The 72,089-nt window shown below is 39.1% G+C and overlaps 1 pseudogene; it reads right to left on the bottom strand.

Moving 5' to 3' along the window:
- Positions 1–51,872: 51,872 nt before the first annotated feature.
- LOC120581717 (uncharacterized) lies at positions 51,873–51,991 on the bottom strand (annotated as a pseudogene).
- Positions 51,992–72,089: the final 20,098 nt, after the last annotated feature.

Here is a 72,089-nt window from a genome sequence, read left to right as displayed (position 1 = left end):
TTTATTCAGCAAGAAATAGCTGCTGCATCAAAGCCTCTGAGTAGAATGGTACCTGTACTCCATGATGTATACCCATACATAAAGAGCAAGGTGGGCCTCTCAGGGGAGAGTTGACCAAAAGTCAGTCTTATGAGCAAAGGTTAGGAAGCCATGTCCTACCTTAATTACTAATCCATCTTTTCATGGTCTTATTACCCAAATGATAGAATGTGGGTAGGAACCCCAATTGTAAAATCCTGTGGGAGCCAAGCCAGTCCAGGCCTTTAGGCCACCTGTTTCCATCCCATTGGAAAGAATCATAGAATTTCTGTTTGAGAGAAGACTTCCAAAACTATCTCGTTCAGCCCTTCAGAGAGTCTCTGAACCTGTAGTGAGGAGCTAGCTCCCTCCCTTAGGTGGCCATTCGACTTCAGGACAACACTGACTGTGCCTAGCTCTTTAAACTATTTCTTAGAACCATCAAATCATAAATCTGACACTTTTTCCTCATGACAATCCTACATGTGTACCAGAATAGTTTTCATGCTTAGTATAGGGCAAAGGTTCCAAGTTCCCTCAAATAGCCTCTGATGACTTTACCTACAGTCAGGGTAACAATAAAGTGCATTTGTTCTAAGTGTTTTAGTGTATTTACTGTAGTGTTTAGTTGTAATAATAATCCAGTTAAGAGGAGGTTTTTATTATCCTCATTTTACAGATGCAGACACTAAGGTCCAGAAAACTAAGTAACTTGCCCAAAGTCACACGGAAGCAGCAGAGGTAGGATTTGAACTCAGGTAGGGTAGCTCCAGAGCTTTGTTCTTCCCCCTCTGATGTGGAGGGAAAAGCACAGGTGTTGCTATCACACTCTTGTATTTGAATCCAAGTTCTAACACTTGCCTCGGCCAAGTGACTTCTCCTGGCTAACCCTGCACTTCTTCATCCATAAGGTGATGATCATGGACCCTACCTCAGAATTACTGTGAGAGTAAATTAAAAAAAAAAAAAAAAAAGCAGCAGCACAGTGCCTTATCCTCATTAAAGACTGAATAAATAAATGCGTGAATAAATAAATGAAGGCTCTCTGGGCCTGCCTTCCCTGGCAAAGCTTTCTTTCTCTTGGCCCCAATTCTCTTGCAAAATACCTATTTTATGTTGCCCTCAGGAGGTCAGCCAGGAACAGGGAGTCACAGCACAAACAAAAGACAATAGACTAGAATGGAGATCAAGGTATAATGTATTACCACCACAAAGCGTGGCTCCACTCCCACCACGCCAGACTCTAGAGTATTCCGCAGCCTAGAAATAAAGCAAACAAGCTACAAGACAGTGGCCGTTCGAATTGTGTAATGTCTGTTCAAACGCCGCCATAGGCTTCTCATTGTACCCAGTAAAGTCTAAAATTTTTCCATGGCCTAAAAGGCCTAGGCAATCATCTGTCACTTTTCATGAACCCACAGCAGCCACCCTGGCCTCCTTGCTGTTCTTCAGATACACCAAGCACGTTGCCTCCCCAGGGCCTTTATACTTGTCCCCTCTGCGTGAAATGTTCTTCCCCTAACCATGGAGTTCTCTCTCTCACTTCATTTAAGTCTGCACAAATATCACCTTTCACCTAGACCATCCCGCCCACCTTATCTGAAAGGGCACACCTCCCCAGCACTTGACCTTCATTTTACTTTGTAGATTTCCTCACTGCTTCATGTATTATATATTTGCATTTGTTTATCACCTGTTTACCCTTGTGAGAACCTAAACTTCACAACAGCAGGTGCTTTGACCCTTTGCTCACCACTGTGCCTGGCACGTAGTAAGTGGTGATATACCTTTGTTGAATAGATGGTGACTAATCATAATCATGGTTAGTAGTAACAGCAGGTAAGTGGAGTGACCTGCAAGTTTTTTGCCTCTATTCTTCCAGGACTGTGGTCCCCCAATGTTGGTAAATATAAGGATTATCTGCAGTGCTTGGTTTGAAATGCACATTTGGGGGCTCACACATTTCTCCCTAAAATTTTTAAACGGTACCTATTGAGTGGAGCCCAAGAACCCCCATTTTCAATAAGCACTCCAGTGCCTGTTGAGGAGGGAATCCCAAGTATAGTACTTTAGGATAACAGAAAGTAAAAAAAGTATAAGCAACACCACTGAGTTTTACATGGTTTCCTTCCTTCCTCCGTGTCTAGTCAAGACGTGGGAATTCTAGACTTAGCATCAGGGAGCAATGCCAGTGGAGAAAACAGGGTTAGGTGCACTGTTCATAAACACCCCGATTCGAAGTCTCAGGCTGCAGACCTACGAAAGGAAGGGTCTAGAGGTGAACTCAGAAGCAAAAGGTTAGCACCAGCTTCCTCCCTTGCCTGTGCACAGGGCAGTTTTCCGAATGGCTGCAGCGGCCTGTGTGTGGGGGAGGGCACCCTGTTGGCCCTGGCCAGTGGCATCAAAGCAGAGAGCCAGAGCTAGAAACAGCTTCCAAGCCCTGTTCAGAGCCCCGCCCTGCATCTTGCAGAGAGATTAAGTGAACTGCCCCAAAGCGCACAGGGAATTGGTGAAAGGGCTGCTACTGAAACCCAGCCTCTGGCTGCACTGTGGTGGTTTGGCCTCTGTATCCCTTTGAAAGTGATTTGACTATTCCTAACAATCCTGTGAATAGATTGGAATGAAATGCTGACCTGAGTAGAGGGTCTTTCTAGAAGAGGGGGAAAGTCCTTAAGGATGCAGTGTAAAGAGTCTACTTCCTTTTGCAGAGCAGGCATGTGTCTTAATAAACCCTCAGGAGAGAACCAGCTTCCAGGCATGGCTGAGCGAAGTATGTGTAATGGCACTATTATTTTACAGTTTTTAGAAGGAAGCTCATTTTTCTTTGAAATTGGCCCTATTTACACACAGAATCAGCTCAAAAGACTATTATCTGGTATTAAGCCTTCAAGAATGTTCTCTTAAGTGCTATCTTCCACACATTGGGTACCTAACACAGTAATTCAGGACCAGGGTATGCAGTTTCCCCACACGGAGTCTCTTAAATGCCACTCAGCAGAGAGCCGACCTTGACTGTGTAGAGCTATGGGCTGGGATTTGGAGCAGTCAGATATTGCCTGAATTGGTTTTCCTACAGTTTCCCCTACTCCAATATCAAACCTGCCATTGTGCCAACCTGCATTTCTCTCTTCCCCACCTAACTGACCCAGGCTAAGCTTGCTGTACATGCTGGAAACAGCCTACTCCAAATTCACTTCATGTGAACTCATTTCCAGTCTTGTCTGGAAATTGTATTTTTGGCTCTGATTCAGATAAATCAAACTGAGATGATAAATGGAAATGATTCTATAGATGAAGCAGTGGCCAAAGCTTCGGTTACAATTCTCTATTGATCCTCAGCTATGCTCTGGGCATCATACGAAGTTATTGATTTGATACAGCACTATCAGGTCGGAGCACAGACCTCGGCGAATTTGATTAAAGTCTGAGGCTCCTAACGATACCCAACTTTCATTTGAAGAACCGTTTTCCAGCAAAACCCGATTTTAATACATGGAAGAGGAAAGGCATCTTCCACTCTATAAGTTTTAGCTTCAAAAAAATTAAGCTCTCAAAGCTTGCAACTCCACAGGGTAAACAAATGAAATAAGGTACGTTCCAGGCACTTCAATCAGTGCCTAGAACTTGGCAGGAATTCAATAAACATTCGCTTCATTCTCTTCTTCCACCAGCCTTTGTCTACAGATGCAACTGAGCGCCGGCTCATTTGTCGGTCCGTTTATTAAATATTTCTCAAGCACCTACTATGTGTTTAGTGTGATTCTAGACACTGAGTATCCAGAGATATAAAAACAGATGGATCCTTGCTCTCAGGAACCTTATGTTCCAGTGGAGGAAGATAGGTGATAAACCATTACAAGCACTGGATCCAAAAAGGCGGGAATCAAAGTAAAATAAGCCCTAATCAAGGAGATTCAGATAAAATTTAAATGATGATCTTGCATATACCTAATTATAGAAATTACCCTCCAGACTGGCCTTCTGGCAAATAAGCTTCATACCTGGTCTCCTTGGCTGCCCTTAGAGAATTTACAGCTCATTTGGGGGGTTTATTGGCAAAGGTTTCCCAGGCCTCCAGGGCAAATCTCTGCTTTCCCATCTGCCTGCTACAGAATGCTCTAATTCTGCACAGAATGGTGGGCAGATGCCACCAGGAGCATGATCCTCTGCAGAACTAAAGCCCTCTGGGAGCTGAGTCTGCAGGCCCCAGGGATAGCATGAGTTCATTCAAATGTTTTTAGAGCCTCTGAGAGATACCAGGCTGAGAGCAGGTTCTGGAGAAATTTCAGGAAACAAAACAGCCACTGCCCCTGACCTCCTGGTACTCCGTGGTGCTTGCTTTCTAGTAGGGGAAACAGACAACCACAGGTAGACATCGATAACCAGGACCTTTCAAATAGCGATCAGGGCTGGGAAGGACAAAAAAAATAGGATATACAACATATAGTGAATGATATGGAAGTGGCGGGCTACCATGAATAAGGTGGACAAGAGGCACATTTGAGCTGAGGTTTGACTAATGAGAAAGAGCCCGCCCTGCAAAGATCCCAGAGAAGGGCATTCCAAGCAGAGGGACCTGCAACTGCCAAGACCTGTGGGCTGGAATAAGTTTGGTGTACTCAAGGCACAGAAAGGTCTTGATGGAATATCGTATCCTTTTGTGATTGATTTTGTAGCTTTATTTAAAATTTGTTTCCCAAATTCTTAAACTCTATAATTCATTATACTTTTCAAAGATGATGCATATTAGTAGTTAGAAAACTTGGATTTCAGAAACAGCGTACTTAACCCTACAAGGGAATAGTTTAATGATTTAGCCCTTGAGTCAGATTGCCTACATTCAATACTGGATTTTCTATCCACTCGCTAAGTGACTTCCGTCGACTTACTTAATCTGTCTGTGCCTCATTTGCCATAAAATGAGGATAAGAATGTGCCTGTTGCGTGGGGATCTTTTGGTGGTAAATTTAGATAATAAATCTAAAAAGTGCTTACCAGCACAAGGTAAGTGTTCAAAGTATGTTGGCTATTATAATCCCTCCATTATTTCCTCTAGAAGTTCTTTCTTGATCATTCATGCCAGCCTTATATCCCACCAGCCATTCATTATATAGATTTCTGAACAATCGGTAGAAAATAATCTCCCCAAATTTTTATGATTTGAGTGCTATCAAAGTATTTAAAAGTTTTCAGTGTAATTTACTAGAGGCAGGCCTCATAAAATCCTAATTTAATGGATTCTAGGCCCTGGACAGTGTTTTCCCCAGGGGAGGTGGTTGGGTGTATACTACATAAATAGGATTCCTCCATCATTCATTTTCTTCTTTCCCTGCTTTTTCATAGCATTTATCACCACCCAGTCATAGCATACATTTCCCTATTATGTTTTTAATCTACAAGAATGTAAGCTCTATGAAAGCAAAGACTGATTAGCCTTGTTCAATGCATGATACTTAATTCCCTCTAACAGAATTCAAACCATAGAGCTCAATAAATACTTATTGTCTGGTTATATATCTATACACACCTAGAAAAATACCAGGAAGTAGGTAGCTAATGGGTCAAATAGCCTAGCTTCTAAAAATATCCCACTTTTAATGCAATCTGAGTTGCCAGCTTCTCCATGACCCAGGGGAGCAATGATTCACTGAGAGGATTTGATTTAATCAATACAAAATATTACATTCATTTATTATTCATCCATTTAACAAATATTTATCAGGCCTTGACTTCATGCCAGGTACCGTATTAGATGCTGTATACGCTGATGAATAAAACCACCATGGTCCCTGCCTTCAGGTGATTAGAGTCTTGTCATTGATCCTTCTAGTTTTTATAAAAAACATCTCATCATTAGCTTCAGCAACATCATTTTTTCATATGAATCTGGAGACTAAAACCTACAGAATAAAATAAAACCTTCTGGCAATGCGCCTGTGAGTGGGCAGTCAGGAAATGCTATTCCCGGCCTGACTCATCCCTCCTCACACCACTCCTGGGGACTTGTGGTTTGCAGTATGGTTCTACAGATGGCACACACGTACATTTCTCCGTGACACACAGCAGTTCCTCTCTCACCATACGTGCACATGCACACACATGAGCGCAGGCACACGCACACATACGCCACTTAATATAAAACTCTCATTCAACACCAGAAACCCAGCCCGAGGACCTGAAAATAAAGTCCCAAGTGGCACAGGAGCATAATGTATATAAAAATAAAAACTTGCCAACCTCGATACCTCGTTCCAGCTTGCAATATCACATCCCCAATTTGCCAGCTGCTTATTTGTAAGACAAACTAGATTGTGGTGAGGAAAACTTTTATTTTAAAAAGGAGGCATGGGCACCTACTGTGCAAGGGTACTTCAGAGTGTTAAGTGGCAGAGAAGCTGAGTCCATGTATATATATATGTATATACACATACATATATATATATGTATATATACATATATGTATATATATGTATATATACATATATGTACATATATGTATATATACATATATATGTGTATATATATGTGTGTGTGTATATATATATATATATATATACACACACACATACATACATACACATACATACACACACACACATATTCTACCAAATTCAAGGATAAATTCCCCTCCTACTTATGTTTTGTCTACGATTTACTTATATGAAGCTCAATTTCCCTTGAATTATGTCAGGAGTCACTCCATCTTGAGTTTGGTCTGATTTCAACACGGTTGGTGTTACCTAACTGAGCCCGTGGTATCAATTCATTCAAACCATTGATCCCAGATCCCCTTTTTGTTGTGACTTAACTGTATCATGCTTGTATATTTTTTCCCAAAGAAAACGTAGGTTCCTTGAAGAGTTGCATGTCAGCATATTTGGACTCTTGTGTTAGACGGCCTGGGTTCACCTGACTCTACTGCATGCTAACTTGAACAAAGATACTTGACCTCTCTGACATGTGGTTTGTTCATCTATAAAACTGGGCTCATAATACCTTCCTCGTAGGATTAGTGTAGAATTAAATGAGCTAATTCACAGAAAGTGGTTAGCAAAATTTCCTAATAGTATTTGCTAGTGTTCTTTTTAATATTTACCTTCCATTTTATCCACTGCTGACTGATCTTAGATAGAAAGGAAGCCATCATTAAATTGTTACTGATTCAAAAGACAACCTGCCTAACAATATGATTGTATGATGGTATTTAATGGATTTTAAGGTTAAGGTGGGTCCTCCAAATACATCCAAAGAGCCACTTTTTATATCCCAAGACATTAATGAAGAAAACAAAAATTCTAAGAAAATTTGTTGAACAGAACAACGATCATCAAAATGCTTTGCAAAGTGCTTTAGCATGATTATATCTTCATGATGCCAAATAACCAGACAGAAACTTAAAATTTTAACCAATTATCTAGATATCTAAACTCTCCTTTTTCTTCAGTTTTCACCAAGACATTTGAGGTTGCATAGATACAGTCTCTTGGTCTGTGTGGTCTTTTATCTTTCTAAGATTTTTCTTAACTATTTTTCTGTCCTCCTAAGTCTCTCCTATTTTCAAACTGTATACTTCCTGGCTATATGTAAATGCGTTTTTACTTTACATGTAATTTTGTTTTTTGGATAACGGAATGAATTGGTCACAGTAAGCCCCAAGATTAATTGGTCAAGCAAAGTCAGCCTTTCTGAACGCAAAGACTTGAGAGTCCACTAATTAGAGAGTTGCTCTAACAGAAGAAGAGAAGGTTCACAGACAACGATCTGACTTTGGTTTGTCCTTCCTTCTGTGGATGATGTTAAATTAGCTGAGTTCCGAGTTTGTTTCCAAAGTTTTAACCTGTCATTATCATATGAATTGTGCAATCTCTCCTTTCCCCGCCTCCACCTCCTCCTTCATCCCCTCTCCTAACATCACCTGTAACCAAAAGGATTGTTAGGGAAGAAACGTAACAGTGATCTAAAATTCCTCCTTATCTTACCTGGATCCTTGGTTCGAAAACTCACATTTATAAAGTACTACGTGGATTATGATAGGATCTAATGCAGAGGGTCAATGTAATAAATAAATGAGACAATCCAGCACAATATCCGGCACCAGTAAAAGATCAAAATATGTTAAATCATTTTTATCACAAGAAGTTAGTAACAGTTCTGTAAGAAGAGAGAGAGTGTAGGCAAGGGAAAACATTATGGATTTTAAACTTTACTTACTATATTTCCTTTTAAGTAAAGAAAGAATAAGCAAGAACTCATCCCAAAGAAATGACATTTAGAACAGCAATGGTGTGAGAGATTGAGAGTATCTCTTTGATTCATTCATTCACTTGTATATTCCACAAATAAGTAATGAGCATCTGTTATGTGTCATATATCATTTTTGATGCTGGGGAAATAGTAATGAACAAGACAGACAATCAAAAGGAAAAAAATCAAATAAGATAATTTCTGTTAGCTATAAGAACTGTGAAGAAAATAAGACAGGGCAATGTGATAATGAAAGATGATGTGGCCATGGATAGGGTGGTCAAGGAAGCTTGATGGATGAGAGGTCATCAGTCAGACAGAGGGAAGAACAAGTAAAAGGAACCTTAAGCAGCAGTGAACTTGCCGTTACCATGAAAGAAAGCAGGGCAATGTGAACTCAGTGAACAAGGGGGAGAGTAGCAGGATCCACAGTCATAAAAGAAGGCAGAGGCCAGACGTATATAGCCTCAAAGTTTATGTTGAGGAGCTTGGTTTTACTTAAGCATAGTAGGAAGTTTTAGACAGCTTCAACAGGTCAGGGACATAAAATGCTTTGTTTTTTCAAATATCACTTTGGCTACTGTGTGAAAAATGCAGGGAGGCTATCAAAGTTGACTGGAAAGAGAGGAAGGAGGCTTGGATTAGGAGGCAGCAGAGGTAACGCAGAGAAAAGAATGGACTTGGAATAAATCATTTTGAAGATAGAGTTGATTGGATTGCTAAGGGATTGGATAAGTCAGTGTAGTATCTATAAGAGGGATATGAGTGGCATCTCTGTAATGAATGGTTGACTTGCTACGCAGGCTTACATGTAATAAAGCATGAAGATGAAACATTACCTCTCAAACCTATATCCTTCCCAATTCCAGTCTGGCCAGATGTCATCTCAACAAAATAAGGCACAGTCTAGCTATGGATATATTCTCACATTCATCCCACAAATGGTCACTCGGTTTCTGTTACTGTATTCTGGGCCAAGTTATGGATACTGGTCAAACAGTAGCCAGCAAGATGGACATACCTCTGTTCTAATGGAATGCAGATTCTAATGGAAAGAAAGAAACTGTAAATATTAAGTAAATATAATAAAATATCAGATGCCTAAAACCAGTATTGATAAAATAAGGTCAGAATGATGTGTTAGTACTTATTGGGTTGTTATATTAGACTAGTTGTTTGGGTGTTGGTGGGGGGCAATATTTATAGGTTGTACATATGAAGAACCAACAAAAGAGACTGGAACAGCTAGACCTAAAAGTAAAAACAGGAGATTATGGTGTTACTGAATAAATAAGCTGAACCCTCTCCCCCATCTTCCTCCTTCTAGCCCTTCATCCTCAGGAAATTCCAGATAATAACTTCATTTTTAATGTCTATAATGGAAACTTGGGTAGGGTCCAGTACTGTGACCCTGCCCCTCTCTGATGCAGGCTGGTACCCTCTTGATCAGAATTCATCCAGCCCAAGTCATCTAGATGAGTAATTGCTTTGCCGTCAGAGGAAGGACAAGGCCTTGCATTGTGGGAACTCTTACATCAATTGCAATCTTCTCTCTTTTAAGCCAGAAGGCATCTGAATCAGTTATGCCTTCCAAGGCTGGCAGAGAGGTATCTGATATGCCAACAATATCTAATTACTCCAACCAGGAAACACAATGGGTTCTTTTCTAGGGGAACACAAAGAACAAGAGAAAGCTTCTAGGGACAGTACAGCTCTGTAGAATCCAGCTAATCTCATACATCTTGAAACAAGAGGCGGAGATGTTATAAGAATAATAAATTAAAAAATAAGTTTGTGGAGGTGGGAGGGGATGCGGAAGGGCAAAAAGAAGGTAAATTCTGAGGCCATGTTGTAGCAAAAGATGAAAATATTAGGCCAGGAAAATAAAACATTCAGTAACTCACATTAAAAACTCAATCAATGGATTTAAGATGTGGTATACTAGAGCAGTAGAGAAGATAACTGCTAGGAAGTCAGATCCATAAAAAAAAACATTCAGACTAAACAATTAAATTAAAAAGTATAAAAATTAATAAAATCGCCTACAAGATACTTGGAACATAGTATGTAGGCCTAACCTTTATAAGTGACATTCAAGAAGCAGAAAAGAAAGAAAGAGAATGGGAAAAATCAATCTTTGAGAAGACACTGGCTGACATTTTTTCTAAAAGTGATGAAAGTCATTGGGCTATAGATTCAAGAAGTGCTATTAACTCTAATTAAGATCAATAAAAAGAAAATCCTAGGTACATCATAGCATTGGTACTAAAAACTAAAGACAAAATATTAAAAACAGATACAAAAACATACTGTGATTAAAGGAAAAGCAATTGTACAGCCAAGTTTTCAGCAGAAATTATGGAATCCAGAAGACAGTGGAGTGACAGCTTTAAAATGCTGAAAGAAAATAACTGCCACTCTACACTCCTATATCTCCTAAAAATATTCTTCAAATATAAAGGCAAAATAAAGACATTTTCAAATAAATAAAACCTTAGATGATTAACTATAAGCAGACACTCAAAATGCAGGAATGAGTGAATACAGTCAAAAGTATTAAATATTGACGGAAAATATTTAAATTTATAATATCACCTATAGTTTAAATACAGGAAAAAAACATAAAAGGCAAAAGTGAGAGATGAAGGGAATTAAAGTGTTTAAGGTCTTAGCTTTTGGAGAATTAGTAAAACTGCTAATGTATGTTATACTCAATTAATATATGTGTACTGTACACTGTAATCTGTAATCTCTAGTGTAAGCATGAAAAGATAACATAATTTATAAGTAAAAAACTAATAGAGGAGAAAATTTTAAAGTTAAAACAATGCATGATTAATCCAAAAGAAGACGAAATGGAAGAGAATGAGAACTACAGAACAAATGAGACAAGGAGAATACAAATAATCCTATGGTCAATTAGTTATGTTAATTGTAGGTGAACTAAAAACTCCTAAAAGCAAAGGTTTGTCAGACCGGAGTTTTAAAATTTGTATTATAAATATGTATAGTAATATCTGTCAGCAACTACATGTAGAAGGAAATATTTTAACCTGATAAAGGGATCAATAAAAACCTTATATCAAATAGCATATTTAATGGTGAAATGGTGAAAATTTTCTTAGAGTACTGAAATAATACAAAAGTGCCCTCTATCATAATTCCCATTCAACATTGTACTAGAGTTGTTAGCCAGTACAATAAGGCAAGAGAGAGAAATAAAAAAATGTATAGATTGAAAAGAAGACATAAAATGTCATTATTCAAAAATAACATGATTGTGTAGATAGAAATATGAATTTACAGACAAACTATTAGAATAAATAGTTATTTTGCAAAGTTTTTAGATACCCAGTTAACATGTAAAAATTAAGTTGTATCTCAACATAATAGGAACAAACGTTTAGGGTAACATTTTTTAGATTGTGCCATTTATAATCGTGATTAAAAAATCAAATATGTAGGAATAAATCTAAGAAAAGATGTTCAAAAACATCAATACAAAAATAACTTTTAAAACTTTATAAATAAAAGGAAAAGAAGACTTAAATAATTGGAAGGATATATCATGTTCGCAAATTGGAAGACTCTGCATTGCCAATTGTTAATGGCAAAGAATTGCCAAATCTCAAAGTTGTCAATTCTTCCCCAAGTTGATCATCAAAATTCTAGAATTTATTTTGTGCAATTGAAAAGTTGTTTTTAAATTTATATGTAAATGCAAAGGGCAAGAAATAGCAGCACATTTTGAAGAAGATTGGAGAGATTTATCACTTGTCAAGATTTTAAATAAAGCTACAGTAATTAAGACATTGGATATTGAACACAAAGATAAACAGATGAACAGATAGAGTTCAGAAATAAATCCATATTTATATGGATTTCCATTCTATGAAAAGGTGACACTGCAGAGCAGTAGAGAAAAGGTGATTTTTTAAAAAATAAGTGATATTGGTAAAATTTAATATCTCGGGAAAAAAGAACATTTTGACCATTGCTGTGTATGCATAAATCAATTCCACACGAAATGTTGTTCTAAATGTATAAAATAAAAATACAATTTTTGGCAGATAGCATAAGAGATAATATTCATGACTTTGGGTAGGTAAAACCTTTTTAAATAGGACATAAAAAATTGTAAACATAAAAGAAAATATGGGCAAATTGGACTACATTAAAATGAAAATTTTCTGTTCATCAAAAGAAAAACTAAGAGACCTGAAAGACAAACCACATGGTTGGAATATAGTTTAGCAAAAAATATGACTAACAATAAACTGAAACCCAGATTATAAATAACTACAAATAAATAAGAAAAACTCTGACAGCACAGTAGAAAAATGGGCAAGAGACTTGAACAGGTACTTCAAAAAAAAGCACATGAATTATGTAAATGGCTAATAAATACATGAAACTGTATTCACTTCTGTTAGTCATTAGAGAAATGCACATTAAAATCACAGGAGAATACCACTACACGCTGACCAGAATGGCTAAAATTAAAAGGACTAAAAATACCCAGGATTGTTGTGAATGAAGTGGTAAATCTCTCATCCAGTCGATGAATAAACAAATTTTGGTACATTCACAAAATGGAGTACCATGCAGTAATAAAATGAAGAAACTACGGATATATGCAACAACATGGATGAATCACAAGAACATTTTCCTGACTGAGAGAAATCAGACAAAAAAATAACACATATAATACAAATTTGCTTATATGAAGTTCTACAAGGATACACTAACCTATAGTGATAGAAATTAAATATATATTTATATAATATTGTGAATATACGAAATACCACTGAATTATTTACTTTAAAATGGTTGGTTTTATGTTGCGTGAATTTTACCTCAAAAAAAATTATGCGTATGATTGGGGTAGGAAATAGAAAAAGATGCACTACAAATGGGCACAAAATATTCTTTTGGGATGATGCAAATGTTCTATATCTTGGTTGGGGTGGTGATTAATGGGACTATACATTCGCTAAAACTGAATTAAACTCTTAAGTGGGTGAATTTTATTGCAGGTAATGTTAATCCTCCAACTTCCTTCTTCTTTTTCAAAGTAGTTTTCATTCTTCTAGATCCTTTGCTTATTTACATGAATGTTAGAATCAACTTCTCAATTTCTAGAGTAAAAGCTGCTAGAATTTTGATTTGGTTTGCAGTGAGTTGGTAGATCAATTTGGAAAGAACTGACATCTAAACCTATTGAATCTTTTTATCCATGGATATCCATTTATTTGGGTTTCTTAAATGTATCTTGCAAATATTTTTTGCTGCAATTGTAAATGGCATTTTTTAAACTTTCATCTTCTAAATAGTTTTTGCTACTATATAGAAATAAAATTAAATTTTGTATTTCGATCTTGATGTGAGAACTTGCTAAATTCGCTTATTAATTCTAGTAGCTTTTTGCTAAGTTCCTTAGAGTGTTCTACATTCAGAATCATGTCTTCTGGAAAAAGGACAGTTTTATTTTTTCCTTTGAAATTTTTGTTTCTTATTTATTTTCTTCCCTTACTGATTTCCAATACAATGTTAAATACAAATGATGAGAGTAGATATCCTTACCTTGTTCCTAATCTTAGAGGGAAAAAAATTCAGTATTTCACTATTAAGTGCAATGCTAACTGTAGGTTTTGGTTGATACCCTTTATTTCAATGAGGAAGTTTTTTCCAATTCTGAATATTTTTATCATGAACAGATGTTGAATTGATCAAACAGATCTAGTAAAATGATCATATAATTTTTATTTTATGTCTTTAATATAATGGATTAGATTGATTTTTAAATGTATTCTATTTACATTTTGTCCACTTGTATTTTGTCATGATTTATTCCACTTTTTATGTATTGCTCGGTTCTATTTGCTAATATTTCATTGTGGATTGTCACACCTATGATCAGCGAGATGCTGGTTTTCAGTTTTATTTTCCTATGTCTGTGTGTACTTTCAGTGGGCAATGCTGGCCTCGTATAACACGTGGGAATATTTTCTTCCTCCTCCAATTTCAGAGACAGTTTGTATAAAATTAGTATTTGATACTTCCTTAAATATTTGATAGATTTTACTATTGCAGCCATTTGGTCTCGGACTATAGAAAAGTTCTTATTTATTATAAATTAATTTCCTTAGATATAAAGATTTTCAGATTTTCTATACCTTCTTGTATCTGTTTTGTTAATTTGTCTTTCAGAAATTATCTATTTCATCTAAATTGGTGAAGTCATCGGCATAAAATTGTTGATGATAGTCACTTATTTTCCTTTAAAAGTCTGTAAGATCTATAATGAGGCCCTTTATATTTGGTTTCTCATATTGTTAATTTAGGTTTTTTTCTCTCCCTTTTTCCTTCAACATTTCAACCAAAGGTCTATCAATTTTATTGTTCTTTCAGAGGGCCTACTTTGTTCTGTTTTTGGTTCTTGCTCTTAACTTCATTTCCTTTCTTCTTCTCACTTTGGTTTACTATAGCCTTCGTTTTCCAGATTCTTCAGGTATAAGCTTAGATCACTGATTTTAAGCTTTTATTATTTTCTAACATAAGCATTTAAAGCTATACATTTTCAAGTGCTTCTTTATTAGAAAGCAATGAATTTTGACGTTTTTTCATTGTTACTCGGTTAAAAATATTGTCCTAAAAATTTCTCTTGCGATTTCTTTGAGTTATCTAGAAGTGCCGTTTAATTTCCAATGATGGAGAATATTCCGGATCTATATTTGTTATCAATTTCTAATTTAATATGTTGTGGCCAGAGAACATTCTCTGTATGATTTCAGTCCTTTTAAATTCATTGAGACTTACCTCGTAACCTAGTATATGGTCAGTCTTGTTGAGTGTTCCATGTACACTTAAAAAGAATGTGTATTTTTTCAGGTATTGGGTGTTGTAATTTTTCACTGCCAATTAAGTGAAAATTAGGTGATAATATTGTTTTTACATCTTCTGCATTATTACTGGTTTGCATTTTAGTTATTCTATCAGTTTTTGAGAGAAATGTTGACATTTCCTATTATAAGTATGGATTTGTCTATTTTTCCTTTTGGTTCTGTTAGTTTGTGCTTCATATAATATGAATCTCTGTTATAGGGCCAATACATATTTAATATTTTTTATTTCTTTCTGATGTACTGACCCTTTGATTAGTGTGAAATGATCCTTTCTGGCCATGTAATATAGCTTATCTTTCAGTCTCCCTTTTTAGATATTAAGATAGCTCTCTTATGCTTGTTTACAGGATATGACTTTTTCTATCTTTTTGCTCTTGATCTATGTTTTTATATTTAAGGTGCACTTTTTTAGACAATGTTTAGTGAGCCTTACATTTTTATTTAATCTATGAATCATGCTTTTTAACTGGTGTTCTTATTCCATTTTTAAATTTACTGTCTTGCTATTTTTTTCTATTTATCCATCTGTTCTTTGTTTCTTGTTTTCTCTTTCTGCCTTCCTTTGTATTAACTATTTTTAATGTTATCTTTTCTATTGACTTATTAACTATACCTCTTCATTTTATTTTATTGTGGTTGCTCTAGGATTTGTAACATTTATCTAACTTATCACAATCTCAGTGATAAGTTAATTATACCACATTGCACCACCGTGTATAATGTATAGAGCAGTATTCTTTTTTCTTCCTGACTTTTGTGCTACTATTTCTATATAGGCTATATGTGTACATATATAACATATGTACATACAATGTAACACAATTTTTGATGGGTCTTTTTCGTTTACTAAGTCAAATGTTTGGTCCAGTAAGTCAAATTTTTTTTAAAAATTTTAAAAATGAGAAAACAAGTCTTTTATAGTTGCTCATATGTTTACTATTGCCAGACCTCTTCATTCCTTTATATAGATCTGAATTTATATATAAAATCATTTTTATAGCAATGAGTTCATCTTTTTTTTCTTCCCTGGAAAGTTCTTTAATGTGCTTTCATTTCTGAAGGATAGAAGGGTATTTTTATTGGTGATAGAACTCTAGGTCAACCATTTTTTAAAGAATTATTTCAAGACTTTTAAGATGCTATTTCTGTTATTGTTTTTTGTAATTTTATGATTATGTACCTCATTAAAAAGTTTTTGTGTTTATCCTAAGTGAGCATATTAAGTTTCTTAGTTCTATGAAATTTATATTTTTAAATCAAATTTGGAAAATTTTAGCTATGATTTTTATAAATACTTTTTCTGACTACCCCTTAGTCTTCTAACACTCCAATTACAGTGTTTAATGGCTTGATATTTTCACAGATCGCTATAGGTCTGTTTATTTTTTAGCAATTTTGCTGTGTTTCAGTTCAGATAGTTTTATCTTCCTGTCTTCTATTATAGTGTTTTTTTGTTTTTGTTGTGTTTAATTTGCTTTGAAGCTCATTCAGCGAACTTTCATTTCAGACATTATCTGTTTTAGCTCTAAAAGTTTCGTTAGGTACTTTTTCATATATTTATTTTTTCTCTTCATTATGTTATTTTTTTCTTTACGTTTGGAACATATTTTTAATGGATATTGTACCTCTTTGACTAATAATTTATCATCTCTATAATTTTTAGAGCGATTTCTATTGACTGACTTTTCTCTTGGTTATGGGTCATGTCTTCCGGCTTCTTTGCACACCTAGTAATTTTTATGTCGTGCTGAATGAACATTGTTAATGTCATATTGTTGAGTATCTAGATTTTATTGTCTTCCTTTAAAGAATATCAAGTTTTATTCCGGTAGGCAATTAATTTGCTAATAATCTTGTTCTTTTAAGTCTTGTTTTCAAGCTTTGCTCAGGTGAGTCTAGATGAGTTATTACTCTATGTCTAATTTAGCCCTGCTACTGAGGCATACCTTTCTGGGGTCTCTCCTTAGAGTTAAAAATCTTCCATTTTGGGAGTAGTTCTCATAGTTGTCCAGTTTATATGTTCCTCTGTTTCAGGCTCACTGGTCATCATTCTTTTCCAGGATCGTAGAGTCTCACCCTGTGCATATATATCTGAGTATTCAGTCAAGGATTCAAGAAGGCTTCTGTTGTACACTTCTTGAACTCTTTCTGTGCTCACTAGCACTCTGACTCCAAATTACAGCTGGCTTAGATTCTCTGAAATCTTCTCTGTCTCCTCAGCACAGTAAGACTGTCATGATTTGCATGGCCGCCCCTTTCCTACCCTGGGGCCTATCGAATTCCTCCAGACTGAAAGAGCAATTATGAGGCTTTGCTTGTTTATTTCCCTTCTCTCAGGGATTACAATTCTGTGTTACTTATTGCTTAGTAATTGAAAATAGTTTCTCCCCTACATTCTGTTCAGTTTTCTAGTTGTTTACAGTAGAAGAGCTAGTCTGGTACCAGTTGCCCCATCATGGCCAGAAACAAAAGTCAGAAATTATTTTTTTTTAGCTCCGTGCCTGTTAACATGCACTATCAATTCTGTATAGCAGAAGGAAGCTTACAAGTTTTGCAATGATTATATAATAATAATATGTCACATGAAGTATCACAATACCCTGGAAACTTTTAGTTATGTAGCCTTTCTCCTAAAATGCTCTCCTAAACTCTGAGTTTTCGTGGAAATTTGCTTGGTTTGGAAAATTTCTTCCTCTTTCAGTTAGGTACACAAATGTCTGAACTTCAAGGATATGACTAATATTAACTAGGCATATCCATTAAGACTATTCCATCAGTACTGTACACACTGGAAATTAGGAATTACAATAAATGTATTAATACCAGATTCTGAGAATCCGAGTGCTCAGATCTTTGTAGTGTTGACTACATTTTCTCCTGAGTCCTTATCAAAACCTCATGAGCAAAAAGATACAGTTAACTTAATTTACAAGTACTGTTGGCTTATTTGCCATCTTCCATCTCTCTCTCCACCCCTCCAGATTTCCTTCTCTTGCCAAAGTTGACTGTTACTACTTTGTTTCACCCTCTTTAATGCAGCCCCGAATCCTTCATTTTGTCATGATACCATCACTGTTTTTTCATTCGCTTATTTATTCAATAAATATTTATGAATCACTTGTGATTCTTGTAGTGTGTTAATAGATTCTAGGAATGATGTAGATATGTTTTTTACCCCAATGGGAATCAAAAGTCCAATGGGAGAAGAATCATTTAGCAAATACCTACATAAATAAATATATAATTGCAAAATATGGTGTGTGCTTTGAACAAAAGGCCCAAAGAACTTCCAGAGTATATCTCTGGGTATATCAGTTGGAGTTCTTCAGGAAGCAAATGCCAAGATAGAATTAAAAGTGTTAAGAGATTTATTAGGGGAAATGCTTATGGACGAAAGAAAGAGAGAGATAACAGGAGTGGAGAAAATTATAGACAGTGATGCGAATCTGACATCTTTTTAAAAAGAGAGTAAAGGAAGGAAGGTTGGGTAGAAAGAACATCAGACTGCTATGCAGCTCTCAGAAAGCCTTGCCTAGATTAATTGGGAGTCCCAGAGCAAACATTGCCTTCTAGAGGAATCCTCAATTGGTCAGGAATGAACAGACATAGTGCCCTTATTGTGTTCAGTCATTGGCTGGGGGCAAGCCAGGTGGATCATGGCTTCCGTGTTGTTGCTGTGTTGGATCCTGAAGGTGCGGCAGCTGGAGGATCCAGCTAACTACACTCCTCACAACACGTTTTCCCTAAAGGAAGAATTGAACAGAGCATTCCCATAATTGTCATACAGGACAACTGCATCTAGCTTAGGAAATTGAGGAAGGCTTCTCTGGGACACATTTAAACAATGTTTAAGTGACTACTTAACTTCAGGTTGCATAATGAGAATTTTTCTTATACTATTTATAAAAGAAGAGGCTCTTTGCTGGATTTTGGTGGTAGACCCTGGATTTAAAGAACTCCGTGATTTTGGCATATCTTCTTTCAAACTAATGAATAGATTAAAAAGCAAAGTAAAAGTATTTAGCCAGCATTAGATCTGACCTCACCATATTTTTGCAGTTCCATCATTTCAGTCATTGTTAAAGCTCAAAATCTTCCTTCTCTCCCACCCCATGTTAGTGATAGATGCATTTATGCATCTCATTACAAAAAATATTTATTGAGTACCTAATATTTTATAATCATTATCTTCTGAAATTTCTCTTGTTTTGGTTGCTAGAACAGTACCAAGTCATAAATTACTTTGAATATCTTCTATTTAACTAGCTTTCCTTGATCTCAGCAGATCACATTTGTATCTTCAAACAGCTACTGTTGTAAGTAGCTTTGATTGTTGAACAGCAGTTATTTAAATATTTATGGTCAATCTGTTCCAAAACAATATTGAAAGCAGCAGTGCACAGTTTAAGAAATACATAAAAATCAATGGGGCAAATTTATATATCAGAAGATCTACATTTCTAACTATGTGCCAGATTTTCCATTTATAATTCTTGCAAATGAAACACTTTGGATAGTCATAAATACTGACCTCTCTGAACCTTTCTCTGTGAGTTATGGTCTTGCAGTAATAAACAGGGAGCAGTATTTGATTTGTAGGCTGAACTATATGAAGCAAGAATTCAATGCTAATGCCTTTGATCATTGTAATTCATTTAAACTGGCAAAGAGGGAGATGGCAAGAAGTCTTTTATAGGATCATCTCCTTCTGTTCTAAGTGTGTCTAGTGTCTGTCTTGACACGTTTTCTCCATAGTAGCTGTAGCTAGCATTGTGTCTGGCACCAGAAGAAAATTACGAAATATTTGTTCGTAAATCTGATAGTCTGAAACCAACATGAAATGCTGCCTACTTCAGCCCATAACCTTGGTTCTCCTTCAAGGGGTCTGATGCGAAATGAAGCCTAATACAACACCAGCTCTCATACTCCAGATCTGAAATAATTTAGATAACTAATCTATTTCATTTTCATCATTATTTCAACATTTACTGTAGAAGCTACACTTAATGTGGTTTCTGGGATCTAGATATATGGAATTTCCTATTTAGAAGAGACCTAGAGATAATATAATCCAGAAATGACAAATATAATTTATTGTATAAGCTTGATAGGAAAAAAAATGCTTTTTCCAAGGTCTCTTAAAGGGAGGTGAGGGCATGAGCAGCAGGTATTGCCCTTCAAATGGAATCCAACTATCCATCTCGATAGACGGCATCAACCTCAGCCCAGGCACTTCCAAGGCAGGAAAATGCTGCCTTTCATAGTGGCTCAGGTCACTGGATGATGAAAATCCTTCCATGTAATTAGCAGAAATCTACACTTGTACTCTGTGATTCGCATTCTGCCTTTTGGAGTCACACAAAATAAATCTACTCTTTCTTATTCTATATGATAGTACTTTATATATTTGAACACAGTTTTCCTGAGTTCTCTTTTTTTTGTTGTTGTTAACCTCCATTCTTTAAGCATCTTTGACATCTTTATCTGTGATGCTTAAAGTTTTCTGACAGAAGTCCTGAGACCATAACTGTGGGACATATGCATGAGCGCGTGTGCTAGAATGTAACTCATCTAGGCCTGGAAGGCTCCCTTATATGTAAAGCTATGCTGTCTTATCTTTACTATATTTTATTTAACTTGAGCTTTAATTCCTTCTTAAAAACATCGGCTCTGCCTTTCCAATTTGAAGGTCATCCTCGAAGGGATGGATAAGCAACGGAAATGCTAGATGCTCCTCCTTTCTCACTGTATTCCGTTGACATCACATCATCTTTTTCAAAAAGTAGGTTTAACCCCTTTTTTTTTTTTTACTCCAAATCTAGGTTAGAACGCCTTTGTCAAATCTAACACTAAAAGTCTATATCTTATTTTACACTACTACTGTATTTAACAGTTGGCCAGTCTCTCCTTCCTGAAATTCTCTACTCTCATATCTGCAAGAAATTTATTTTCATTTGATTCCCTTCTTCTCTTTTTCTGTATATCGCTAACATGCTTCCTCTGTGGGTTCCTCCTCCTCTGCTTTCTATGCTGTGTTCACCAGGATTCTGATCTCTGCATAAACTATCCTCGAGCGAGTTTATGATTTAACCAACCTATATTCTGATGACACTGAAATATTATATCAAGTTCAGATTTCTTCTCTAAGTTTACGACTCTGAGTACTGATGTTCCAGAGTGACTGACACTGAACTCATCTTCCTCCCACTTGCCCAGCCTCCACTCTGCTCCTTCTCATCAATGTCCTATCTCAATGATTGGTATCACCTTCTGCACCGTCATCTAAAGAGAAACTTAAGTTCCTCCTTCCTTCCTTTTGGCTCAAGTGCCAAACACCAAATCCTACTGATTTGGTTGCCTACTGTTCTTGATCCCGTCCTCTCTTCTATTGCCTTACTTCTCTGGTTAAGTATTCCATTTTTTATAGCTTGGAGTTCACCTCCTGACCTGGGTTTTTGTTTTTGTTTTCTTTCTTCGATTCTTGCATTCCTCAAGTCTAGCTTCTACCTACAGCCAGAGACATCTACCTAAAACATAAATCTGATCATGTCCCTTCCCTATTTAAAATCCTCTAGGTCTCCCCTTTCCCTGCAAAATCAAGCTCCAGAGCATGGCTCTTAGAGTATTCCATGACTTGGCTCACAACTCTCTTTCCAACTTTACATTTTCCTATTCCAGCCCTGGAATAGAAGCTGTAGCCATGCCAAAATGCATATAGAATCCAGCATATGCCATGCTATTTCAGGTCTTCTTACCTTTGGTTATGCCGTGTTTTCTGGCCGGATGAAATGTCTCTTTTACTTTTCTTCTTTTGACTGATTTTCACTCATCTCTAATAGTTTAACTCAAATATCATCTCCTCTAGGAAATATTCCCTCAACAACACAACAGGATTGCATATGCTCCCACTGTATTCGCACAGCACCCTGGAGCTTCTATCTAATCACTTACTCCATATATTAACTCTGCGGGATATCTATATAAGTGACTATTTCCTCAATGGCAGGAACCACATTCTACTAAACTTTATTTTTGCTCTTTAATTTCCTTGAACTTACCTTTCCTTGGACTTATTTTGAAAGATTTAGGTTGATATTTTTCTAACTGATGATTTTTTTTTTATGGATACTGAAAAATATAAGAAAACCTAATGCTGGTAAGCTTCAAATTCTATGCTAACAATCGCTAAGGACTAAAACACAGTCAGATAGGAATGTTTTACTTGCTCCAAGGTGATTGCAAAAAAAAAAAAAATGCTGTCATCTTTTTAGCAAGTGTCTTTCCTTCAACCTAGAGGACAAAGTCATGGTCTTGATTCTCAAATTTACTCAACAAATATTTACTGAGTACCTAGGTGTATGTAGAGGTAAATGAAACATTCTGTTTTCAAAAAGCTCACAGTTTAGCAGGAAAAATAGCTGTATTTCAAGGAAGAAGTGGGGATGTTGGTGATAACAGTAATAATAGTTAACATTTACTGAGAAAATCAAACTTACTTCCATTATCTTATTTAACCTTGTAATCATACATCCTGTAATAAGCTACTAACATCTTCATTTTATGTTGAGGGAACCAAGACGCAGAGAGTTAAAGAACATGCTCCAGGCTACACTAATAGACTTGAAACTGTTAAGCCTATGCCATGCTCTGTGATACAGTGATGCGTTATGAGAAAGAGTGAAGCAACAGTAAGACTCAGAGTGAGGGGTTAGAGAAGGCTTCATGAAGGAGATGGCATTGGATCCAGGCACTGAAATATGCATAAAACTTGGACTTTGAGAGAGGCAAGGAAAGGACATGCCAGGCAGAGAAAATAGCTTAAATATAGGTTCAGATGTGAGAAAGTCTGTAGCATACACAGTGCAAAGCAGGGGAGATCAGTTGGATGAAGAAAAATAAGAATAGAAAGAATGTACATTGAAATGGTTGTAGGAGGTCAAGCCATTCCTACTGAGCAATGTGACTTCCTTCTGGAGCCATAGAAAGCCAATGCAAATTTTTGAACAGGGCAATGACATAAGAGGATTAATGCCACCAAAGCCTATGAAATTGGTTGGAGGAAAGGGGACCTGGAAATGGCTTTTTCATTTATTTGACAAACATTTATTAAGAGACTTCTCTGTAACAGACAATATCAGTAAACAAAACAGACAAAAATTCCTGCTCTCATGGAGTTCTTTTAGTTGGAGGAGATGGATAATTAACAAATACATACATTTTTAAAGCTAAATATATAGTTACATAACTAGTTATATAACTATATATAGCTTGTTAATTATTATATATAGTTGTATATATAAATATGTAAACAAACAATTCGTGTGTGTGTATGTGTGTGTGTGTGTATGTGTGTGTATTAGAAAGTGATAAATGTTCAGGACAAAAACTAAGCAGGGGAAGAAGGTAGAAATTGCCTGAGTAAGGTTAGAAGTGCATTTACAAGTTTAGATAGGGCGGTAGGTAAAGGCCTTCCTGAAATTGTGGCATATGAACAAAGACATGAAGTAGGTGAAAAATTGAGCCATGTGGAAATTTTGAGTGAAAGCATTCCAGATACAAACAAGAACAAAAAGGTCTTGAGCTTGTCTGTCATATTTAAAGTACAAGGAGGAAGCCAAGTGGCTAGAACAGACTGAGGAAGGGACAGTCATAGGCAAAGTGTCCCAAGAGATTATGGAGGAGGAGCATTGCAAGGACTTTGCCTTTTTCTCCAAGTGAAATGAGAAGCCATTGGAGGTTGTTTAGCAGAGGAAGGGGCATTGCCTGACTTATGTTTCTAATGGAGAACTCTGGCTTCTTTGGGAGGGCCATATCTGAATGGGGATGAAGACAATAGCAGGGAATTTAGTTAGAAAGTTGGTGGCTTCGTCCAGAGTGCCAGCTATGGAGTTAGTTGGTATGCTGACCAGACGTGCTGATCAGTGGAATGTGGCATGAGTGTGAAAGAGAGGATTCTAGGATGAGTCCAAACAGTCCGTGTACTCAATAATGACTGTTGTCCATTTTTATGAATTGCTGGGTTTATGTCGATGTATGTATGCTTTTTATACACCACATTTATAGCACTTTTTTAATAGACTGCAAAGTTGGAGTTTCCATCTGACGGATGAGTGAATGCTCCTGCAAAGTGTGTGCTGGTGGATGAATGCACATGGCACTGTTTTTCAACTTTACAAAGTGCGTTCTTGTCTCATTTTATACTCGCAGCATTTCTGTATTAAATTATCTCCAGGTCCAATATCTTGAACCAAAAATGTACCTAAACAAGCTTCAGAAAGTTAGGGGATGATTGCTTTCACAATAATTTTATACTTAGAGTACTTGTTAAATTGGTGGCTCTATCTACATATGCCAGATATGTGGATATGACCTAAAAAATTATCTATACAATATTAAAATTAGTTGAAAACATGCAGATCATTATCATTGGGTTTTCAAATATTCTAAAATATTTGGTATGGCTTGCATGTCCTAAAATACTTCTTGAGTTTTTTCCACTATTCACATAGATATATGAACAGAATGTAGCTACCTCTACCACCGACTTTAATTTCTCCTTTTCCCCATCATCCTTCTTTTTTACCCTTTATAAAATGCATACAAATGTGTCAAGTTCTAGGTTAAGCATTAGAAATTCAGAACAGAGAAGATATATTATCTGCTTTCAAGGAAATATTAATTATCTAAGGATCTGTCCCTTACCTCTTTTATAAAAGAATTTGAAGTGTCTTGTAGAAGTATATCAACAAAAAGGGAAAAAAATAAAATGGAAGTAAGACCGAAAAATAACTAAGGTTAAGAAAATAATGTGAAGCCAGGAGTAGAATCACTATTTTAAAAAATGCACATCAAAACATTCTGTGCAATGTTTACTCTGAGCTTTCTCCCAGCCGGGGCAAAAGAGACAAACAGGACAGAATTCACTGCTAGCGACAAGATTAAAGCTCGCCAGTGGCTTAGAAGAAGTCCATCTTTTCCTGGTCCTCAATCATGGGAACCGTTTCTCCAGCAAGTAATAAAGGCACACTGTAGGTTTCTTTAAGAGCTTTCAGACCACAATATAGCAATAGATTACATAAGGATCATTCCTATAATATTTCTTAGTTTGGATAGATTTCACATTAAAGCATAGATCAGTAAAGAGGCCCCAACAGTGTGATCTAAAAATATATCCCTTTGGGATCTGACTCATGAATATTATTTATCATCCTTTAATAAGAATTGAATGGCCAAAAAGTCAAGTTGGATTCTCTGAATAGAACCTACAGTTCCATTAGTTTAGTTGCTCATGAAAGTTTGAGAATCGACCAAAGTTGCTTTGACAACCAACCAAACAGAAACTAGAGCTGAGCAATGGAAGACACGCAAGTTACCGAGGACGGTGTGCCTGAACGGTAGACCCCCAGACTTGTAAGGTGTGCTCCAGCAGAGGCTGACATGACAGTGACCACCACGGGGACGTGGAGTGTGGGGAATTGCCCAAGGGTCCTCAGAGGAGGTGATGCTTGAACTAGGTCTTAATGGAGGAATAGGATTTTGATATGGAGAAACAGAAAGCTTTGGGCCATTCCAGATAGACAAACAACAGCTTAATCGATGCAGAAAAGAAGTGCATTTATATATTATGAGGACATACAGTGGAAAGTTCTATTTGGTGAGGACAAATGGTGAACAATGGCAGCTGTGAGGCTACCTGAATGGATACTGAGTGGCTTGAGTTTCCTCCCCTGAAAACGCCTCCCTTTATTTCACCTGGCTTTCTAAAGAAACTGGAGCCCTGCCAAAAATCTGTCAATTGGGAATACTAATTTATTACAAATTTTGTCAAGTATTCACTACATTTACCGAAAGCGCAATTTCCCTGTCAGGAGCCAGTAACTGTCAGTCTCTTTGTAAAAACATTTGTGTCCCATCACATAAATGGGAGGATTCTTGCACTGGCTGGGAGGTACTGGCCATTTATTTTTTGATATTCAATAAGTAATAAGTATCATTCCAAAAGTTTTGTCTTTTGTAAAGACTTTCATTTAAGATGCTGCATTTCATTCTCCTAACCGCGTGGACTATCTTTTTTGGAATAAAGGAAATACAAACTCACAAGGAACAGATTGGAAAATTATGAGAAAAAAGAAGTTGTATGATTTGAGAAATAATAGGAAGACTTGAAAAAAGAAGTTTTCCCTCAGGTCTCAAGTCAGGACAAGTCTCATCAGAAGGGGACCTTCAGAGGTTGTTAAGCATCTGCTGGTGATACTGACTGCTCACAGTATTCAGCTCATGCCATGTACTTTATGCATGTTATCTCAGGTACTATAAACCCATGTGATCAGTATTATTATCTCGACTTTGTGGATAAAGAAAAATGGAGGCCCAGAGAGGTTTAGCAACTTCCTCAAGGTTCCACAGCTCGTCAATGGCAAAGCACAAGTGCATGGATTGAACACTAGCAGCTTGACTCCAGAGCTAGGTTGTTTTTTGTTTTGTTTTGTTTTGTTTTGTTTTGTTTTTTACCACTAATGCCTCTCTGTTTATTCAGTTGTTAGAGCTTGAAGGGCACTCAAAAGTCTTATAGTTCAGTGGTTCCATGCATGTGGTTCTTGGCCAGCTGGGATTAAAATCAAGTGAATAAGGCACTAGCCTTAGGTGCAAAATGTAAATGGGCACCAAAAAACTCAGGATCCAAATAAATAATATTTCAATGCAATATTTTTTAAAAATCAAAATTAATTCAAAAACATGTTAAATAAAATATCAAACTTTAAATGAAAACAGGATCCCTGTCTTAAATAAAGAATGAATCTTTTTTGGATTCCCTCTCTCTGTTGATGGCACCTTCTTCCCAGCCTGGATGCTCAGAGCAGCATCAGCATCACATGGAAGGTCTTTAGTAATTCAGATTTGCAGACCCCAACCCAGAGGTACTCAATCATATACTCTGAGGGTGGGGCTCACAGTCTGTGTTTGAACCAGGCTGCCCAGTGATGCTGATTTGAGTTCAAGTTTGAGAACCACTGGTCTAGTCCAGTGCCTTCATTTCACAGATGAGAAACTTGCTTGTTAGTGGCAGAGCTTGTTACTCCTCTGTGAATTTAGGCTCCTTTCTATTATACTGCACTGCCCTTGACCATGTGTGGTTGGCTGCTTCCTAATCTAGTCTATGCCTTATGTGCTAGGATTTCCTGGGAATTGGTTTTTTTCTGGGAAGCAAAAACTAGCTTAAAATCATGGCATTCTGTTTATGGTCATGTAAAAAAACAGAAGGAACCGTATAATGTCCCCTGGGGGTTGGTTAGAGCAGAGGTTTTCAAACTTGATGGCCTATTAGAATCAGCTTAGGAGCTCGGCAAAAGTACCAATATCCAGACTTCACCCCAACCAAGTAAATCAGAATCTCTGGGGATAGAGCTCAAGTACTGATATATATTTTTTTAACATTTCAGTGACTGTAGTGTTCATCCAAGATTGAGAACCACTGGGTTGGCAAATGTGGGAGGAGCTACACCTGCTCTAATGCAATGTTCACTGTCACTATTCCCAAATCATAAACTAGACATCATTCTTACCTCCTCCCTTGTCCTCTGCAACCCTCCACTTCTGAGTCCTGGCTCCATTAACTAACATACGCCGTAGCTCCTAAATTTATTCACCTCTCCATCCTGGCTGCCATCATTCGGGAACAATCCACCTTGTCTCTGGCCTCCAAACTGTACTTCCTCCCTTCTTCCCTTGGGCATTTCTTTAATCTATGACCCACACCGGAAGCAGAAAAATCATTCTGAAGCAACATGACTATATAAGTCACGCTGCTCCCCACCCCACCACACACACACACTTTAAAAACTTTTGATAGCCTCCTATTGCTCTTAGGATAAGACTGACTTTTTAATATGCACGCCATGGTCTCGGCCAGCCCACCTGTCCCCACGGTCTGTGCTCCAGCAGCTCTCTCCTTTCAGTCTGCTGTACTCTTGCTACGTTGCCTTAGCATATGCTGTTCCCTCTGCCAGGAACACTCTCTCCTCCCTTTTTCCCCTTCTTCACCACGAAACAATTTAGATTCAGTTGTGGTTTTATATCTTTCAGGAAACCTGCCCTGACCTCTCTGAGGAGGAAAAAATCCTCCTGTCGTAATTTTTGTAATTGCGTTTTTCGCTAAAGAACAAGGAAATGGAGAAGGGAGTTGACATTCATCTGGGACAAGCGCAGCCATAGTCCTTAGAGGGCCCTCTGCTTCCCCTCGTGACATAAATAACAGTTGTAATCTTACCTTTATTTGTGTGACCATTTCATTGGTATATTTATCCTACGATAGAATTTCCGAGGACAGGGGCCTCGTGTTTGACTTACCATTGTGTTCACAGCAGTTTTCTGGTGCTTGGAACATAGTAGGTACTAAACAAACATTTGGCCAACGGATGAACGAGTGAGTGCCTAGAAACTATGCCAGCTGAAGAAATCATTTTATAGCTGAAGAAATCATTTTATATGCCTGATGGATTGCACGGGAAAGATCTCAGAACCAGGGATTCATTTTTAACGTAGGCTCTGATTCTTTCTAGCCCCGTTACCTTTGAAAAGGCTGTTTGCTTCTCGGGCTCAGCCTTTTTCAGCACAGTGTCAGTGGTTCTAAACTAGGCTTTGCTGCATCCCTCAGGGTCAGTGGGTGATGGAGGAGGAAAAGGGAAAGGCTAAAGGGGCAAGTGTAATGAATTCCCTTTTTATCTATTTCTGGGTAACATTTATTTCGAAGAAAGGGTTTAGTTCCTAAAAGAAAAATAATTCAAAGGCTTCTATACCAGAAGGTGACTAAACCCCTTCTGGCTGAACATTCCTGTGATACTACGGGGTTTTCCAAAGGAAACTTGACTCACACCAAGTTCTGAGGAGGCTGAACAGCTGGAACAGTCGGGTTTCTGTTTTTCTAGAAGGTCGCGATGTGCACACAAATACAGGTGGGCTTTTCTTTTCAGGAAAAAGCCTTGGAGAAATGAAGCTGGAATAGTAAGTCCCATCTGCTCAAGTAAAACATGGTGACAGACACTCCCACTTCCTGGGCTGGCAATTTAATAGGCTTTCCAGATTATCAGGCTCAATTAAGGGTGTTTACTGGGAGCATTCCTGGGCAGGTGGTTCCGTCTCCCGGCTGCAACGATGATTGAAGCACCTGCATTTTCACTGTGCTCACTTTGTCCCCGAAAGAGCCTCTCCTGGGTAAAGTTCTCCTCCCTTCGCCCCATCCTTGGTCTTTAGGGAAAAACATAATCACAACAAAAACAAATTTTCTCCTTGCATTAATTAAAATGCATGTCTCAAGAATATGAGAGAATTTCCCTGAGGCCTTTATGTTGGGTATGCAATGTGAAGGGGGAATTAAAGCTATTTTCTACGGTAATGGGCCATGCCTGGAGTCCTGTGGGCCACTGGAGGGGGAGGGACGGAGGAGGAGGAGGCAGAGAGGCGGCTGCTGCATAAGGCGGGGATCTGACTCCCTCCCCATTTCCCTAGAGTACAATCCAATTATCTATTTTACATCTGGGGTTTCAGTTTAGATTTCATTTAAATCAAAGGTTATATAGCTTTTCAAAAGAAAAAGAGTAGGGTTTGGAACCCACTCATCTAGATGCTACAAATAAAAACCCAGCACTTTTTTTTGCATTAATTACCTGAATTTTCTAGACCTTAGACTCCTGGGTAATTTCTTCCTTTGTCCACAGAGATGTCGGTAGGTTTCACTAAAGTATCTACTTTATTCACAAAAATTAAATGCCATCCACTCTAAAATTTTCACCACATTGTATTACTGGGTCTGCCTTCAGCTCAAAATAATGAGTGTATTCATGTATTATTTAGGAGGAATAATGCATTTTTCTTTTTCTCTCCATCTTTTAATTCACTGGTTCGGAAATGTTAGCATGCGCCAGAATCTCCAGCAGGCTTGTTAAAATAAGGGTTGCTGGGCCCACTCCACATTTCTGATTCAGTAGATCTGGGTTAGAGCCTGAGAATTTGCATTTCTAATGAGTTTCTAGGTGATACTGATGCTGCTTGTCCAGGGTCTACCCACGGATAAGCCCATTTTAATTCAAAAGGGAACTAGAAGTGGAGCCGTCAGAATGTGGAAGGCCCTGGTAGAAGGTCACATCTTGGGAGCCAGTGCCCGCGCTTGCTCAGGCTTATGCCCGAGGGCCCCTCTGGAGAAGTGACCACCTTGAGCAGACGGTGGCCAAGTTCGATGCCCTCGTTCACTCAGTCATCTGTGGGTACTCCTGGTCTGTACAGTATCTTCACCAGGAGCCAGAGTAGGGAATGGCTGATGGACGAATCGGAGAATCAGCAGCGTGCCTCTAAACCCAGGTTACCCCTTCCTTTCCAGACCAGCCCGTGCGGCGGCTGCCTGAAAGCTGGCTATTGCTGCAGAATTTCTTTGTGAGGCATGGTGCTTTGTTTAACTACCAGTACCTGCGGGGAGATGAGGATGCCCTGAAAGTTTAATAACTGAGAGCATTTGGTCCTAGCAGAAGAAGTAAATTGGAAAAATATAGAACTTTAGAGGCAGATGCAACCCTGTGTTTCTAATTTTAAAAGGTAGAAATGGAAATTCAAAGAGGTTATTTTCCCTAAAGTCATAGAACCAGGCTGTGTAAAGAATGAGGAAAAAGGTTGTTTCTGTCAAAATAGGGTAGGCCTGGAGAGGGAGAAGGTTGGGGGATCCAGGAGGGTCTAGGAGCGTGAGGGATGGTGGGGAAGCAGAGTGAGGGGGAGGTCACGGAGTGGAGAGTAAAGCTCTCTGTCAGGAACACCAACATGGCCTCCAACTAGAAACCTCAGGGTTGACTTCAACTTGTTTGTCAGTTTGTCATTGAGATACCATGTCCTACTAGTGGTCTCCTCCTTTCCATCATCTCTCCCACTGAAATCCAGGCCCTCTTCATCGCTGTCATCCATCTTTCTGCTCCTACAAAATCAATTTCCATACAGCCGCCAGAGTTCTCCATGATCAAACTATATTTCTACTTATGGGTCTTCAGTAGCTGCCTGGCACCCACAGGCGACCATCCAGGTGGCTCAGTGTGGCGCTCACGTTGTTCCATTCCCCAAACTCAGCTTGCTTCTTTTATGTCCTTAAACTCTGTCCCTGCCGTACCACACGACTTAGAAGTCCCTGAACAGACCTGACACGTCTGCACACTGTTTTTGCTTAAACTACATCCTCTGACTATCTTTTTTCACAGCCAAAATGCTCCCCATCGTGTCAGGCTAGTTCAAAGTCTTCTCTGTGACGGCTTCCCCCATCTACAAGTTAGACTTGATTCCTCCTTCTCTTTGTTGACGTGGAAGCATTTTTATTTGTGAATCTGTCGTGGGCCCAGCCTAGCCCTCTCCCTAATGATGTGTTTATGAGCACACCCACACACACATCCGACTGTCCTCTTGGTGCTGAAAAATAACCACAGGTCACAGTGGCTGTTTATCCTGCTCCCAGGATTCCAGTGACTCCCGCTCAAACACTTCCTAAAATTGTCATTGAGTGTTTTCATTCCGTATCGTGATGAGAGAGTTGACATTTGTACCTCGCCTCAGAACACATTGAAATATGACATGTATTTCACAATTTATATAGCCGATTTTGTGAGAGTAGGACAGTTTCATCCACCCAACAGTAATAGCTCATTCCTGCCACCTCTAAGAAGTCCAGAAGAGGAAACTGTGCCCTCCTGTGCCCCTGCCCATCCTGCGTTATACTCATAATCCCTGACATCTCCCCTAGTCTGGCCTTAGTTCTGTCCTCTTGGGCATGTTTTCACTGTCTTCTGGAGCTTGCAGTCTTGCTCACTACAAAGGACATTGCAGTGCATTTTCCTCTGGGTCCCCAGAAGATAACCCTGGGCACATAATAGCTACTCAGGAAGCACGGTCTCAACCCTGTGGGAAAGCCGGTAGGTGGATGACGAAGACAACCTTCCCTTTCCTCTTTAAGGTGGAGCATCACTATTTGCTTCAGTGAACTCTGAAGTACCTGCATCATCTGTGAATTCAAATCCACACATTCAGCCTTAGAGAATTAGTTCTCAAAAGGCAGAGCCCATTACTGGTTATACCTCCAATTACAGTACCTATTTCCTTGGGGTCTCAGCAGAGAGTGTGGCTTTTTCTTAGATCATCTATCCTTTCATTCAACAGATAATGATTGACGATCACCATGTATTAGAAACTGGGCCCAATACTGGGGCTACAATGAGAAATGCATGCCCTCCTCCTATTTGACATTCATACAAGTACTGATTACTATGGAAGCATGTGACTCGGGAGTAAAGCCCAGTGAGAGATTCAGAAAGGCCGCTCTAGGAGTGACATATAAGTGGAGATGTGAAGAGACTGTGTGGGAGACACCAAGCTGAAGATGGAGGGTAGTGTTCTGTGCAAAGGGAACAGGATCCTGAAAGCTCAGAGGCAAGAGAGTGGTAATTTGAACCCCTGAGATATCACTGCTCCTGGGAAGTCTCCCTGGGCCCCCCAATCAGAGGATGGGGCCCCTCTTATATAATCCCAAGCAGTCTATTCTTCCATCATCATAGACCTTATTGCTCTGCATTGTAATTACCAACTTCATTATTGGCCTTTCCCATTAAGCAGTAAGATCCACAAGAGCGAAAATTCTGTCTGTCTGGCCTATGGCTGTATCTCTTGCATTTGGCCCACAGCTGAGTATGGACCATCTTGACATAAGTGCCCTGCACATAGCCTCACCACTCACGTTGCCGGGCGAACCTGCCTGCCTGGCCGTTATCAGCACCTGAAGTGTGCACAGAGCAGGCTCTGCACCCAAAGAGTCGCAGACACCAGGGAATTACTACTCCCAGGACCACAGCCGAGGACTGTTGGGGTCAGTGGATAAATACTGCAGCAGCTCCCTTGCCCCTCAGGTGGGGTAGCTCTGAGGTACATGTCCAACAGCCAGGTTAAGCACCAGTGGCCTCCAGCACTAAATGTACATTCTTTATTGGCTACCTAACCTACCCTTCTCACGTCCCCACTTCTTTACCAATGTTTTCTCGGGATCACCTCCCAAATAAACCACTCACAATGAGGTCCTTAATTCAGGGTGGGCTGCTAGAGGGACCCCAACTAAGAGGACACTCACCAAATATGTGTCGAATGACCAGGTCCCTTCCTTACTCAACTGCCTATTTGCTTTATTAGGCAAGTTACTACCTCTCTGAGCCCCCACTTTTGTCTTCCCTCCCCTGCAAAATGCCCTTCTTGCCTCGCGAGGTTGTTGCTTGGCTCCTGTGACATATGATGCATGAAAAGCCTGCCTGAGCTGTACTGAATTGTTGAAACGGACCCCCGCCCTGTCACACGCCCATCTAACCCAGCTGGGACACAGGAGAGTAAGAGCCAAGTGGCTGGAATCGATTTTCTGACTGCCTGTCTTGACCTCGAGAACCCCAAATCTGCTCAGGTATTCCTGAAGTGGGTCCATACCTAGAAGTGCTTTTAAGGAGAGGTTTCTGAAGGTCACACATAGCTCTGGGGCCTGCTCCTGTCTCCTGGCTTAAGTAGAAGCTTTGGACACATAGAGAATGGCTACTCACCATGGCAGCGTTCTCACATAAGGAGCTGGAATTTGGTTTGCATGTGACTCGCATTTATGCAAAACTACGTTGGGTATTTCTAATTAGGATAACAATGACAGTGATGACATTAACGACGATGATAGCGAGTGTCATTTTTTGAATCCTCGCTATGAACTTCACAGATTTACCAATCCAAGGCTTCCAAACAGTCTTATAGTCATCGTTATTATTCTCATTTTGCAAATGAGAAAGTTGAGGCTTAGACTTTTGCTCGACATCACACAGTAGCAACTGGCAGAGTTAAACTCACATTCTAAATCTCATCCTCTGTGTTATCATCATAAGGGCGGAAAATGAAAAAGTTCACTAGAGACAGAGCTTCCACACCTTTTCTTGGTCTTACCTCAGAGAAACACGTTATCACGGTACACATACCGGCAAAGGCTGAGTAGGAAGCCTAGACTTCTACTTCAGTCTATGCTGAAGATTCTCAGCACCCACACTGAGGTGAGGTCAGCAAGGGCCAGGGAAGACCCCAGGACTTCCATCCAGCCAGTTGGTAGGGAATTGCTCCTCCTACAGATGGCAACTAATTGAAGAGTAACCGTTGGTAATGACATCTCTGCACCGTGGCGCCGGCAAAGACCACCGGAAGTCCCTGAGCTTCCACCCGACCCCACCCCCCATCATAGGACACCTAGTGGAGAGTCAAGACTTTCAGCACCGCCAGGCAGAAACAGGTCACCCTCCCCCAAACACGGTATCAATCAAAGGAAGCAGTAACAAGGAAGTCCTACCCCTTCATCCAGGGAGGTGTCAGTGGAGGCCACCCAGGCATCAGAACCTTCTCTCCCAACTCCATGCTCAGTGACAAAATATTGGTAGCTTGGCATTGGTCACGATGGGCATATTTCCCCATGAAAATGGCAAATGCCACAAACCAGGGCTTGACTTATAATTTTGTTGGTTGTCCAGATGCACCAGTGTGTATAACTCACTGTGATGTTGCTAGCACCTGGTGCTGACCTAAAACAGAGGTGCTTGCTAGATATTTATTGAAAAGGTGTAAATGTATGAAAACATGAGTGAATGAATATACAGTGGCCTAGAATTCCCGGAACCCTATCACTGCCTGTAGCTTTGCAGGAAAGGATCAAGGAAGGATGGAAGCTGTTTAAATTGATACCCATGAATCAACTTTGCCGCTGTCCTTGGGGTGTTGCCTGAGCCTCTTTGCCCAGGTCCAGTGAGCCAGGAAACACTATTTAATAAGCACAGGGTCACACTTTCCAAAGTGCCCGCGGATGACCCCTAAATAACTTTTCATTAACACATATAGGATTGTTCTATATTCCCGGGGCCTCGGATGCATTCCATACTGGTGAATGCCACTTACATAAGCTGAGTGGGCCGTCTTTGAGAAAAGTCCAGGACTTGGAAGGGGGATTTTTACTGGTTTGCTTGCTGCAGCAAAGGTATTTTTGGATTTTGACTGAGTCGGTCTCTCTTTTTGGCTCCATACCCCGAGGGAATTGCTCCTCCTACAGATGGCAACTAATTGAAGAGTAACCGTAGGCCAGGTCCGCAAACAAGAAGGGATGGGGAGACGCAGAGGGCCCTGGCACCCCTGTCTGTTGCTGCTCTCGCATAGCTTCTGAGCTGAAAATTCCCAGGAAGCTCTATACTAAGAAAGGTGTCCCGAGGTTTTCTGCAGCAGAGGGAATGCACCAGGATGAAGCCTTGAGAGGGGCCGCTCGTGCTGACGAGTGTATCCTGGAGGCAAACGGCCTGGGTTCAAGTCCAAACTCTGACTTAGAACCTCTCTGTGCCTCAGTTTCCTCATTTGTCAAATGGGAATAATATCAATATAACCTAATTGACAGAACTGTTCTAAGAATTAAATGAGACCATTCAAACCCTGCCTGACACATAATAAAATATCAGTAAATATTAATTATTTTCTTTGAAGTGAGGATGCAGGAGATATCCATGGACCAATAAAGACTGGGTTACAGAAAAATCCAGCTTGAGATTTAGCTTAGGTGCAAGGCTTGTTTCAAATGCTGAATTGAAACTGAAGTCTGGGTTTCCAGGACAGAATTAAAAAAGCCCTTTTGATCCGTGTAGCTAATAGAAGGCAGTGTGTTGGAGTAAAAAGAGCAGGACCTTTAGAATTAGATAAGATCTGGGTTTTAAATATGAACTGAGTAACTTTGGGACAGCTGCTTCATTCCTATGAGACTCAACATTCAAATCTGTAGAATGGGTGAAACGATATATAGTGCAGATTACAAGAGAGAGGATTAAATAAAACGGCATTATCATGCCGCACAAAGGGGTGCTATGATTATTGAAATGGGAAGATCACTTCTAAACCCTAGAAGTTTCGAATTCTATGTGGGTGGTATTATTACCCCAACCCAACAAGGTAATTATGAAGATGAAACGAGATGATCTGTGTACAGAGCTTAGCCGTGACTGGCAAATAAAGAAAGACCCATAGACAGTAATGCTGAGATTATTGGATTTATTATTGTTAATTTTTATCCTATCAGCAGCAAAAATTTTGAGCGTCTGCCGTCTGCCAAGCCTTATGTTTGTTGTCTGGGATGTGGCCTGCATGCCTTTGCTCTCGGGGAACTTCTTCTATTCCAGTTGGAGGGGAGGGGAAAACAGGGATAGGACATGGAAATAGATAAATCAATAAATATTTTTAGATAATGATATGCTTTATGTGGGGAAAAAAGGGTATGATGAGTTAGTGAGACGGGGAGGGATTTACTTTAGATCATGTTGTCGGAGGCTGATCCTTTGGCTCACATCACATGGCCAGCATCAGTCTCTGTGACAGAATGGAATTTTCATGTCTTTGCGTCCGTTTGACAATTGCATGAAATGGGGGGCAGGGGAGGATGCGGGGAGGATTTGCATAAGGAGGAATCCCCAGATATCTCCGTGGGCATGGCTCCAAATCAAAAAGCTGAGAGACTGGTATGGACAAGGCAGTCAGAACAGCCTCTTCCTTGCATAACCTGGCAGGCACCTGATGTAACCTCAGCAATTTCCTTGCCTGCATGTGGCCTATCCATCCACCAGGTGGCAGTGTTCAATAATGAACAAGGATAGCATTAATTAAAGAGGGCCTCTAGTCAGCATTAATATTACAAGCCACCTAATGAACATTTGCTACGAGCACTAATTACAGTTATCGTTCCTGATGGCAGTGTGAGATTCCTGGCCTTGGTAGGTGACAGTTTTTCTTCTGAACCTCTTTTCATTGTATATCTGAAATAAATAGTAATGTTTTTAACTGATATAACTGAACACACATATGCCCGGGCACTGTACAAGGAGCTTTACAAATATTATTACATTGCATTGTTGTACCAGCTCTGCAATGAGTTATATTATCCCCACTTTATAGATGAAGACTCTGAGGGTCAGAGGGTAGCAGTTTGCCTAGGGATGCACAGCTAGGACATGACAGAGCTCGGTTTAAACCTAGATTTGTCTGATGTCAGAGTCCAGCTATTAACCATCACACTGTCCTGCTCTGTATTTTAAGAAGAATGATTAATACTAAGATAAGTTATACTGAATCAGAGAAAATTGTCTGTCATATTAAGGTATCATATTCTCATCCATACCACATTCATATTAGTACTATCAAATGGGGTATTTATATAGCTCTGGGAATGGCTGGGAACTGAGGACCAGGGTGGGACCAGCAGCCCTTCTGAGGATGAATGACAGGGCAGATGTATGGCCAGAAGACAGATGTTTGTTTGTTTGTTTGTTTTTCTGACTATTACTGACAGTCCTCACAAGATATCTTAAAGGAATGAAGGCAAACCCTCATTGTTTTCTTTCTGTGGATGAAGAATATAAATCACAGAGAGGTGAAGCTGTTCCCCAAGGTCCCACGACAGTTCACTAGACCCACTCTGGAGATTCCAGGGACTTCCTCATTACCCTGAAAACTGACCAATCAAGCAGAACCCCGGAGCTCTAAACAAACGATTGTGGATTTCCAGAGAATTCTTCCTATGATTTACTTACGGATGGGGACAAATTAATATTTATATGTTTAAGATTTCTATAACTTGAAGAGGATTATCATTTTATTTCTGGGTGATGGGCTGAGGTTAAGGAGATATAAATATAAGTTTATTATAGCATTTTGATTTGTGGCCCCACCAGTTCCATGCTTAGGTAATGGTGTGCTAGATGGGAAGAGAAGTTACATACAATCTAGTGCAATGCCTTCCTTTTACAGATGGAGGCCCAGAGAGGAGTAACTTGCTCACAGTCACCCAGACGGCTGATAGCAGGACCAGGCCTAGATTCTCAAAACACTGGAGATCAGAATTCCCTTCAAAACACTGGAGATCAGAATTCAAACCCCAGGCCTGTCCAAGGGGATCTTGTGCACTACTCTCAAAAGATCAGAGAAGGCCCTGAAATCAGATAAATCTGAGAAGCACCAAGCCAAACAAAATTAAACACATTTTAACAGAACTTGTCACGACCTTTAATGTACCAATATTTATCACAAATCTCCAACAGGAAATAGAATATTTAGAGTTTAACAGAATTATTTGATCTCAAGCTTTTTTTTTTTTTTTTTTAACTGCCACATCTGTTGACAGTTTATACAACAGTATTCAATAGAACACACTGGGAATCGATGACTTAATTTTTTATATCAGTTTCCCAAAGTATTTGGTCATGGAACCCTGTGTTTAAGAGTATCTCATAGAATAAATGTCTTGGGAGCACATTTAGGGGCTGCTTCTCTGAGCTATAGATAAAACAAAACCATCTTTGAGTCCCAAGGTCCAACTAGTTTAAAGGCTGCATTTGGAGGGCTCACCTCTCTAGGTGAGATCAAGGCTCGTCAGAGGAAATACAGCCTGAAGAAAGAAAAATTATACATAGTAGAAAGCCATCTTTGTGATACCTTCTGAATAAAATCTAAAAGACCAAACTATTTTAATTCTTTTGTTGGAGAACAACCCCTTTATATAATATATTGGAAGTCAGCAAAATGGTAGGATGTCAGTGCAATGAGTGAGGGAGTTAGTGTCATTAAAGCCAGAATCTTGGGAGTCAGATGAACATGGGTTTAAATCAGGCCATGCGATGTGCTAGCAGTGTGACTCTGGAAGGGTTGCCCTCATTCATCTTCAAACTCCTTAAAAACAGGTATAATTACATTATGTAGAAATTGGGATAATAGCATTACCTATGGGAAAATAAGGAAGAAAGAAATGGAGGGTGTCATGTTTGTTCAAAGTAATTACTGATAAACCACTTGGGGAGGAAAGCGGGACCCCAAGAAAATGCTCCAGTAACAAAACATGCTCAGTTGAGTGCTCTGCATGGTAAAGAGATAAGAAAATCCAAGTGTAGGCGGAGAATTGACCTGGCAGAGGGTAGGAGCCAGGGAGAGGTGAGGCAGAGAGCAGGCGGGGGAAGGGGTGGATCCCCCCTGTGGTGCTGTGAGGAGGGATGCTGGGAAGAGACTGTCTGAGAGGCATTTTCATATGAAATTCTCTACATGATATCAGCCCAAGGTTTAACCCCACAAAACCTCGATGAAGACAGCAACTCTCGCATAACGATTGCTCGTGTTGATTTTGATTTGAAGGCATCTGACATTAGATTATAACTACCAGAGGGTTCTAGTAAAGACTTATGGGAAATACTTATAAACAGGGAGCTGTGCAAAGAGCATGGCGTTTAGTTCACTTTATACAACACGTTCTTGAATAATTCCCCCAATCCAATTTATACACATTTAATAATGTTTTCTGATTAAATTACATCATAGTCTCCAAGATGAGTCAGCACAGGGAAGGGGACCAGCTGTGTCCTGCCAGTCAGGGCCCTGCGTTCTCCACTCAGCTTTGCCAAGGAAGTCTAAGTGCCTTTGGCCAGTTGCTCAGTCCACTTGGCCTTGGTTCACTCACCTGTGAAACAAGAGGGAGAAGCCATGGTGATTTATGAGATATGGTAGCCTCACAAAAATGAGTTTGGAGTCATAGAGACCTGAGTTCTGATCTCAGCTCCGCCACACTTTAGTTTTGTGGCTTTTGGCAAGTTCTTTATCACTTGTGAAATAAGGATGATCAGAATCAAATAAGGCTATGCTTGTAATTTTCAAATGATATCTCTGATTGGGTCTTCAGTTGGCCTTGGCTTCTAAAACTTTTAGCTTTAAGGTTTTTTTTATTCTTCGGGCTTATCTGTTGTTTACACACACACTCTGCTAGAGCCTTCTCCCCTCTCCTGAAAAGCAAAGAAGGGAAGCATTGAAAGCAAAGTGAAGAGAAGGAATGGAGAAGGGCTGGCAAGACCCTGCACCGACTCAAAGGAAAAAAAAAAAACAAGCATAACACTCTTCACATCTCTAGTGCTTCTAGGGTTCAGAACACATGAGCATCAAGAAGAGGCTGCACGATTAATAGATTCATAAGACCAGGTTTCAAACTTGGAGTGGGAGTTTGGGAGTGGGGAGTGAAGGGGTAGGGAGGGAGGTTATTAACCCTTTCCTTTCTCCTTGAAGCTCATAGCTTGCCTTCTAAGCAAATGAATCTCAAACTAGGCGAATAAGCTATTGCCTAACAAACTTCTTTCTCTCAGAAACACCTCAGTTCTCCAGGGACACATACCGGCTATGACCAGAAATCGCTAAAGCTAAAGCGGGTCACAGACCAGATCATTTTACTAATTGGGTCACCACAGAAAATTCCTTCAGCTTGTGTTTCATTTCCTCTGAAAAAAAAGCTCGTTCCCCGGGGCGCTAATGTCTTCCTGGCTATGGATTGTTAAGGTTTAAGCATCTAGTCCTGATATTAGGCAGGGTCTAAGCTGGAAGCTCTCTGTAGGTGACTGGACCAAATTATAATTTTCTGTCTATAAAATGGATTTTCAACAAGTTAATACTCTTAATGTATAAAAGTATTACTAAACAGAAGTGTGAGCAGAGGACACAAAAATGCAATTCATAAAAAGAATAAATGCCTAATAATCGTATGGAAAGGTTTTCAAGCTTACTACTAATCAGAGAAATATAAAATTTAGATAACAATGTGATCTTAATTTTCACCTGTCAGGTAGGTGAAGGTTAGAACCAATGAAAAAACCTAAAATTTGTGAAAGATGGAGTAGAATAGGTACTTTTGTTGAGACTGTATATTTTGATTTCACTTTTCTGGAGGCCAAGTTGGCAACATATAGCCCAAGTTTTAATGTGCATGCCATTTGGCTCTGCTGTTTTGCTTGGTGAATTTTGTTTTAAGTAAATAATCCTAGAAATGTAAGAAGATTTAGCTACATGGCGTTCACCATAGCCCTCCCTCTCTATAAGCTTTTTTTGTTTTTATAAATAATCCAAATGTCTATGAAGAGGAGATTGAAAATTTTGTCACATATCCACATAATGGAACACACTGCAGGCTTTAGAAATCGTGATGCAAATACATGCTCACAGCACATTAAGTAGAAAAAGAGCAAATTATATAACTAATATTCCTTTAAAAGACACCAGTAATAATGAAACAATAACACTGTGTACACATAAAGACAACAGCTGCGACAAGAGTTACACCACAGTGCTATGCCTGGTCGACTCTGGTTGGTGACATGAAAAATAATTCTTCCTTAAAGTTATTTTTGTGTATTGTTGGAATCTTTACAATGAGCATAAATTGCTTTGATAATAAGAAAATAGCAAACAAGGCAGAAAACTAACAAAATAAATCCATGGGCGGTATGGAAGTCACCACACGGTGAGAAAGGGCTTGCAGCTCCAACGTGCTAGAATAAAACCTGTCATTTTACTGGCTTCAGAAAGTTACTGCTTATTGTCCTGAAACATGTGAAAGCCTGTCACTTGGGATTTAGAACTGATGCTGTGCTTAAAAGATGTTGACCTGCGCTCTTGAGTCTGATTTGTTTAAATTTGTCTATATTACCTGGCCCATCTCCATTTAGGCCTGGTAGCTTTCCATCCTAGTTACTATTCCTCTTCTGCTCTGCTCAGAGTCTGGGTGATTTTCATTTCAAAGAGCGTGTGCTTTTTTTCTTTCTCCCAGTAATTACTATGGGTATGGAATGAGATAGTATCTGATGGATAAAATGCCCTTCGTAGCAGAAAAAAAAGCTTGGGATTATCCTGGCTACTCTCAGGAGGGCCAACAGAACCTAAAGAAGAACCCTGAAGGGAGATTTATTGTCAGTCAGGTCTAGAACTGAGGGAGGATAACCACTACTCACTAATTCCTGAGACAACCATCTGTAGCGTTTTCCCACAAAGTCATCCAACAGAGGGTTAAGATAAAGGAGTTAAAACTTTTAGTTAACTAAAATTGATCATAACATTTCCCTGCTTCAAATCTATCATTGGCTCCCCCACAGCTTTCAGTCAGGTCAAAAATTTTTAGCTTGAGAAACACACCTGGCACCTATTGACCTATTGGGCTCTATCTCTCATTGCTGCCTCTGCCTTCTGCTTCTAGTCCTCCTGGTTCTTCCTCAGTATGTCAGCTAGGGAACATGTCTGTGTGTCCCCCAGCCAAGCCTGGAAAGGCTTTCACAGGCCCATCATTAGCATCACAACTCACTCACAGTGCTCTTGTCCATTTGTCTGTTCCTTCAGTCTCTCTCTCCCCACCTCCTTCCCTGGCCTGGCTTACTCCTCCAGTTCTTCAGCTTTCAGTGCCCAGTTCAAGTACCGCCTTCAGGAAGCCTTTTCAATGTCCTCTTTGCCCCATCTCTAGATGACTCGGTGCCTCCCACACCTCATGGTCTCGGCATCACCATAGTCTGTCTATTCATTCATACATGCATTCGCGTTCTCACGCTCTGCCAGGTGCTGGACTAGGAGCTGGGGAGAGATAAAGCAGAGTAATGCAGAGATCCTGTCCTCATGGAGTTCCCAAATCTCTCGTAGCATTTTACATCCCGTACTGTAATCACTGGTTTTCTTTCGAATCTCCTCCACCACCTGGAGTGACCTTGAAATAATCATGCTAAGCGAAATAAGCCAGACTGAAAAAGTTGAAAATCACATGATATCACTTATATGTGGGATATAAACCTAAAAGCAACAAATGAACAGGACAAACAGAGACTCAGGGACATGGACAATGGACTAGCGGTTACCAGAGGGTAGGGAGTGGGGGAGGAAGGAAGAGGTAGACAGGGTAAAGGGGGTCAAATATATGGTAGCTGAAGGAAACTGAACTCTGGGTGGTAATCACACAATAGAGTATATTGATGTCAAATTATAATGCACACCTGAAGTTATATAATTGTATTAACCAATGTTACCCCAATAAACTTTAAAAAATAAAAATAAGGATCTCCTTCACCAAACTGTAAGCCTCTTAAAGTCAGCAGTGGTGTCTCAATCCACTTTTATTCCCCAGTCCCCAAAACCTCAGGCACTCAGTGAACACCTGTCAATCACTGAAAATTTTAATGAAGAAATTAATGCCAACAAGACATGTTAGGTAGGCAGGTTTTGCCCATTTACTACAAAACTTTATTTGGCTTCCAAGGATTATATTCAGAGGTAAAGACATTACACTTAGAATTTCTAGATTCCTACTACACTCTCCCTCTGAACTGAAACTTAAGCTTGAATAACTCAGTATATTTTTCTAGATGTTCATTAAAACACCTTTAAAACATTGGATTTAATTGGATTAAGACTGCTATGTAAGAACAAAATACAAAACTTGGGGAAGTTTTAAACAATATCTCGACAGTTATTATGAATGATTTGTGTCTCCTTTCCAACCACGTATTAACTGAATGATCCTGAGCATATAGTTTGATTTCTCTGTGCCTTGGTTTCCTCATCTCCGAAATGGGGATAATATTACCCGCCTCACTAGGTTGTTGCAAGGTTTAAATAAGCTCGTACAAAGAAAGAGATTAGCTCATAAAAGGTTAGGTACTAGGACGATAGTGACCATATAGCACAGGGTGACAGAAGCGAAGGGGATGGGGGTAGAATTAAGTACTGATTAATACTGCGACTTTTCGAGTCAGACAACGCTGACTTTGTTTCCTGGCTCTGCCATTTATTAACTGCGTAATTCAGAATAAGTAATCAAACCTCTCTGAACCATGGTGTTCTCTTTTCTAAATGGGGTTTAATAATAGCAACATCACAGAATTCTTGTGAGGGTTCAATGAAAATCATGAATATAAAGACTTAGGACGATTGACGGGTACATGGAAAGTGATAAATAAATGTTATTTTTAGTAGTTATAAAGTAAGATGCTTATTTTTCATAGTTATGAAGTAAGTACAGGCTACTGCATGTACAGATTCATCATCTCTCCTTAGAAAGAAAATATATTTCACCTGGAAAATGTTCATGTAGGTAGATCAACTAGGTGATATTCCCTTCAAAAATGGAATGAAAACAGCTCTCTGGGATCGAAGTCTTTGGAATAAATTTAAAGACTCAGTTCAATAGAATAAAGTTTGGGAAAGACACAGGTGAAAATTGAGGGTTCTCCTGGGAAATGAAAGGTGTGCTCTTCACAGATGGTGTCTGAAAAGGCGAGGCCCTCGGGCGACCCTGTGGCTAAGGGCTCCTTAGCATCCTATCTGAGGAAACTCTGGATATTGGTTATTTGATTAATGTCTTGGCACCAACATTCAGAGAAAGAAACCAATAAATCAGATGTTTCATGATCATCCCCTAGCTCAACCTCTCCCACTCTCCAGCAATTTGACCCTTTCCCCCAGTCCGAAGTTCACTTTACATTTTGAGCAGGTATATAACCCTTAACATGCAGTCAGCATAGTTAGATAGAATTGCGGTCTTCCCTCGAGGATTCCCTGTGTTCCTTCTCCAGTGATATGTACATCTGTGAGACTGAAAACTAGTGAACAGGGAATATGGTCCTTGCACTTCCGGACACCACTAGCTTACTGGTCTTTGCACAGATTAGAAACAGACATACTTTCTTCAAGATATTTTGTTGCCATATGTCAGAAACTTTGCAAAATTACAACCATAATGCAATTGGTGCCCCCAAGGTTGAGTAGCATATAACCTACACAATGTTATGTGCCAGCTGTCTCGACCGTACCAGAGGAAGATTAAGTCCTCTCAATTTTGAAGCTCACTTCTCTACAGAACAGGGCACATATTTCCTACAGGCATCGAGATATCGGGCATTGTGTTCCACTTGAAGAAATCCTTGGCTATTCATACCTTTCCAACAATAAGAAATGTTTTTGAGTCCCGAAATGTATTAGAAACTCTAGGATATTTACATCCATGTCTATACTGTCTTCTGGAAATCAGTTAACTCGAAGGTCTATGAAGTATATATGTGTGTTGGAGGGCAGGCATGGGGAGAGTTAAAGAGAGGAATGGCGAACACTCTGTTTCAAGTGGTTCTCAAAAAATAAGCATGATGACAATATCCTGGGTTACTTTAAAAGCTGGCCGACTGAGTTGGACATATTTTTCTTTCCAAGATCAAAAGACTAATCTTTGGTCAAATAAAAGTTGATAAAATCAGGAGCAAGCTCTTTGGGGAGTGACCAGAGCAATTCGTTTTCTGTGATGACAGCTCCACATAGTTGTGGATCAGATAGGAAAATGAAGGGCCCAGTTAAGAATTCAGGCAGAGGTGTTCCATTCATGGCCTTAGAGTACATAGAAGATGGATTTGTGCAAGGACCTCGTAAGAACTAATGTGAAACATTTTGAACAACAAATATATGGCATTTCAATGCCAGAAAATCGGTTTTATTCAAGTTAAATCTTTTTGTAAATCCCAAAGAACACAAGTCCTTTGCCTCTGTTCAGAGTTCTAATGACTTTGTTGGTGTCTCTTTAAAGCCCATTTTTCCAGGACTCCTTAGAAGGATGATTATAGTCAGTTATAACCTGTCAAGTCACCAGATACAGGGACAGAATTCGTAATTTCTTCCATGTAGAAATAAATCAAGGCACCTGCACTCTGAGAGCAGGCTCCCTTTGTCCCAATTCATCTTGTGTTGCGTTTTAAAAGAGAATACTTCTCTCAAGAATTACTGAACAAGCATTCATTGAATGGCTTTATTTCTGCAGGTCTGGCCCTGCAAGGGAATAGAGATACTTGACAAGATACTTAAGGTGCTTACAATTTATCCGGGAACACAAGAACTGGTGATTTTATCAGAGAAAAATTTAAAGCATTGTATAACTGAATGCTAGGCTGTACTGACTTGCAATTCAAAATGTGGTCTGAGGACTGTCAGCATCACCTGGCACTTGTTAGAAATGCAGACACCCAGGCCCACACTCAGATGTACTGAATCAGGATTCGCTATTTAATAAGATCTCTAGGTGATTTATATGCACGTTAAAGGCTTACCAGTGGATTCTTAAACTGGTATTGAGCTGGACGCATAAGTCACCTGGGGACTTTTAATTATTCTGATTCCTAGGCCCCAACCCTATTATTTATATTTTTATATATATTCATTTAAATTAGTTTCAAGTATACAGTACATTGGGATATAGTTCATAAAACTATCCCCCAATTGCTCCCTCCCTCCCCTCGCCCTCCATCTAGCCATCATATTAATGCTAACTGCATTCCCTGATGAATAAGAGTGTGAGCTCTTGGTGAAGACTGCTTAGGTTTAAATTATACTTTTGACTCTTACTAGATGTGTTAGATGTGTTAACAGCCAAACAATCCAACCCGACCAGGTCTGTTACCTAATCAGTGAATGGGGGAAACAAAACCTTGGCAGGACTACTAGGAGATTTAGACATTTATCATGGTTCTTGGTGTATAGTAAGCAATGGAAGAGATGCTGGCTATTTCTATTCTGATGGTCAGCGCAGTTTGGGAAGCACTACACCGTGTCAGTGTACTTGGTTTATTTTACTGATGAGAAAACAGGTCTCCGTGGGTAAGAGCTGAGTGAAGGAAGTACTTCTGTTACCACCACTTATACCCAAACTAAAAAATACTGGAGACCGCAGTTCTTCCCTAGCGGCTGACCAAACTCACGGATGCTATTTATTAGAGCTTTTGCAGTTCTCTCATAATATACCTCTATCTAGTTTCTGGCTTTGAAAGTTGTGTTAAAATAGCAACATTTGTTTCTAGAAGTTTGTCATTGGACACGCACTCGGGAACTGTTGTCATTTAAGCCTGTCTTTGAGAGTTAAATGGGAATAATAACTGCCTCACAGGATTATAAAAATAAAGGAGAGAGTGTTTACTGAAGGGCTCAGTGCAATGTTTAACACAGACTAAGCACTCCGGAAACAATGGTCCTTACACTATATTCACTCCTTCACTAGGTCGGGTTCATTTCTTTCTGACAGTTCATCAAATTCAGTTTTGTATCACTTTATACCACTTTGTGACTTAAATGACAAGTATTTGGCCAGTTCAGCTGACACCTCTGAATTCATTTTGCCTTTTGCCATCTAAATGATGGGCAGTTCCCCTTGGTTCAAAGTGAAATGTTTATTCAAAGAAACATGTGGCAACTCAGCTGAGCTCCATGATTGCAGCCAGCCAATTTCCATTGTTTCCTGGATGATAAAACTATACCCAGAATGCCTTGGTAACTGTTTTGTAAATGACTTACAGTACTGCATTTCGGACCCATTGTAAATTGCAAATATAAATATGTCTAAGCGTATATGTATGGATTTTTAATGCAACAGCTATAGGTCAAGTAAATGAAAGGAGTAAATACTTTATCAGAAGCCACATTGCAAATTTATTCATAATCAGTAGTTTTATTCAGATGTAGATTCATGAGCATTTCTTACTGTATTTTCTAAGTTACAACTCAGTGACCTGTTTTGATTAGTGGGCAGGTATATAACTTGGTACCAGTCATTTGGATTTTGTCTTGTGAAGCCAGGGCTTCTAAATAATGTCGACTGTTTCTTAGAGATTTCATCTGTTAACCGCAGGTATGAGGTTTTTTTCATCTTTGCAGCTACACCCTCAAATGTACTGTGATTATCGTCTCCTAGTCCTCTCACTATTATCTGCTGCTTCCTATTCATTTGCTAACATTGTGTCTGAAGTGAATAACCGTCCAGGTCAGCCATTTTCCAAAGATCATGATTCACACACCTAACAGCCAAGGTGAGTCACATAATAGTCACTCTCGTACACTCTCCCCCAGCCCTGGCTATAATCTACCACCCGTCCAGAACACAAAGGCTGCTTGTAACATTGTACCTTATAGCGTTCTTCAGTTGCAAGCAACTCTGGCTAACTTGAGCAAAATAGGAAATTGTTGGTAGAACATGGTAGTTCAGCAAGTTGAAAGTCTAGCTGAGAAGGGGCAGGCATCAGGGCAGCTCAGGATGTCTAGGTATCTAATTGACTGTTACCTGGAAGCTCTTCAGAATGAATCAGCCCCAACCGTTTTTTTTGTTTTTTGTTTTTTTCTGTCCTTCCATTGCTTAGTTCATGGTCCAAAGTCATGAGAGAGAAAACCTGATTATCTTAGCTTGGATCACATGTAAAGCATCTTGACTGACAGTCTCACTGAGATCATAGATAATGGTGAAGAAGAGATGCCCATCAGATGATGTTACCAGTCACAGGAGTGAGTGAATGGGTGGAGAAAGAAAAAGGGCGATTAAGGAAGGGAGAGTTATTCCTTTCCTCCTGTGGGAAGGTAATGAAAATCATGATAACAATATTTCAAATTAATTCTGGTAGATAGAGCTTTACCTCTAGAACTTCTGAATTACAAAAGTTCTAAAGATAATCAATTTCAGTGATTCTCAAACACTAGGGTAGACCAGCTGTATTGTCACGAGGGAGCTTTAAGTAAATAGTGATTCCAGAATCCCACTCCAAAAACAGTGTTTTCTTTGAAACTGGAATTCATGCCCAGAAGTAAATTTGAAGGACTGCCAAGCTTGTGAGCAGAAGCCTCAGATAGAAAGGCCATTCACCTGGGACTCACAATCCTGGAGAGTCTCAAATTTCAATGAGCGGCCTTATCTCCACGCGAAGTTGACTATGATCATAGAACTACAGTGCCAGGGTTGAGAGATGGCAGCATTCACACCCTTTAATGTTCTGTCCAAACTGCCTAAATATTTTGGCACTGAGGATTAAATATTTGTTATATATCTGTCAATTACCTGGTACATGGCATACCTATGCAGTAGCCTGTTTTGCACTAAAAAGCATTAATTTGTTAAATGTAAACCCTTGAAATAGATCCTAACTTTGGCCACTCTCTTTTGACATATCTTTAGGCAAGAGGCCTGGCCTCTCTTGGCAACTGTGAAGCACAGGCCTGTCTCTCACAGGAGTCCACACATCTTTGATGCTGGACCTAGTACTTAGATATGAGGGATGCAGGGTCAAAGGCATACGTGGATAGGCTGAGTGCACTTATGATGGCTCCAAAGAAAGAAATGGTGAGTAGATGCGAAAGGGCAGCGGTAGAGATAAAACAGGAAAGGTGTGGATGGCCATTAGATGTCTAACTGACATAGCGACAAGAGAATGCATTAAACAGAATAACAGGGTAGGGCTGGCCTCAGGCATAATGGTATAAGATTTCGAACCACCTGTGTGGGCACCTTGTGTCTTTCTAGTACAATTGGGGCATGATCGTCACCAGAAGAGGGAGAAAATGCTGGGCAGAAACATAACAAACGTTCACAAGAGTAAAACTTCAGATTTTGAAAGACCTTGAATGCTGTCTGTAAACTTGACCAAGTTTATTTTTGGAATCATATCATAGAATATTTTTCTCAAGCTCAAGCAATGAGCTTTGTCTGGTCACTGGCCGTGCAGAGAGCTCTGGTTTGTCTTTTTGAACTCAAACCGAGTTGAAGAGCAGGGTTCTGTCTCTCCTTCTGTTATGAGGATGTTCGACATGGAACAGGATGCAGAATTACAAACCATGCTTTGAATTTCTAGAGAAAGCTTCTCAGGCTCCCTCTGCTGAGTATTTGCCAAAGCTGCCTGAAAAACCCTCCCACCACCCACCCCCACCCCCACCTACCCAATCCCCATCCTATTGGCTGCCGCTTTAGAGGGAAAGTGCCTGAGATGAAAACTGTTTAGATGGAAACAATCCTTCTGCAGTGGCCTTGGCCTCCTCTGGCATGAATTGAACATTTACAGTACTGAAGCCATGTTTTATTTATGTTATTTCCTCAAGACGGCTGGTTAGCTTCTATTTGCAATGCAAATCAGACATAGAAAAGGTTTTATATATTCTACATATAATACTCCATACATCCACATTCAGTGACAAGTTGTAATCTCTTGGTCTGTCAGTTCTAGTGTGATTTTGGATAATAAAAATACTCACCACTTACAGTTCTAGCTTATACTAATAAACTCACAGTCATCCGAGATGCTGAGACTAAGCAACAGACTTAGGGCTCGGAAAGTAAAACCTTTAATCGCACTGTCTTTTGAAGGGACAACTTTGGATGGGGTACCCTAACTTACACCCTAGAACTCAGAAAAGAAGAATTGATTGCCATGAATTCAAGCATCTCTTAGCATGCGAGTTCTTGCTGGTGTCAGCTTAGACTCCAAGCAAAAAAATTCAGAAACCCTTTGAAGAAATAAAAAAGGGACTTGTCTCCTAATCTGGTACCGCCTGCAAGTTGAATGCTTAAGTTTGCACTGAGGGGGTGGTGCTCTATTAGCTATTTGCTATTGTATGCCCTTTTGTGTAAGACTGCTACTTAAGTGGCTACAGTTTAGGAACTGGAACACAAGAATAAAGAGGTTTTAGATGAATCACTTTATAGAATCCACATGACTAATGACTAGATTGGCTCAAAAACCAAATGAGGACTAGAATTAACAACCCAAATGTAAGAAATCCCACTCAGCTTTCTGGTCACCCCTTAGTCACTGCACAGTCCCCACAGCACTGGTCTGTATGGTAGGTGTTGCCAGCAGCTGATGACACACTGGTCATGAGGGGTCCATAGTAACACCTTCTTATTTGAAACACCTGACACAGGTGTTACTTCCCTTTCTAGCCCTCAGCTCCTTATTGGAAAGAATGGTTCTTCTTCCCTTCTATCAGCAATATTCTTTCTCAAATTAGATTTCCACACATGATTTTCCGCCTTCTAAAAGGAGACTCATGTATGTATAATATAATACCATGTTATCCATGATGACAAGGCTGAAAATGCCCAACTGTCCTCTCAACTTTCAGGAAAACAAATTGCTATTTTTGTGTCCCATTGGCTTTCCCAGTGGGTGCACCCTGAAAACACAGCCCTTGAAAACCAGCAGCTGCAGCTGCACAACTTCAGCTCCTTAGAACTAAAAGCTTCTGGGTTGCAGTGAGCAGCAAGGTAATCAAAGCACTGTGCTTAGACCTACCCAAACAGCTATTATAATTCAGACCATGAATTCTGGCCTAATTCTGGGGAACTAGCCGCTTTCCAAGATAGAAATCTGTTTGGCAGAAAAATAAATGTTTGTTTCAAAATGAAATCCATTTGGTTAATAATTAGCCACCCAATTTTAGGTTGCTTTCTACAATTCTGTAAATAGAATTTCCTGCATTGCCTTTCCTAGTGATTGATGAAAATGGATTTACCCTTTGAGGAACGGATCCTAAGAATATAGCCAAGTCCTCATTTCCCCTGTTGGGAATAGTGACAATGAATGTTTTCTGGCTATTTTTCCTCCTGAATTAATTAGATGAGATGGCATGCAGGGAGAACCGAAGTGGGCATTCATCGGGAGTTAGAGATTCAACATGGGTCACTAAGGTGCCCTATGATGGGCTAATTTGAAAAGAAATTCTACACACTATGGTCTATAAACTATTTCTATGTATATTAGAAGTCAGGTCGTCTACCTGGGTAATTGGGTTTTTACGAATCCTAAGTTGCCCATTAGAACATTTCTGTCAGATGGTTGAAGAAGCAAGTTACACAAGGGCACATTTGGTTAAAAAACAGAAACAAATCTAATTACAAATGTGCGGCACCTTTTATTTATTTTTTATTTTTACTTTTTAAGTTTTTTAGGCGAGGCAACCCTTGGTTGGCCTCACAGATTGCAAGGACCTTGTCATCTTACAATCCCTTATTTTTTTATTTTTTACACCTACAGCATACACCACGTGGTCTTCCTAGGTGGTCTCCCATCCAAGTACTAACCAGGCCCAACCCTGCTTAGTTTCTGAGATCAGATGGGATCGGGCTTGTTCAGGGTAGCATGGCCGTAGACATAGCACCTTTTAAATGAAAACAAAATATTAGACTCCTCTGAGAAACCATATCAGACATTTGATTTTTTCTTTAATTATCCAGATGTTTTCTTTTCTTCACAGTATTTCTTTACCCTTTAAATTATTATTTTTAACGTTTACTACCAAAAGTCGGGGAGGGCAGGGAAGTATGATTGAAAATTAATTTTACTGATAAAATCAACTTTCTCAGGTGCTATCAACTTGAAATAAACAGAGTTCCTGTATCTCCTACACGGCCTTCTTGCTTATGTGAATATTCTTCCTTTTCTTTTGCCTTAAATCACAGGACACAATTCTGCTTTCTCAGGAGATACATTGAGTGTCAATCAAACTATTTAAAAGCTCAACCAAATAAAATCTAGTACAGGTCAATCACTGTAAACATGTAGAAAGGCTAAGAAGCCGCTTTACTTAATCTTATGATTTATTTAAATCTTCCAGGTAATTTGGAGTTTCTCTGGACTGCATCATTTAATAATGAAAAAAATAAGACTGTGAAATCTACCTTCTCTTTCTCTCCCCCCTCTCTGATCTGCAGCTTCAAAATCTCTTTTCAATCTCTTCACTTCTATTAATGAAATAGTTTCCCACCCCACTCCCATCCTGCCTGGAGACACCATTGCCATGGTTACCTGGATACCTGTTTTCAAAGAATATATGTAGTAGCAATTCAGCAATTTAAATGTCTCAGTGTGTTGCACTTAAGAACAGTAATGAGACCATTATGAAACTACTTGTAGTGAAAATACCATTGTTGTTGCAGTCTGAGATTAAAACTTTAATTGTATTCATTGACTCATTTAAAGAAATAAGGATCACAGGACTGATCTCTGCAGCTAAATAGCAAGTCACTGACATAAAATGCTGTCCCTCTGAAACTAGGCACTGGGGCTGCCTCTCCTTGAGAGAATAGACTCACCCACCAACCTAATGGAAAGTGACCAGTAAAAGGCTATTGTGAAGAATGGTATATTTTGCGAGCAAGTGTTCTTCAATAGTGAATCCATGTGAGCATCCTGGGAAAGAAAGAGATACTCAGGGGTGTTGTCTTCATTTTATCTGAAGACACTGTACTAGTAAGCTCGATTTGAGACATCTCATGTGGGTTCCTACAGATTTTCTCTGGGGGAACTTACACTTCTCTCTGACCTTTGGCTCTTTTGACATCAAAAAAACTTCAGTGCCTCTCTGAACCAGGGATGTTAACCTCAGTCAAGCCCATTCTAAATAGTTTGGAGATGATTTGCAAGTAATTTGACTTAATGGTAATTTAAAAGACCCACGTTTTCCAATATTGCAATTTAAAAAAAAAATCAAATTAGAATGGATTAAAGATTAACCCTATAATGTCATTTATTCTCACAATCTCATAGGCTATTTTGGTGGGCGAGAAAGGAGGTAGTTATAGCAAGAATGCTGAGAAATTCAATTAACTGTGAGTATCGAGGCTAAAATTACTGCTTATTACTTTGTGCTCAACATATGTCCTGATTACTTTTTGAAAGTGCATTTTTCTGTGAATTAGTGTAAGTTCTTTTATTAAATAAACCTGATCCCTTGGAAAGGTAGACAAGAAACACACTGAATTTCCCCACTGACATTGCTAAACAAAACTCATTTTTAGAGTGAATTAAAAAAAAAAAGAAAGAAAGAAATGAACTGCGACTCTATCAGAATTTCTGGATTGCAACTCCCCACCATACACCAAACAAAAAAACAAAAATCTGGACGAGTCAAAGATTTAAAGATTAAAAAATCAAATTATGAAAATATTAGATAAAATTATGGACTCATATTTGTTACTTGAGAATAAAAAGAACTATGATTTAGAATTCCACAAAGGATAACATATTTCTAAATATTCATAAATTCAAACTTTTTAAATTATGTATTTCTTAATATTTGTAATCATCGGGGCAAAGCAGGTGCGAGAAACCAGAGCTCTCCTACATTATTGGTGGAAGTAAAAGTTGGTACATCTTTTCTGAAGGCTAATTTGGTAATATGAAAAAATGTGCATTTTTATTCTATCCAGATATTTTATTTGTAAGCATTTATCCCAAATGGGTAGTTGCACAAGTGAGACAGAGGGAGGGAGAGAAGGAGGGAGAGAGTGAAGTAAAGGCTTTTCACAACATCATTTATTATAATTTGCTTGAAACTGCAGACATTTTTACCTGCCTCTGTCCTTCAACCTGACCTGTTTCTGATGGTAAAGAAAGAAACCATTTGGTTTGTATGAGAAATACTTGAAAAGATGTTCACCAAATTGTTAGCATGCTTATTTTGGGTCGTAGGGTAGGAATCTGGAAGATTTTAAACTTTTTATTTATACTTCTCTTAATAATTTACTATTTTTATAACAAGCATATATTAGTATTACAATCAGGGGCAACAGTAAAGCTGTTACAGGTTGAACTGTGTCCCCCCAAAATATCCATTGAAGTCCTAACCCACGGTACCTCAGAATGTGAACTTATTAGGAAATAAAATTTTTATAGATATAATCACATTAAAATGAGGTCATACTGAATTAGAGTGGGCCCTAATTCAATGTGACTGATGTCTTTATAAGAAGACGAGAGACACATAGGAAGAAGACAGCTCTGTGACAATAGAGGCAGAGATTGGGGGGATGCATCTGCAAGCCAAAGAATGCCAAGGACTGTCAGAAACACCAGAAGTTAGAACAAGTAAGGAAAGGTCCTCCACTATAAGTTCAGAGGGAGCATGGCCCTGCTGACATTTTGATTTTAGACACCTTAGCCTCCAGAACTAGAAGACAGTACATTTGTGTAAAGCCACTCACTTTGTGGTACTTTCCTAGCAGCCCTAGGAAACCAATATAAAAGCTATTTTAACTTTAAGGGAAAATTCAATGTGCTCTATGAATATAGTGAGAAGATCCATCATTATACTATGCCACACATAGAATAGCAAACCCACTATTAATAATTCTGCATCCAACATCCTAATCTGGAATTGTATTCATGGTACTTAGAAAAAGGAAGTGAAATGTCCTGCTTCTTAAATGTGATACAGATGACATAAATGCCAAAGTGGTTCTGAATACACCTGCAGATAACAGAAGCATCATTTTCCAAAGCTACCAAAAAGTTCCTTCTTCTATGAACCATCATTAATATCATGAAGTATTTAGAGATCTAGCTCGTTGATAGACTAATGAATTTCAAGCCTGCTTATCATGATTTTCATTTTTTCCTCAACCATATTAAATATGACTGTAACAATGAGCTGAAAGTAAAACTAGGTCCCAAGTATTTTGGCATTTTTTCAGTATCGAAGGTCAACCGCATAGCAGCGAGCCAGAGTGCATTGTGAACAGACATATGGCATTTGTTTGGGAGAGGAGATGGTGGGAGGAGGAGTGTCCTGTTTTCCAGCTGCCTTCTAAAGTCAGCCTGAATTTCTGTAAAATCTTACTGCATCTTATGAAGCTTCTCGATCATTTTTTTTCTAAGCGGTCTTTGATAATCTTGAGAACCAAGAAGTCACAATTCAGGAAACCCATGCCTTCTGACTTTGCTGGGTCATTGGCAAGGTCAAATTGAGGGTCTAATTGCATCAGAAGTAGGCAAATGTACCAGTTTAGGACTAACGTCTGAACATGAGGGTCAAGGAATCAATAGACAAAGCATAATTCTTTGGTAAATAATTCTTATGGAAAATGTAGCACTGGGGCTGAAGTCACTCATGTTCTTTTTAGAGTGACTGCGCTCTGATGCTAGTTTGATAAAACTATGCCTATTTGGATGCTCTTATTATGATAGAGAATTCAACTTAGTACAGCCAATGCTACATGCATAGAGAGCATATGTATACACCTAGTGTGATTTGGTAGGTAATCCAAAGACCAAGGATTAGTCAAGAACTTGGGCATTTGCAAATGATAGAAACATAACTCCAACAAGCTTATGCCAACAAAAAGAGAAAGATTTTGTTGGGAAATCAAAGGGTGAAAGTCGTGTCCTCTCTCTGGGACTTATCATTAAATGAGTCTGCCTATCACCGTGCTCCCTTTTAGCTCTGGTTCTCTTTGGGAGGTGGTCTTATTTCCCCTCCTGTTAACAGGCTTCTCCCACATGACAGAACAAATAGGAGTTAGAGCCAGACTTGTGTTTCCATGGCTTGTAATCCAAGATATAAAAGAAGAGAAACATTCTCCTTTCTCTGTGTCCATGCGTAAATAAATTCCATAAAATTTTCTCTTGGATTAGGTGCCCATGCCTGAGTTAGTTATCCCAGCCAGGTAGATGGGGTGCTCTGGTCAGCCAGTAGAGCCACAGTTGGAAAGGCAAGGCACTGGGATTGGCAACCCCATTAAGACCGTGTAGGGCGGAAGGATTAAGTTTCCCCAAGGAAGTGAGGATCCTGTTATCCAGAAGAGGAAAGTGATACAAGAAAGACAAACAGGAAATGCCTACTGCAATACCCAAACGTTCCCCAAATACTACCCCCCTCCCTTTGACCTAGGTTTCCATGTCATCTGAAATCTTTGTTTTACTCTTTTAGGTTATAACTGTCTAATATTATATAAAAGAAAGAGACGATTGATAAGTAGATAGAGTGCAAATGAATCAAACCTTGCAGAGCTGACAAACGAAATGATAAACCTAAGTCTATAAACAAGTAAATAAAAATGGATTGCAAAATGAAACTTTTACATAAACTGAGCTTTAAATTAAAGAAGAGTTAGATACATAGTGTTGGAAGGTATGAAAGACAGCTTATTTTTCAAAGCAAGCTATAAATAAATATAAAGGTATATTGAAAAAATTTATCAAAAGGCAACTCATGAGGCTGGGGATAAAATATACAAGTGGAAGGTGTAGTTAGCGTCTTGCCTATTCAAGCAAGAATTCAAATTCTGTTATTCAGAAAAAGTGTTGCCTATGAACTCTGGGAAGACAGTTCACTTCATAAATACAGTCAATAGGTTAGATTTTATCCTTAAAGTGGGATCTAAGTCACCAAGGCTTTATCAGAAAATGACTTCATCTATGAAAAATTATAAATGACTTGCAAAAAAAAAAGTGAATTTTTAGCAGATGTGGGGCTTAGAGACAGATTCAGAGAATTTATCATGTTGGCCATGGTAAAAAATTGAGGCCTAACCTTGACTTATGACCATCACCCTCCCACCCAATTGTAGGACCTGGAACTAGCCTTACCTGAGCTCAGGGTCTCCTAGTTTACCTCAGACTAAGATTACATCACAAAGCTGGAGTTCCCCAGACCCTTTGGTGTAGCTGTGGTCTGCGGTATTTATTTTCCCAGTTTAGGCACCAACCTTTGAGGGAAAGCTCCAGACGGTGAAGCTGTGTTTCCAATTGGGAATCAAACCACCTCTCCACACCTTTAACCAGGGACTTATCTGGAACTCCCGGGAGGTGACTGGACCCTCAGCTGGAACCAGCCTAGCCAGGCTCATTTATGAAACAGGAAAGGTTCAAGAACCTACTTTGTAGAAAATGAAATGTCTAAGCCAGGTAGTTAATTTTCCATGATCCACATGCATATTATCTATTTAAAGGTCTACATCTACCTAGTATTCAGTTTTCCAGTTTTTGAAAAATTAGAACATAGAGAAAAAAAAGATCGACTAAATTTCCTACATCCAGACAACCCATTAACATATATATGTGTACATACACACACATATATAGGTGTATATATAACATTGAGACTTATTCCTATGTAAATATGAAATGTAAACATATTTTTCACAGGAGTAGTTTTGTCCTGTAACAAATGTTTTATTATCTGATTTTTAAAAACTTAATGTATTATAAAATGTTTTCCCATTTAAATAGATATTTCTCCATCATTATTTTAATCTGTTGTACAACTTTAATATACAGATACACACACAAAACGAAGATTTTTAGGTTATTTATTTTTTATAACTATAAATAATTCTGTGATGATACCCTTAGGAACTTTTACATTTATTTCCTTAGGTTCAGTTCCTAGAGGTACAATTGCTGGATCAAAGTGTTTGCAGAATCTTTAGAGTATGGATTGTTAGACCAGACAGGGGTAAGAGTCCTCATTTACTCTCACTCAACCAGAGTATCGTTACTTTTTAGAATTTCTGACTATTGGGAGCAAGGTGTTAGTATCATCACCATGTCATCTTATTAAAGACACACATTTTTTTTCTATATTTTAGCATACTTTTAGCATTTTGCAATCTAACATTGTGTTATAGTTTGAAGCACTTTTTTCTTTCTTAGTAGTGCATAAAGTAACAGCATGCCCTATAATCAATGGCATCTTGGACTCAATGAAATACGGTATTCTGTCTAAGCAATTTTGTTTTGGCCCAGCTTTTCTTGCCACCCACCAAGCTTCTGGGACCGGTTGCCCTTGCTAACTGCTTACAGTGTGCTCAAAGTATGTAAATTTGATTCAACTTTTATGCAAGTCTCTCTGCATATGGCTCAGGGAATACAAAGACGAACATGACAGTGCTGAGAAAAACTTAATTAGGAAGGTCACTGCATAAAAACCATGTAATGAATTTTACCTCAAAACCTTTGTGGATCAAGGCAGGATATAAATAAATAAAAACATTATCCATACAGCCGCCAAATAGACATGAATTTTAGATCATCTCTCCTGCACGTTTCCTTTATTGGCACAGAAATCCAAGAGGTCTTCTGAGCTACCTGTATTTCCTTGAAGCCATTCTCTTCCTCAAATGCTGCTCCCTTTAACTCAAAGAGTGTCTCTTTTTCTCATGCTCATCACCTGGCCAACTCCTGCTCAGCCTTCATAACTCGATGTAGAGGCGGCCTCCCTTGAGAAGTTGCTTCGGCTCCGTCTTTTCTCTCCTCTCTCCCTACCTTCTGCCAGTATTGCTTCCACGGTACTTAGTACACTTAACACCACACATCATAGTGACCATATGATTGCGGGGGTGCTAGGGCCCAGCATTCAAAAGCAAATCTCTGGGGTAAGACTGCTCCAGTGCCATCCCAGCTACTTATTACCTGTGTCTCCTTGGGCAAGGTATGAGTAACTACTCTCAAATCTGAATTTTTTAATCTGCAAATTGAAGTTAATATTGCCTAGTTCAAAGGGTTGTTTGGAGAATCAACTCTAATAAAGCATATGAAGCACTTAGCACAGGTTCTGGCCATTGGAAAACATTGAATCAAATACTAGCTTGGTGGCTGTCATTCCCAGCAGATCAGGGACCTCTAGAAGGGCACGAAGTACGTATGTGCTTTATCTCTGTGATCCCAGGTACCTGGTGTGGAGTAAATTCCCAGGACAGGTTACAGTACTTATTCTGAAAAACCAAGCCCACAGCATTAGAGGCTAAAGGAGATTAGACAACAGGCTTCTCTTTTTGGCTCAGAGCAAAAAAAGAGCTTTTTTGCTTTGTAAGTGCCCTCCTACTATCTATCTGTCTATAGAGAGAGGTTCCATTGTTTGAACCTAGTGATGTGAAAAGCAATCAAAAAGACTATAAGAATCTCAGTGTACCTACCTTTTTCTTTTCTTTCTTTCTTTCTTTTTTTTTAAGAAACCATCCATAATAATCGTCTATGGTGGGTTTCTTTTTTCATTCTTCTTTCTTTTTTAGTAATCCTGCTTACCAGGAATCTTAAGGTTGATAACAAAAGAAGGTATCTCATGTCTTAACGGCCCTTGCATATGGTCATTAGTTTATTTCATTTACTCCCTGTGTCCTCGCAGAGGGGAATGTGATGGTAATTTGAGGATCTGATTAAGCAGCATGAATGACCAGGACGATGAGCATAATAGTGGATGGATACAATGCCTAAAGAAATATTTTATCAAGTGACTTCACTGCTTATATTGGGAAATGTTTGTTCTTTTGTGTGGTATTAAATGGGATTAACTGCTCATAAAGAATAAGTAACTGAGATACATCAGGAAGTTACCTCATCTCAAAATGCCAGCACGCCTAGCCTTGCTGACGCCTAAAGTGATGGAGATCGAGTTTACTTTCTCTGAGATATTATTATTCCTTATTAGAATGCCAATGTATTTGACCATCGTAGAAGGAATGTCTACAGCTTCCATTTATTGAATCCTCTGTTCTGCCAGAAAGAGACATCTTCTGTCTTTTAACTTACCAAGCAATCTCATGAAGCAGCTACATCTCCATTATATAGACGAGGAGAATGAGGCTTAGAAATGACGTCATTTGCACAAGTTTTGGGGAAAGATCAGAACTGAGAATCAAACCCAGTTCCATCTGACTCTAAGCCTATGCAGACCTCGAAGTCAGGTCTCAAATCAGCATGGCTCTAAGATTTGCTCACTCCTCCAGCTATGGTTTTTACAACCCTCTTCCAAACCTTACACTGAAGACATACCAAACTTCTTTTAGTTCCTCCAGCATACCATCAGAATTCTTTTTCTCTTCTCCCTCTCCTTTTACTTCCGTCCATCTATATCGAGCTCATACTTCCGGGCCTCAGCTAATATGCCACTTTCTCAAAGAATTTATTTGCCGACAGCTAAGCCTCATCCCCAGAAATTGTTCGGTGGCCCCACTAGGTGCTCCCAGAGCTACGTGGCCTTCCCCTACATTAGCATGGCTCATGTGACATAGTTACATCTTGCGTCATTGTGTGCTTTCTTCATTAGATTGTAAGTAGCATAAAGACTGGGTGTGAAACTGGTTTACAGTTGTTTCTTCAGTGCCTGGCAACTGCTAGAAGTTCAATACATAATAATGGAATGAAAAAATAAACTCATAAATAAATCAACAGTAAAGGATAAAATAGAACTGCATTGCAATATGAGAGTGCTGACTTCCTATTTTTCTGTACCAAAGGAATATCCCGTCTTCTCCATAATTCTGTCTGCAGGCCAACCCTGCCTGTTACCGTTTAACTATCTGGTTTACCCTAGCAACACTATTGATTCTTGAAAAAATGTTTGTTCTCTTCTCTAATTTCTCTTTCAGAAATAGGATCTAAGTTTCAAATACTTGGTTTTAAGTTTTCAGCTACAGTTAAACCTAGAAGAGATATACATACATTCTTTGAGGTCTAAATCTCCCCTAGTCACTCCGCCATACACACACTTTTTCTCCCTCACTTTTGAAAGACTGCCTCTTTTAATTCCTCTAATTCTGTTTGTCTCCATAAGCCACATGCTCCTAGTGTACATGTGTTTCATTTCACTTCTATCTGGATGCTTGGAAATCTGCCCAAAGTGGAAATTTTAGAGCAAAACCATTAACAGCATCACAAGTACGGTTGATAATAGGGTTTTTTCTTTTGTTTTTCTTCAAATAATCATAAAAAGCCTTTTGATTTTTAAAAGAAATAATTAAGGTGAGGTTCGACCTGCTCACTAATCAGAGGATTGCTCTCCCTGAACACAAACTCTGTGCTATTCTTCTTAACCAAAGAGTGACTTGGGCATTTATCCAGAGTACTCCTCAAGGATCTAATATGTTAATTGAAAAAAAAAAAAATCTTAGGAAATAACTTTACAAGCAAACAATTTATCCAATTGGAAACACATCGGATTAGTTTCTAATCCGTTTTCCTTGAAATCTCAGCTGCTGAAGCAAAGGATATTTTCTTTAATCAAAATTCTCAAAGAACAAACAGAATTACAATTGCAAGGTAGAATACGATTTGGTTTAATTAAAGCAGCATACAGTATAATTCCCACACGGACATTTTAGGATGCTTAATGCTGGTACAGGTAAAGACACAGTTTCCTAGGCTGTCCTTCCAGATTCTCAAGGCCTCTCTCATGCCTCCAGCAGCTGTAATATCTGATGGATGTAGCTTTCTCTACTTGTCCTCCTCCTCCAGGCATTTCCCTTCATATACTTCAGCACGCATTATCTCTTGGCAGGCACTAGGCAGTTAGTTTTCTTTTGCTCACTGCTCTATGACCTTGTTTATCACAATCACAAACGTGATGTGCATAAAGAAACTCTTAGCTGGGAGGAAAGGATTTAGCCAACTGGACCACTAGACTCTTCAGACATCTATTGTCCAAAGATTTCATATGTGAGGTAATTCAATTGATCCCTTACAACCAGGATAGAAAACTGAAGGGCAGACCAATAAGTTGATAAGCTCTAGAACTCAAAAAGATTTGAATTTGAGAATCCTGATTCCCTGGAGATGACTGTGAAGGAGTAGTACAAGAAAAAAAGGGATGGAGTGACATGCTGTGAATAGTGACCAAATGAGTGGGTTGAGCCAGTCTAAACGATTGAGTACAAACATGCTAGGGAAGGCCAGGGTGTTTGGCCCTCTCTTGAAGCCTAGATAAGAATGATGGGGAATATACCAGATTTTTCCTAATGACCAGACCTGGATGAGCTACTGGAGAGTGGACAAAAGAGTTTAGAATAATCCATTCACATCCACATTAAAAAGCAAAAATCACACACATGTGCAAACACATACACCCATGTGTGCCCACACGTGCACTCACACACAATTCACCTCTAAATTATGGACCACATTGAAGATTTGAGGAAATAACTTCTTTATTATTCAATCATGAAGATAATTAAGACATGTTTCTCATTTATGGTCAACTCTCATTTATCCATGAAAGAAAAAGCTAAGGTGGGAGCTAACAATACCCTATAGAGAATTCTCGAACTTCACTTGGGACAATTTCTGTCTTTTCTACCACCCACCCAGGCTTTCCCATACCTGTTAATGAGAAGCTAAAAGTTGCCTGAATTTTGCCCCCTATACCTCTTGCTTACCTCCTTCCACAGATACTAAGAATAATGAAATGCCTCAATAGCCAAGAATTGGAGAAAGAAGGAAGATGGCATCTGAGTAAATCCCTGTAGGCGAACAAATCCTGAATCTTCAAGTGGTGCTGTCGGGTATGCATGACCCAACTGAAATCAGTCAAGAAAATGCTGCTCATGCATTGAGAGGGAGGAGGCCTGTTTCCAGCTAGAAATCTTGTAAAATGTTTTCTCGAAGCTGCAGGGAGGTCAGTAATCCTCTTATTTACCGTTCCCGTTGTGTAGCAGAAGAATCACTAACAGGTCGGTTCTGCATTCAGAAACATTAAGATAGGAAACAAAAACAGGCACACATAAAACAATTTCATCACACTGTCACTTGCCAAGATATTGCAGAAGGCTCTGGTTTGAGTTACAGAGATATCACTTTCTCTTCCTTCACCTGTAGTCACTGAGAAGACCACTAAAATAAATGATCTTTGGCATGACAGGAGACAAGATTTTCAGGCTAGTTTGGCAAGGTCAAGTGAACAGCAATGAGAATTTATATTCTCTGGGCATGCAGGGAGGGTTTTATGTCCGAAAAAGGACTTAATTATGGCATGGTGAGTGATAGAGCTTTCATAAGTTAAAAATAATAGCATGTTGTATTTGCTGAGCATTTTCCTGGGTGTTTAGGTATACCCAAGAAATTGGTCTATGCCTTCCAAATAGAGGGAGGTGGAGAAAAAATCGACAAAAGAGAATTTTTAGACGAACATGTCAACTGAGAGAAATAAGCATAGGCTTCAACAAGAATGAGAGCATTACAGGTCAGCGAAAACCACAATATCAGTGAGACCCATGTATGGACCTTTTCTTCTGCATTTTTAATTCATATCCCTTTATCTCTGAGTTGATCATTCATATCCACCTTAACTCTACCGCCCCAGTTTTATAACTAGTGAAGAGTGAAGATCACTACCTTAACCTAGAAAACCTATTTAAATCAGGCTGGTCAATTCTCCCTGAATCCTAGGGCTCCAATAATTGCATCTCCCTTCCTCTCCAGACCTCCGGGTCATTGCTAGAATCCCTCTAGAATCATTCTTATTTCCCACCCCCAAAGAGGATTATAAATTGAGAGATCATCCACTAAATAAAGGCCCACAGATATTGGTATTATTTAAAGCAATCCAGATGCTATTTCTCTCCTGTATTCCTTACGACCAGCCACCTGACCAAGCCAAAGTCATCGCTGCCTCTATACCTCTAGCTTTGCTGTTCTCTATGCTGTGATGCTGTTTTTCCGAAAAGATCTTTGCTTGGCTTGCTTCTCACTGTTCAGATCTCCGTGCAACTGTTCCCTCCTCTGAGAAGCCTTCTGAACTATCCAATCTAAAACAACCCTGCGTCCCCCACTCTCTATCACATAACCGTATTTTCTTTATGATAGTATCACTATCAGAAAATGTTTATTTTTTTTTTAGTTTATATATTTCTAGTCTGTCTCCTGCCTGTAGAACACAAGCTCCATGAGGCCAGTGTCTGATTTCTGCTTCTCTATTTCCAGCGTCTAGGATAATACCTAGCAAATCATAGACATTCAAATAATTATTAATTTTAAAAATTATGGGTGTGCTTATTAATTTGCTAGACACTGCTTACATTATTTTGATTTAATTCTAACCCAAAACTATGATATAGATACCATCCCCATTTTACACATAAAAGAGCTAAGGCTTAGAGACATGAAATAACTTTTGTAAATGATAAAGCCAAATAGAAACCCAGACCGTCTCTCTCTGGAATCTACACTCACAGTGCTATTCATTGTACTTATACCTTTTCTGAAGTTTGAGATTGCATCAAAAAAAAAAAAAAAGAAAGTTAAGACTTCTGGTTTCTAGTTCCATACATAAGGAGCTTGGGAGTTGCTACTCTATCCTAACAATAAGGAAAGAGTTGAATAGACTGGAAAATTAATAAATCTTTTTAGGCTTGTAAGAAAGGATAGGACACAGAGGTAACTGCTGTCCCCAAGATCAGAGAAACAGACAGGCAAATACTAAGAATCTCGGTTTACCAGAGCAGAGACTCATAAGTAGAAATACTGCTTTGGGAACAAATGCCAGGGTGTGTAAGCCTGAATAGTAGTTGATAAGTTGCTTGAGACTCAATGCAGATAACGATGAAAGTTAAAACTCTGAGGAGAGCCAGTCATGGGAAACCAGGGGGCACAATTTTATGAAATTTACCCCCAGGAGCACTACTAGGTCCTCATAGTAAATAACAGAGAAAATTCCCCTTAAGCTCCCAGCAGGAAGAGGGGAAAGGAATCATTTTGAAACATGCCAGCACACTCTGTTCTTAATGCCTGCTCTCAGAATAAACCAGTTAACCAGTGCCTAACTGACCTAGGGGAAAGGAGATACCCACTCCCCTTCACTGTAGCCATTCTGTTCCACCTAAAAAGGTGGGGGAGGGGGACTTAAAAACACTCGTGAAGCTCACAGCCTAGGGTCATAGGCTCACTAAAAGACTGAGATCTAGTTATAAGACTATAGAACACTTCCCCTCCCTGTATCTTACCACCATTTTTAAAGGCCAATGTATACCAGCTTCTTTTACCTAGTATATCATGCCCAGCTATCAAGAAAAAATTAGAAGGCATATTAAGAGGCAAAAAACACAATTTGAACAGACAGAGCAAGCATCAGAACCAGACACGACAGGATGTTAAAATTATCAGACTAGGAATTTAAAACTACGACTAATATGCTAAGGATACTAATGGACAAAGCGTGTAAGAACAGATGGGCAATGGAAGCAGAGAGGTGGAAATCCTAAGGAAAAAAAAACAAAACAAAAAGAAATGCTAGAGATTTTTTTACTAGCCCTGTAATGGAAATGAAGGATGTCTTTTATGGGCTTATTAGTAGACTGGACATGGCCGATGAAAGATCTCTGTGCTAAAGGAGGTACCACTAGAATCTCTGAAGACTGAAAAGCAAAGAAAACAAAGACCGGAAAACAGAACAGAATATCCAAGGACTGGAAGACAACTGTAGAAGGTGCAATATATGCATAATGGTAACACTAGAAGGAGAAGAAAGAGAAAGGAACAGAAGAAATATTTGAAATGATAATGACTGAGAACAAATATTAATGTCAAACACCAGATCAGGGAGCGTGAGGAATACCAAGTAGGATAAATACAAAAAAAAAAAAAAAAAGGTAAAACAGAAACAAAGCCCACTATACCTTGGCATATTATTTTCAAACTACGGAAATTCTAAAATAAAATAATCCTGAAAGAAAAATAAAGTTAAGCCCATTTCTTACCTGCAGGACTTCTCAGAACCTTCAATGTGCTAATATACCCCCAAGACTGGCCATAAAACCCCAACCTTATTTTTTTTTAAAACACCGACTCTTCTTTTTCATGGAGATTATCTTGACGTTTCTTTGAACTGTGCTGCCCTGAAGTTTCTTTGGAAACTGTTCTCATATACAGTCCATGTCTTGTTAAGCACCTACACATAACAGAACCGCTGATACATTTATCCAACAAATGTTTTTTGAATGGCTGTTATATACCAGACACTTTTCTAGAAACTGAGATAATATATCAGTGAATAAAACAAAAATCCCTGTCCTTTTTGAGTTACATTCTAGAGAGGGAGGAGACATAATAATAAGGTTAATAAGAGCACTATAAATAATAAATATTTGAGTTAATACTTTAAAAATTGCATAAATATATTTTTTCATCTTTTCTCAACTTTTTAAAATGTTATAAGATTATATGAAACAAGTATATTAACACTATATTATTGAATTTATAATGTATATAGATTTAATACACGTGACAATAACAGTACAAAGAAGGAAAGAGGAAATGGAATTATATTGGAGCAAAATTTCTGTATTTTCCAGAATCAAGTTAGTATTAATGTGAAGAAAGCTGAGAAAAATTAAAACGAATATTTCAAACCCTAGAGCATCCACTAAGAGAATAACACAAAAATCCACAAAATTATAATGTCACACTGAAAATATTTTTTTCAACATAGTCAAGGAGGAACTGATAATCATAAAAGACAGGAGACACATAGAATATCTAAGACAGGTCTTTGACAAATTTTATTCTTTTTGCCCTTGTGAGATATTAGTAGAAGAAACTGAAGATCTATGACAAGCAGGATGGGCTGTATAATTAGTAGACCCAAGGCAAAATGAAAATGCAGAGTATCCTGTTCAAAAAGTGTTAAGAAGTTCAAGATGGTGACAGCAGATTAAGAACAGAGCCTTGTGTAACTGCACAAGTTGCTCATCCATGAAGCTGGACCTAATAACAAGAGGTAACCATATCCCATTTTATCACTCTTTCAATAAATCTCCTTTGGAGATCCAGTGACTTCTGTTCTAGTCTCTCCCTGTGATCTTTCCCACCTTTGTATCCAAAATCTTCAGCATTTGAGAAGGACCCAGGCTTCACAACTAGATGTCCAAGAGATCAGATCCAAGCTGACATATCAGCATGAGGCAGTCGTGATGACACTGTGCTATAGATGTATTTGTATTAAAACCTGTAATTCCCTTACTTATTTGTGCTGAATTTATGGCTTTCAGGGGTAGTTGTTCTTGTAAGCAGGGACAGCATGGGGGTCTCAGAGAAAAATGTCACTTTCCGAGTAGCTGACATTTATTAATTTATTTGAAAATGTTTAATATATATGAAACTCAAGAAGAATCTATGTGGGATTGTGCTTGGAGGAGCTGAGCTGCTTGTTAGAGTACCAATCGCTTCTTGGTCCAGTTGTGCAGTGATCTCATCATGTCTTCATAATTAGCCTTTATGATTACCATGGAAGAATTGACTGGAATGTAGTTCACTGATGTCACACACATTTGAGGGGACTCTGTGACGTCATGGCCCTAAATCATGTGGGCTAGTTCTCTTGAGGCTTTGACAGGTAAATTTTACCTGCTTAAGGTTTACAATAACCTGTGAGGTGGGTTTCTCTTGTCCTTCACATGACTGTCTTACCTGCCGTTCCGGAAAAGAAAAAGTGAATATGATAATGAACATGAAACAGTCAAAGCTGTCACCCATCTATGTTACAAATCTTTTAGCTACAAGTCAGAGAAAATCTGGCTTAAAACTGGCTTAATCAGAAAAGGGAATTAGACTCTCAAGTAGCTGGAGAATCCAGAAGCAGTCCAAGCTTTGAAATAAGGCTTGATCGAGTGGCCCAGCTATGTCATCAAAAATTTCTTTCCATTTTTCTTTTGGGTCTTCTGCAGTATCTTGCTTAATCCTAGGGCTGGATTCCAGCATAATTCCAGAATGACTCACTGAACTTTCTGGATCTTTCTTGTTCTGCATAAATACCCATCAAAAAGAGAGAATCTCTTTCTTCTCTGAGCCAGGAGCATTTTCCCTAGAACCCCCAGCAAATATCTCATTTTTCACTGTCCTGAGCTGAGTCTTCTGACTCAAACTAATCAGCTGTGGCAAGGCCATTGCGATGTGCTACTTGACTTAAACCACCAGAGTTCACGCTGAGAGCTGAGAATGGAATGCGCTTCTTCCCAACACGTGGGCTGCATGGTAGAAGTACTGTCACTGGACAGAGAGAAACTACTCTGTGCTGAGAGGGTTAAACCAGCAAAAACCCACTACTCTCACCAGTGGGAAACATTGACTATTGTGAAGTCAGTGGCCCCCAAGCCCTGAACTCCCTCCCGTGTGACTGTAGAGCCCAGAATGTTGATGAAAGCTGAGAGGAGGTGCCAAGGACACTGGGCTGCCTCCTACCATCTAGCTTGCAGTCCAGCATGTGAGTAACACCAACACCAATGAGAAGTCATCGAGTGAGTGCAGTTGCGGATATCATCCTGGCACTGAACTAGGAGGTAGTGTCCTGGAGAGGTGTTTATTTTCTGATGTAAAAAAGGTAAGGGGAGCTCTTATTGACATTTCTGGGGTACCCAGTACTATTAATAACCCTTAACATCATGCACACCTGGGAAAAATACACAGAAAAGCCGTATCTGCAAAGATTCAACCTTAACTACCCAGGGGATGTAGGAATCAACTGCTGTTAAGATATTCCTTTATTCTACTGACATTTATCAGTGTTCACTATGTACTTGGTCCTGATCAAGGCACTCTATGCGATAGGTACCGTTCAGCGTAGTGTTTCAGAACACAGGCTTTGGAATCTTTCAGACCTAAAACTGAATTCTAGCTCTGTCCCTCAGCATCTTCAAGCCTCAGTTGCCTCTTGTATAAAGTGAGGGTGTATACCTACTTCAAGTAGCTCTTGTGAATACTAAATGACAAAATTAAATAAATCGAAGCACCCATCCAAGTGACTAGCACATTTATAATCGCGAGAAATGGTAAACATCTTAATCACGATTATTGTCATTGTTGTTGTTATCATCATACTTGAAGGACCAGTAAGCCATAGATTCTGTTCCTTAGATGCCTGTCTAGGAGAGGAGATATGAAATGTACACAGCGAATAAATGTTGGAAGAGAAATAGAGATGAAAGGCATAGAACTTTGCAGAAAGATGAAATTTCTTCTCTGTGTTGGGAGCTGAGAAGCCTCAGTGATAGGCACTGTACGTACGGAAGCTAATGAGATCGTGTTTAACTTAAGGTGACATCTTTTGGGTTTCTTCTCTTGTGTCTTTTAAAGAAATCTTAAGTGCCAGTACAAAGGCTGTAAGCAAAGCTACATGAGTAACACTGACACGTGCGTTGAGTGCGTTCTCTGCAGAGAGAGCGAGTCGCAGGATGTCTCTGCCGCTCTCTCTTCCCTCACATGGGAGATGGGAATGTGTGTCTTGTCCACGTGGCAAAAGCAGTAGCCGCTTGATTCATAGTTTAGTTCAGGCTATTAGATTATACTCCCAAAGGCATTCAATAATCTGTTTAACGGAGCACAGTCATTTGTCTTGTTTGCTGACTACTTAGCAGATGGATTTGTGATTTTAGTAATTACTATCTAAATGTTAATAAGACATGATATCTTTTATTAATTAGTACTTCACGTGGTTTGTTTTTCAAAATGGCGAAAACTAGATGACTTACAAATATTAATGCGTCACAAGTACTAGTTTTGCAAAATCAGCACTTGGAGGTTATTCATTCTAGAATGGCTTCCTCTCTCAAATTTTTTTTTACTCAAGAACAAAGACCTGAGCCATTGAATTATACTCCACACCCCAGAAAAGCCTCATGCAGTCTACTTGGCAAGAAACTGTTTAATTTAGAGAAGTGCTCATTTGTATATTTTCCATTTACTTCTCTCCAAAGAGGTTTTGGTGTGTGAAGGAAATACTTTCAGAGGATCTAAGTTATGTCTGAAGAATAAGTTTCTAATAGAATTAAATGAGATTTGGACCTGTGTTTTGGAGACAGGATGGTGCTGCCGTTGTATCCATTCTTCCATCAGCGTGCGTGCGTACACGCGTGTGTGCACGCTCCCACACACACACACACATACAGTCTGTAATAGGACACACAGTGCACCACAGGCTGGGAGCAGGATGGTAGAAGTTTATCCTGCTCTGTGGCTCTCTGCCGCATGGCCAGCCTCTTCCCTCCATACACATGAGCACCAACAAGCCATCATGAAAAATATTTCCTACTGGGAACTGGCGATCCTGCGATTATGTAGCAAAGAACGGCCTCTCTTCTGGGGTAATTCAGTCGGAGAGTACTTCCGAACAAAGCAATCAGGTGGCATGTTGTTACCACTCTCCCTGAAGAACTCATTTAAGGACTCCTAAAAGGGTACAAGTTCCTTTAAAGATCCAGAAGCCTAAGGTGCTTTGAACTGCCTGCACATCCCATTGCTGACAGCTTCAACAAGCACTTCTTGAGCACCCACTGTGTGCTTCACACTGTATTAGGCCTGGTGAAGGCTCTATAGTGCCTGGCCAAGACAGGCTGTGCCAGGAGGGGTTCACAGCCCACGCCACTGGTTATTACGGGAGCAGACATGACACTGACTTGCTTTTGTGCTAAAACTAGTAAACAGACGTAAAAGAAGAGACTGCTAATCTCTCAGTCCCACTACCTTTTTAGAAACTCAAATCCTAATAATGGCTATAACTTTCATTTATTAAGTACTAATTATGTGTCATACATTATGCTGGCATTTTAAATACATTTTCTCACTTGCTCCTCACAAAAAGAAATCTTTTGGTAATTACTATAAGTTCATTCTATAGACGAGTAAGTTCTTGCCTAAGATGCTAAGTAACTTATCATAGACCCTACAGCTACTGAGTGGCAGAGCTGTCAGGGGCTGCCATTATATACAAAGTGGACTAACTTAATTTTGAAAATCAGTGTTTAATTTAACATGGTGTGTGTGTGTGTGTGTGTGTGTGCTGCTACAAGCGTATGCAGTGCAGCGCAGAAGGCATGGTGGTGGTGTGTGTATGCGTGCTGGTTCTATTACATACAAGCCACAAAACTGAGACTACTGAGCTTTTCTCAGAGTTGCTACTCTAGCATAGTCTTCAGATTACACATTGGGCTTTTCACCTGACCACATAGTCAGAATCCGGAGATGCTGGCTGCCCATGGGGTCACCTTTACAAACTATGTCCAACTGAGACAGGTGAAACTTTCGGCAATACCTCATTAAAAGTGTGTACACAGTTGGCTGCTGCCCCGCGGAAGTGGGTGTGGGACTGGGAGAATGTGCAGACGCTGCAGCACGTCTCAGCTGGGTGGTCTGTGGCGCTGGCTCTGTCTTTGTTGCCTGGGCAACCTCTCTCAGAGTGTGAGAAACTCGCGTTCTCTTTTTCCATGTCAATCCATTGGAAAGACTAAAAGATAGAGCTATAAGTTGCTGTTATCCACCACCACCTAGAGTTGAGGGACAGAAGCAGGGTTTTGAGAGACCACATCATCATTGCCCAGGGTACAGAAAGATTCAGAATCACCCAGCTCTTCAGCCGTGTAGCTCTGAAATCAGATGGGAGAAACGGCGCTTTCAAGTCTATTTTTCTCTAAGATAAATATTCTGTGGAAATTGTCTTTATTTTTCCTGCTAGAGCTGGAGGAAATGTTGATAAGACCATGCTGTAGGGTAATTGCAAACATGGGTAGGGAAATTAGGGTTCAAAGGCTAGCTCCACCACTTGCTGTGTGTCTTTGGACAAGTTATTTAATTCCTTTTAACTTGTTCCTCATCTTTGAAATGGAAAAATACTCATCTATAGGTGTTGTATATAATTGATTTCGATTCATTTATCCAGGGTCTATTCATGTGGCGGGCATTCAGCTAGACGCTAGGGAGACAACGGTGAATAAGAAGG

This window comes from Pteropus medius, unplaced genomic scaffold (assembly GCF_902729225.1).
Source record: "Pteropus medius unplaced genomic scaffold, Ma_sr-lr_union100, whole genome shotgun sequence".
NCBI lineage: Eukaryota > Metazoa > Chordata > Mammalia > Chiroptera > Pteropodidae > Pteropus > Pteropus medius.
Note: the sequence above shows the minus strand (reverse complement) of the source record. Positions and strands in the feature narration are given on the sequence as shown.